The 67,732-nt window shown below is 47.0% G+C and overlaps 1 protein-coding gene across 1 annotated transcript; it reads right to left on the minus strand.

Moving 5' to 3' along the window:
* Nucleotides 1-8,120: 8,120 nt before the first annotated feature.
* Nucleotides 8,121-25,660, minus strand: NRROS (negative regulator of reactive oxygen species). Its single transcript, XM_075555640.1, has 3 exons — nt 25,531-25,660; nt 12,426-12,546; nt 8,121-10,262 (listed from the first exon to the last, which is right to left on the minus strand). The coding sequence occupies exons 2-3, from the start codon at nt 12,531-12,533 to the stop codon at nt 8,286-8,288; spliced, it is 2,085 nt and encodes a 694-aa protein (XP_075411755.1). The 5' UTR covers nt 12,534-12,546; nt 25,531-25,660; the 3' UTR covers nt 8,121-8,285.
* Between the last annotated feature and the right edge of the window lie 42,072 nt (nt 25,661-67,732).

Below are 67,732 nucleotides of genomic sequence, written 5' to 3' on the forward strand. Positions count from 1 at the left end.
AATGCAAACGACACCACCCGGCTTGCTGAAAGTGAAGAGGACTGGAGGCATTTACTGATGGAGATTTAAGATTGCAGCCTTCTCTATTGGTTCCTTGCTTAATGCCGGAATGTTGCATTCACATCTTGAAGCACCGGGTTGAAGTCTGGTCCCTCTTTCCCTGTGAGGTATAAACAACACCCTCTCCTTGGGTGGGTTAGTGCCCTGTTCCCCAGCTACCCATGTCTTTCAGCCACGCCCCCTCCTTTTAGTTGGCTACCATATGTGTCCCTGGATTTGGTCTGGCCCTTGCCATACTACCAGGACCTCACCCCAGGAATGTATGTATACAGTAGTTTTTTCCCTATGCCCCTTTTGCATTTTCAAGCTTACCTCAACAGACTCATGTTGTATTTGTCCTTTTGTGCTTGGCTTCTGTGTTAGTCTGGGTACTTTAGAGAAACAAATCCACAGAAACTCATGTATCAGAGAGAGTTTTATATAAAGGTTAAGTGCGCATCAAGAAAACATACCAACCCAGTGCTGCCCAAGCCCACAAGTCCAATATTAACCCATTAACTATTATGTCCAACACCAATCCACAAAGTCCTCCTCCATCTCACAAAACAGATGCAATGACACCGACTGCAGGAGGAAAGCCAAATCAGTGAATGTGTAAGCATCTCAGCTCTGGCAGGGGTCTCCACATGGCTGCTCCAGCACCCAGGGCTGCTTCAGGTTAGGTCCATGTGGCTTCTTCTTGGGGATGTCTTGCAGGAAGTCAGTCTTGCAAGCTGAAGCAAGGAACTGCTAAGGCAGCTGCACCCTGGTGTGACCATCACAAAGCAAGAGACCCAAGAACTAGAAAGGTGAGGCTGACTGAGCCATTTATCCTTCAATTAACCCCACATGTGTTTATCGGCCAGGTTGGCACAATAAATTAACTACCTCAGCTTCCTTCACTTAGTATAAATTTCTCCAGTTCTTCCCATGAGGCAATGTGCTTCATGCATTCATCACTGTTTTTTAGTGATGCGTAGTACTCCATTATATGTATGTACCACAGTTTTTTAAAAAATCCATTCATCTGTTGATGGAAATTTGTATTGTTTCCAACTCCTTCCAATTGTGAACTGTGCCGCGATGAATATTGGAGCAAAGATGTCTGGCCATGGTTTGTTTTTACCTCTTCTGGGTATATCCCCAGTAGGAGGATTGCTGGGTTGTATGGTAGCTCAATTTCCATCTGTTTTAGATATCGCCAAATTGATTTCCATAGTGGCTATATGTACCTATATGTCACCAGCAGTGGATGAGAGTTCCTGTCTCACCACAGCCCCTCCAACACTTGTGGCTTTCTGACTTTTTGAATTGGGCTATCTTTGAGGGTGTTAGGTGGTATCTCATTGATATAATTTGCATTTCTCTTATGGCTAAAGATCAGGAACATTTTCTGATACATTTAATGGCCATTTGGGTTTCTGCCCTTGTGAAACTTCTGTTCAGGTCCTTTGCCCACCTCCTCAGTAGACAATTAATTTTTTTCCTTTTTGGAAGTGAGCAAAGTATTGTAGATTTTAGTAATAAGGCCTTTGTCTGATGTGTCATTGCTAAAGGTACTTTCCCAGTCTGTGGACTCTCTTATTACTCGCTTGGTGAATTCTTTCGATGTACACAGGTGTTCTATCTTCAGTGTATCCCACGTCAATTTGTGACTCATCTGTATTTGTGTTCTTCCCTATTTCTGATAGCTTATGTATTCCCTGCACCAAAGTTCTCAGGTTTGTCCCATTGATGGCCCCAATAGTTTGGGGTTTTATCTCAAGCTCTGTGATCCACCTTGAGTTTATTCTTGTGCATGGAGTGAGAAAAGGGTCTTGCTTCATTTTTCTGCAGGTAGATATCCATTTTTTCCAGCACCACTTGTTGAAGAGGGCATCTGCTTCCCATTTGATATTTTTTGGGCCTTTATCAAAGATCAGTTGTCTGTATGCTGATGATTGTATTTCTGGGACTTCAGTTCTTTTCCATTGGTCTGAGTATCTGTCATACCAATATATTCGGTTTTGACCACTGTGGCTGTATAATACGTGCTAAAGTCAGGTAAAGCAAGCCCTCCCACTGTGTCCTTCTTCTTGAGAAATTTTCTGTGACTCCTAGGCTTCTTCCCTCTCCATATGAAGTTGGTAATCAGTTTCTAATTCTTTGAAGATGATGGTATTCGTAATCAGGATTGCATTAAACTTATATAGTGCCTGGGGCAGAACTAGCATCTTTATTATATTGAGTCTTCCAATCCATGAGCATGAGATCTTGTTCCATTTGTTGAGGTCACTCTTGGTTTCTTATAATAGTGTTCTGTAGTTTTCCTCATACAAATCTTTTGTTTTTTTAATCAGGCATATCCCTAGATATTTCAATTTGTGCTTGACTGTTGCTTCTGTGGTCTTGTCCAATGTGTCTAGCAGTCTGATAGACTTCTGTTTGTTGATCTTGTATCTTGTCACTCTGCCATATTCCTCTATTGCCTCCAGTACTCCTCTTGTGGAACTTTTGGGATTTTCCATATATAAAATCATATCATCTTCGAATAACGATAGTTTCACCTCTTCCTTCCCCAGATGAATACCTTTGATGACTTTTCTTTGCCTTATGCTGTTAGCTAGGATCTCCAGTATGATGTTAAATAACTGACCCATAGTGCTATGGGGGACAACACTGGAGACACAGTTTGGGAATTGTGCCCGATCCAACTCCAACACAATGAGGCGAAATACTAAGGGCATGCAATAGAACAACAAGGGGAGCAGAGCAATGAAGTCCCCTGGAATACCAAAAATAGATTTTGGAGCCAAAGTGTGGCACCCCATCAGCCTCAACAAGGAAGCACCCCTAAAGGTCAACAGACAGACCTTGAACTACTTATAGGCTTTTCTTTTTTTTGTCCTTGGTTTTTGTTGTTGTTGTTTTGTTGCTTTGTTTTGCTCTGTCTTGTTTTTGTGCATATTATTGTCTCTGCATGTCTATCTAGATAAGATAGGCAGGATAAACAATCAGGAGAAAAAAACAATAGACTATTCAGGGAGGACGGGACAGGGGGAGGCGGGGGAAAGGAAGTGGGTGTTAACAAATCCAGGGAAAAGGAAACAATAAATCATCTAAAATCAATGACGAGGAAGGTGTAGGAGGCCTGGTAGGGCTTGATTAAGGGCAATGTAACCGAGAGGAAATACTGAAACCCAAATGAAGACTGAACATGATAGTGGGACAAGAGGAAAGTGAAAGGAAATAGAGGAAAGAACTAGGATGCCAAGGGCATTTACAGAGGTCTAAATACAGGCATGTACCTATCTAAATATATATATATGGAAACAGATCTATGTTCATATATTTATAGATTTAGTATTAAGGTAGCAGATGGACATTGGGCCTCTACTCAAGTACTCCATTAACACAAGAATATTTTGTTCTATTAACCTGGTGTTCTGTGACGCTCACCTTCCCAACACAATCACTGAAGACAAAGCAGGTGCATAAGCAAATGTAGTGAAGAAAGCTGATTGTGCCTGGCTATCAAAAGATATAGCATCTGGGTCTTAAAGGTTTGAAGATAAACAAGCAGCCATCTAGCTGAGAAATAACAAAGCCCACATGGAAGAAGCATACCAGCCTCTGTGATCATGAGGTATAGATAGGATCAGGTATCAAAGACCCAGAAAAAAAATTATATCACTGTGAATTGACAGGGAGGGTGGAGTGGAGACCCAAAGCCCACCTGTAGACAACTGGACATCCCTTACAGAAGGGTCTCAGGGAGGAGACGAGCCAGTCAGGGTGCAATATAGAACTGATGAAACATGCAACTTTCCTCTAGTTCCTAAATGCTTCCTACCCCCTACTATCATGATCCCGATTCTACCTTACACATCCTGCTAGACCAGAGCATGTGCACTGGATTTGAGAGTGAGAGCTGAGTGGATGACATATCTGGGACACTAAGTGAAAAAGTGAGTTGTACCCTAATTAATCGTGACCAAAAATGACCAGGCATCTGGGCCAAGGATTACAGCTTCTCCAATTCCTTGCAATTGAGAACCTTGAAACATTGTTTGATCCCTGATGACTTACGTTGTGCCTCCGGAAAAGTCTTTCACTTTTACTTCATGACTAGATTTTCAAAATCTCAATTATGCTTACTCATGTTGAAAGCCCAACCTCTGACATCCTTTGTCTTTGATTTTGAGTAGTCCCTTGTCTGAATATTCTGGCACATGGCAACTAGGGGGTTGCCCTTCACTTCCCACCTACTGAGGAAGAACTACTTGGCACTGAATCTCAGCGTGAGGGGGCCCTTATGCTAACAACCACTCTGGTTCTACCAAGGAATTCTGGGAGCAGGCTTTGTTGGTCCTTCACTCTCTTAAAAGTCTTTGAGCAGACATTAGTGTGTGGGCCCTTTCTGATGCAAGTCAAGGTAGAAAGTGGTTGGTGAATTGAGACAAAGAACAGACTTTCTTCTAGAAACCAGAGTCCAGGACTGGAGGCAGAAATCCAGATGTCCTGCTCATCCTTCTCTGTCCTGGACCACACTACAATAAACCTAGGAAATAGTTTTTAGGTCCTAGGGATGAAGAACTGCATAAAAACATCTCAGCCCTCTGAAGTTTTTGCTGTGGATACAGGTAGGGCTCTGTCCTAATATCTTTTTCTCAATTAGCCATCCTGAAGGCTGGGTCCTAGGACTAGGTAGAATGAATAGTCAGCTACATTATAAGACTTAAGAGACTTCAAAAGGTTTGTCTGGGCTCCAACCACCTCCCTTACTGACCTGAGATTCTGTCTGAAGTTTCCACCAGTCAAGAAATTCCTTTATGCAAAAATTTGCTTCTTAAATTTGCTTCTTTGTGAATGTACATGGTGCTGCTTTTTGCTGAGTCTGGATCCTGCATTTGCTTTGTCATCTACCCCCTGGCTCTTTGGACTTTAACCAGCAGCCTGATGTATTGCCTGCCCATCCTAGGAGTTTTCTGCCATCTTACCTGCAGACTTTGAGTTCGTTTACCTCTGCAGCCATAGCCTGCCATCTGACCTGATCTTGGGTTCATCAGACCCTATGTCTACATGTGTCAGAAGTCTCCAACCTAATATCTGACCCACAGACTTGAGGCTTGGTCGCCTCTACAACTGGTGAGTCATTTCCTTGATATAAACCTCTCAGTACATACACAAAGGAGCCCCAATGGCATAGTGGTTGCATGTTGGGCTGCTACCCACAAGATCAGCAGTTTGAAACCACCAGTTGCTCCGAAGGAAAAAGATGAGGCTTTCTACTCTCATAAAGGGTTAGTCTAAAAAACACAGAGAGGCAGTTCTGAGGGTCGCTATGAAGTGGAGTCGACTGAATGATAGTGTTTTTTAAAAATATATATACAAAGGAGCTCTTTTAGCAACTGTTGGACTGCTGGCTGTAAGTTTGTCAGTTCAAATATACCAGCTTCTCTGTAGGAGATAAATATAAACTTCACTAGTTTTGCTTCTCTAGATAACCTTGCCTGACATTTAGTACCAGCTGTGGTTCTAGAGAAACACAATCCTAAGAATAAATTGCTTACATTAGTTCTCAAGTCTGATTTTAAAAACCAAAGTTTAAACAAACAAACAAACAAAAACGAAACCAATCCCACTGCAACTGAGTTGATTCCGACTTACAGTGAGCCGATTAAGACAGGGCAGGACTGACCACGCGGGGTGCTGACACTGTGATTCTTTCAGGAATAAGAATCCTGAAGGGCCCACTGGAGGGGCTGGCGGTTTTGAACTGCTGACCTTCTGGTTAACAGTTCAATGCACAGCTTCCTTTGCCACCAGGGCCCAGATAACTGCCCCCATTAGCACTGACAACTCTGCCTCCACTAGTAAAAAGGGCACTGCTAAAGATAAAATGACATGCTGCCAAAAATAGTAGGGTGCTGTCTTGTCATCCCTTCTCATCTGCACAACATCCTTGTGCTGAGAACTTCACAGATTATAAAGGTTGGTAGGAAGCAGCCTACCATCTAGCAGAGACACCTCACCCACAGGACAATATTTTCTGTCTCAGACTCTCTTGTACACAGGGTCAGCTAACCAGGTGCCCTGCTCCAGACTGTGTGCCAGGGGCTAATGACACACAATAGCAGCCTTGAGAGAACATTTCTTTCCCTGCCCAGGGCTGTCAGTGGCCGCAGTACAAGCGGTGGCACTCCGTGTTAAGAGGTCCCTGAAGACATGTTCTCACAATTGTTGGTCAAAGAAGGATTTGGTCTGCTGGCTCTATGTGGCACGCATCCCTCTGTTCATGCTCACGTCCATGTCTGTTCTTCAGCCTTCTCTGAGAGACGATGAGCTTTCCAACACTCTCTTGGTAAGCCTTCATGCTGCATAAATTGGACAGAATCATCTTTAATTGCAAGCAACTGAGAACATTGACTGACTCAATGGGTGATATGCTAACCCAAGAGAAAGCATCAGAGCACCGGGCACAGATAGATCCACTTGTCTAAGTAGCTAATTAGTTGTCACTGTGGGAAAGGGGTCCCCGTGGAAAGAGTTGTTAGAGATTTATTCTTGTGGACAGAGACATTTAGGCCACCTGAGGGACACCCAAGACACTGGGCTGGGACAAGGCAGGATGAAAAGAGATATGCTGAAGTGAAACAATGGGGCCACCATAAGGGCAATGTTGGACACGGACAGACACTCATGGTATTGAATGCGAAACCTTACTGCAAGGCCTTCTTTATACTCTTCTAGGGCACCCAAGGGAAATTTTGCTTTGCTTAAAATCATTGATTTGATCTTTTATTTGCCTAAATATTTTTGCCGACATTTAGCCAACCTGATAACCATCAGTCAAGTTATTCCTTTATACTCAGAATTTGTTTCTATTTGATTTTTAGTCTCCTTTTTCTCTCAGCCCTGGTGGTGTAGTGAGTTACACTCATGTTGGGTTGCTAACTGCAGGGTCAGCAGTTTGAAACCACTAGCTGCTCTGAGGGAGAAAGATGAGGCTTTCTGGTCCCATAAGGATTCACAGCCTCAGAAACCCATAGGAGTAATTCTACTCTGCCCTATCGGCTGGCCATGAGGCTGAGTCGACCGAGTGGTTTGAGTGTGGCTTTGAATTTTGGTTCATTCCACATCAGTACCTATAGCCCCTTTATGACCTCATAAGCAAATATACACAGCCCAAGGCCAAACCAAACTCCTGGCCCTGGAGTCGATGCTGACTCATAGGTCCCCCTTTGAGTTTCAGCCCCCGTAACTATAGAAAGCTCAGCCGTTCTCCCGAGGAGCTGCTGCTGGCTTGTACTGGTGACCATGTGGATCGCAGCCCGCCGTGTGACCGCTGCACCACCAGGGCGCTTATTCGGAGCACAAGACAGTGTCAGCTCTAAGCTACCAACAGGGCAGGGGTGGGGGCCGTGTCTTTGTTGTTCTCTTCTGGCTGGAAAGGAGCTCAGAAAGTGTTGGCTGTTCTTTGAAGGAAGGGCAGGAGAAAGGAAACCAGGCATGAGGTGTGCACAGTTTGACCATCTGCTAGGAAGCCGTTTGTGATGTTTTGGTCTTCACCAAAACATGATCCACAAGTCAGCTGAACCCATTCCTTTCTGCTTCCGTCCTAACTTTCCCTCGGAACGAGGGCTGCGTCCGGTGTTGCGTTCACTGCAGAGATACTCCGGGGGGGGGGGGGGCACCTATTGTGATTGTCTCGATTCCAGACTCGTGTCTCTAGTCCAGAGACTCCACCTGTGAATCCTGGGCCCTGAACCAGGGCTGCCACCGCCCACTATGGCAGCAGTGACATGTGAAGCCTACCGAGGCAGGAGTGCCAAGAGCTCCCATCTCATGCAGGTCCTCTTCCTGTTCTTGGGGAACCTCGGGGGCACTGACCCTTACCACCTGCCGAAAGGAATCCCTGCCCTTCTCACTAGTTCCGCTGGACTCACCAAGCGAAGGCTACTGGGAAATCATTCAAGGGAAACTACCCAAGAACTCGAGAGAGGAGGGGAAAATAAAAGGAGACGAAACACAAGCTTCATTTGATTAGAAAAATATTTGAGATGCACTTTTATTTTCATCAAATGTTACTTAATAAATAGTTTACCAGGATGGTGATGCCGATGAACGAGGATGATGAAGGAAGAACTAAGAAGGACTGAGAGAGGGAAACACTTTGAACTTCCAGGTCACCAGAGGTGGCCTCTGGGCTGGGTCCTGACATGCAGCAGAGGAGCTGGTCTTACAGCGCAGGCAGGCGGCCAGAATCAGTATATGGAGGACCAGTGGCAGCGGCTCTTGATGACCTGAAGCAGAGGCTTCTTAAAAGTGAGGAAGATGACGGTACAGGCCACCAGGAGAGTGAGGCAGCTGGGGAGAATGAGCACGAGATACAGCAGGCCCATGTCCACCTGCGTCCACTTACAGTCCTGGGGCACCTCTCGGGGCAGGTCCACCAGGCGGATTATCTTGGAGGAGAGGTTGCACGTGACCATGGCCAAGTCGGGGATGCGCAGAGTCTGCAGGTGCTGCAGGGTCTTCCAGCCCTCCACCCCGCAGCAGTCATAGGGATTCTGGCTGAGGTAGAGGGTCCGCAGGCCCCTCACAAGCTGCTCGGACGCAGCCCTCTGCGGAAGGGCTGTGAGGGAGTTCCTGCGTAGATCCAGGCTCTGCAGGGACAGGCTGCCTCCAAACCTGGGGAAGCGAGTCAAGGCATTTCCTGACAGATCCAAGTCCCTCAGCTTCCCAAATGCTGAGAAGTCCAGCTCTGTGAAGCTGGAACGGAGGCCTACATCCCTGAGAGACAGGGCCTGTAATGTGGGGGCGATGTCCTGGAGAGGGGCGAGGCTCGCATTCAGAACCCCCCAGTTCCTGGACAGATCTAAGTGAATGAGAGAGGTCCCCTGGAACGAGCAGTCTTGTAGGGCGCCCAGCCCACAGCCCTCCAAAGAGAGGCTCCTCAAGGAGGCCATATTCCTGAAATCGACACAGCTGGGGGCGCCCACAGGGCCCGGGTGACCTGGCGGGGGACAGAGTGTGATCTGGTTGTGGCTCACGTCAATTGTAGTGATGTTGCTGGCGTCCGCCAGAAGGCCAGCAGGGACCCCGAGGAGCTGGTTGGAGCTCAGGTTGAACACCTGGAGACTCCGTAGGCAGCCACCGAGCCCCGGGGCCCACTGCAGCTCCGACAGCTGGTTCTGGCTCAGGTCCAGCTTGGTGAGCACTTTTGGGGGCTCGTGTTCACGGATGTGGAGCCGCCTCAGGCAATTCTGGTTGAGGTTTAGGTGGGACAAAGAAGGCATTTTCCTCAGGAAGCCATCTGGCAGATACTGGAACTGGTTCTGGCTCATGTCCAGAACACGTAGCTGTGAGAGGTCGCTGGAAGCAAACTCTTCCCAGAGGTTGACTGTGGTGATGTTGGTCACGTTGCCATCCACCAGGAGGAACTGGGCTACCATCTCCTTCGGCGACGAGGTGTTGTACAGGTCCTTGTAGAAGCCCATGTTGTTGTCCCGCAGCAGGAGGGTGTGCAGCTTGCTGCATTGGGGCAGGAGAGGGAAAAAGAGCAGCTGATTGTGGGAGAGGTCCAGCGTCTCCAGCTCAAAGGCGGCTTCTCCCCCGGAAGCCAGAAACCATTCCAAGGCATTGTAGCTGACATTAAGGACCTGCAGCTGGGTGAGGCCAAAGTCCACAATGCAAGGCAGGTTATTATAGGCCAGGTTGAGCTGCCTGAGCACAGGCAAACCATCAAAAGCACCGCCCTCGATCTCAAAGATGTAGTTCCTCTGCAAATCCAGCTCCCGGAGGCGCCCCAGGCCCTCAAAGACAGAGTCGTCTAGCCGCATGATGGTGTTCCTTGCCAGGGACACCGACTCCAGCGAGGAAAGGTTCTGGAGCATGAGGGCCACCATGTCTTCCGTCAGGGAGTTATCCGACAAGTCCAGCCTCCGCAGACCCAGGAGGGAGTGGAAAGCAGCTGCCGTCTCCCTGTAGTTCTCGGAGAGACCGTTGTCAGCCAGAGCCAGGCTGCGCAGCTGGCTTTGCCCCTGAAAGGCGCCCCGGTGGATGTGTGTCAGGTGGCAGCTGTGCAGACTGAGGCTCTCCAGGTGAGGGTAGGGCTGCAGGGAATCGTTCCATAGAGTCTTGAGGGGGTTGGCATCCAGGATGAGCGTCTGAGCGTACGGTGAGAGATTGCTGGGCACCAAAGCAAGGCGGTGTTGGCGGCAGTCGGTGACTCTACCCACCTACGTCCAAAAAACACACGGGTCAGCAGGAGGGAGGCTGGGGAGGTAGACATTTATAGAAAGAAGCTTAGTCCATTTAGAGGATTATCCCTGCAACTGAAGGGCGTGACTGCACAGGTTATGATTTTTAAAATAGGATGGAAATTAGAATGAGTGGGGACTCTCCTTTGCTTTTACCTTCCCACTTAGATCGGCTGCTCGGAGCTGAGTTTCAAGCCTCACTGAAGGCCCACAGAGTTAGAGACGGATCTGGGCACCTGCCTGTTAGGGGTCGAGAGATCACACCTGAACTTGCAGTTGAGTTTTATCTATGAGAAGTATTAAAAACCAAAGCCACTTCCTGGCTTTGAATCCCACCTCTGCCACTTATTTCTTGTGTGATCCTGGCTGAGAAAAACAAAACAAAACAATATGTATGCATGCTTCCTACTTTGGACGATTTCTGTGAGCCGAAACGAGAGCACTCACACAGAGAGCGTGGCACTGCCCTGGGCCCACAGTCAGCACCGGACATTTGGCCACTGTGGTTCTGAGGGGTCCTGGTGGTGCAGTGTCACATTTGGCTTCCATGCAGGTTTGCAGCCTTGGAAACCCACGGGAGGAGTTGGACTCTGTCCTACAGGGTTGCCCTGCATCGGAATTGACTCCAGCTATTAGCCGGAAGCTCTCGTTTGTTTGTCACACTGCTTTCACTCTCCCCAGAACGTCTGTCCCCAGAATAACAGAGGCACTTCCCAGTATCCCACAGGACTGTCGACTCTTCCTGCTACCAGCATTTTTGTCTGGGAGGCTTCCCTACATGGATGACTACTGAAGTTTTGAGGTCAATGCCACCTCAAATGTACAGAATTGCACAGCACAATTGGGAAAGTGAGGAGAAGAGACCTGTCCATGGCAGAACTGGGACCAAAGCCCAGAGCTCACTGTGTCCAGCTCGGCCTTCTTCTGGAGTCCCACTCCGCTGTGGCTGTGCAGGGTAGAAGGCAGGTTGGAGAGAGGTGACCCTGGTCTCAGGGCAGAAACCACACTGGCCTCGGGATTTGGGAGCTCATTACAATGGCTTTCAAGATTGGCAAAACATTAGGCTGCAGGTTATCAGTCATGGGTCCAGGAACAAAAGCTTTTAAGTGATATTATCAGCTTAGCCACAGAAACAAGCAAAACCAGAGAAGTTACATATCCTTCTGAGCATGAACATGGCCAAGGCACTGAGGAACAGCCTCTGGAAAGAGACAAGGATTGTCCCCCAGAGCCATTGGAGAGAGAAAACCTTCCCTTGGACTGCTGCCAGGAATTCTGACTTCTGGCCTCTTAAATTGTAAGAAAACAAATCTCTGTTCACTAAAGCCACCCACTTATGGTATTCCTGTTAAAACAGCACTGATACAAGCTATGAGTGCTGTTGCAATGTGTGGTGACAAAATCAGATGGTGCCTGATTATCACAAAAAAAGGTATCTGGGATATTGCAGGAAAGGCTTGTCTTCAAACAAGTAGCCATCTAAGTGAGACACCACCTAAGTCCACATGGAGAAGCACACCAGTCTATGTGAGCCAAGGACTGTAAAGAGCAAAATCCAAATCCAGAGGAGGGATTGGTATCAGAACACCTGGGTTGCAGAAAGCTATGGATGACAGTGAGACCTCAAAATCCAGTGTGGGCCCCACACGGACGAAAGAATCTTCTCTAACTATGGACCAGGGATGTGGGTAGCCTTGCTACCAGACAGAGTGCATTGGAAAGTGGAATAATGCAGATGTAATTAGATTAAATTTTAACACTTTCTCATTTGTTCTCCCTTTTGACACATTTAAAACAGTGTTTTTTTAAATATTTTCTGCTTGAGCTTTTCTGTTTTGTTATTGTTGTTGGATTTTGGGGGGGAGGGAGGATTTTTTTTTGTATATGAAATCAAGGGTGGGTAATTCTCAGAGAGAGTAACTGAGTTACTAGTTATGACATGGGAAGTTGGGGGGTGGGTGGGAACTAATAATCATGAGCACAAAATGGAATGTGGCGATGATTACACAACTCTTTTTAATCCGACTCGTCCATTGAGTTGTAAAAAGAAGAAGAATGGATCTGTCACGTTCTTTTTACGTACTCCTCAGCTTTCCAGACCGAGCAAACCTTGTTCCCCCCGGGCTCCGCGGGCAAACTCACCAGTCTGCAGGGCCCTGCAGAAGCTGCTGTGGCCATTCCACTTCTGGTCCTCCAGTCCACAGTCAGGAAGTGAAAACCCAGGCAGAGCCAAAGAGGCAGCAACTCCATCTCCAGTGCAGCCCTGGTGACAGAGGGCAGAGAAGAAGTACATAAGGACCCCCCAAAGGCTGGCTTTGCACACCATGCGCACCGCCCGGTATCAAGAACCAGTTCCCAGTTTCCTGTGGTCTTAGAGGCACACGGTCAGCTGGAGATGGAGAGCCACAGATTCTCTAAATGCTCAATTTAGCCAAGAGTTTCAACCTTTCACCGAAACTGTCACCAAACACTCCTTTTGGCTTTGCCTCTGCCATCGAATGGGCAAGTGGCTGAACCTGGAAGCTCCCAGAGTCCAGCAGCAGAAAGAGAAGCGAAAGACGAGTGACCAGGTCTCGAGCCACTTGGGGTTCCCTGCGTTCGGCCATTCTGCGGAAACATTCTTCCCAGCGGCTCCCGTTTGCCTGATGCGCGGCACGAGCACAACACGTGTTGGCTGAATAAGCGATCCGCGGATCAACGAAAGGTGGGCTGGGGTTGAAGTCTGAATTGCAGCCTCTGGTCCAGCAGAGTCATTAGGGGCCTTGCTGGCATAAGATTTAGAAAAGAGTAGATCTCATGTATTAACTCATGTGAACAGAACCCTTTGAAAAAGACTGATACTTTGTCTGAAGGAGGTCGGGGAAAGTGAAGGGCAATGGCAGAAGCTCTCTGAGGATATGACGAGGACGACTGACGAGGTGGGGGTATCAGCCCTCTTGCCTGAACAGATCAGGAGTCAGGAGGATGCTTAAAGATACTTGAACACCCACAGAAGTTTAGAGCGAAGAAGACACCTAAGAGAGACGGGATAGGTCCATGGCATCACGTTGTTGCAGGTGCACAGACAAGGATAAAGGCCCTGGCATGACAAGTGGCCTTTTGAAGGCTCCAGGGCTGGCTAGCAGAAGCATTGCACGAGCCTCCCTCCCTGAGAGCTCGTAGGGAAGATCGTAAAGGGAACCCATTGCAGGTCTGGGGAACTGGCTACTGCTTCTGCAGCTGCTCTCTGGGAACCGACTACCCACCCACCCCTTGGGCGAACTGATGACTCCGCAGCACCCCTCCAAGCTCTGCGATGCTCTGGATCAGAAAGACGTGATGGTCCCAGGATTCCATCTGCCCACCTTCGCTTGGACATCTGCTCAGGAAGGGTCAGCAGAGCCTGCTCTCCAGTCTTCTCCTGGGCCAGCAGCACCAGCGCTGAGCTGAGCCTCCTCCCCCATCACCCAGACCTGCAACCCTCAGACTTTGCTGCCTGACACATTGAGGCCATCTTGGGTCCTTCCCTTGGCCCCCTCGTCATATTCATTAACAGTCAGAAGGCTAATCTAACAGCCTGGCCAGATGTGAATCCTCATCAGTGAAAACAGATTAATTGAAAAGCTAAGTAACCAGGTTGGTCACCTTTAACCTTCCTTGCAGGCCAGGCCAGCTCTCCTTGTCACCAAGAGAACCTCCAGTGCAGAAGCTCACAATACTTGCTGGACACTGGGAATCCCCTTCCGTGCCTGCACCTGTGCAGGCGTGGGCATGCACAGGGCCCAGATGGCAGAAGCAGAACCACAAGAGCTCCTGTGCTCAGAGTCCTCCCAGCCCCGCTCCCGCTCCACACACCTGGAACCGTGGGATCGGAAGATCGTCCGGCTTAGTGGATAAGAACCCCAGTTAAATGTGAATTTCAGATTAACAACAAGTAGCTTAGTATAACGTCCTATGTATTTTTCTCTCGAGGAGTCAGGGAGATGAAACCTTGGCACGTCCTCCCTGCCGCCTGTTCCACCCCTCCCCCATGCACCATCAGGTTTGGGACAGTGCTTGCTTCTGTGACACTGACCCTTCTAGGAGGACCCGCCCCATCCATCCAAATGCCCAAACTAGAAGTGTCCGCCCTTCCATGAAAGGGTCGTCTGCCACAGCGGGATGCTGGGTTGGCCTGATGGTATGTATGTCCAGGAGTCTAGGTTTACTTTTGCTAGATCACCAAGCATATTTTTACGTATATCTTCTCTTTTCTCCCACATGTGGCTAACCAGCCCCCATCGGGTCCCCAGCTTCAAGATGTTACAGATGACGAAAGCTTGAGTTTGCAAATACGGAACAGCCCCGCTTTACTCCTGTCTCAGACACCTCTTGAAATCTCTATTTATGTCCAAATCCAGTGTGGCTCATTTTATTTCACTTTTGGCTGATAAATAGAAGCCAGTGGAAACCCATTATGATGGGAGATACATGCATCGTGTGGCATCAATCGTTTCAATGAGGTCATCTGGAACCTCTCCTGCTTACAATGAAAAGGTCGGGATCGATGGTTCCCCTTTCATGAACTAAGGTCCCCTGAGGGAGTCTCAGTTAGTACAACTTATTCACTCACTGCCACTGAATCAATTTTGACCCGGAGGGACCCGATAGGGCAGGGTAAGAACTGCCCTGGTGAGTTTCTGAGACTGTAGATCTTTCTGAGCGTAGCAAGCCTCATCTTTCCACCACGGAGCAGTTGGTACTTTCAAACAGCTGACCTTGTGGTTAGCAGCCCAACGCCATAACCCACTACACTACCAGGGCTCCCACATGAGTAAGTACAAAGGCACTACAAATGAGCCGGGATTCAAAGTACTGTTTGAATAAGCGACATGTCTCCTGTGTTGGGTAATCATTGGGGAATTGCCCTAAACCTATATCAAATCGGAGATCTTGACATGGGAAGCAGCAGCCCTAATGGACTCTCCTTCTGTCTGTCCCTCTGAACCCATATCACAAAATCAAAGTGTCCATTTCTGGTGTGGAAGCTGACACGTTCCATTCTCCTTTATATAGAGCCTATGAATCCTATATATTCTTTTATCCAGTTAGCAATTTCTAGAAGATATCTTCTTTTTGTTCAGTCATCAGGATCAGGATTAACGCCAGAGATTGAACTTCTGACTGTGAAAAACTTTAGGGGGCTGCGGATGCAGGTGCTAATAAGAGACAAGAGAATGCTCTGTGTGACTTGGAAAGGGTAAGGTCATAGATCCTACCTCATGTTCAAGTGGAGTCTTCTTCGTGTTCTATCTATGCTCTCTTTCATCTGCTAACTAGCCTGACCATCTCCAGTCTTTATACATTGTCTTTGCTGGTTCTTCTCTAAGAAGTCCTGGAGGTATTAACACCTCAAATGTGTCGTGCGATGCCCTAGGTAATCAGTCATCAGGCGGCTGTGCATTCTGGTTGGTTATCATGTAAACGTGTGATGAGCCCCACATCTGTCCCATGTCGGAAGAGAGCTGACATTCCTTTGGAGGCAGAACATCAACATGACTTTTGATCTGGCTTTTCTCCATCCAGACCTGATAGTAATAAATAAGTGTTGAAAACAGATCTGTTTCATAGAAGCTACATAAATTATGACTGTATTCTGAAGTAAGTGAGCGCTAACAGTGAGGGAGAAGAATGCACATGAGCTGCAAAAGTTCATCTTCGTTTTAGAAATGATGCTTAGTTACTTCTCCAATTTGCACAAAATTTTAAAAAGGGAGGATATCTGCCCAGTCAACCCAATTTAAGATAAAAGACCGGCCTAAGGCCTGTATGAAACAATGAAAGACATGGGAGCATTCCCCCCTCTGGGAAGGGCATGCCCACGCTGTTAGCAGAGACTGGGCTTCCTCGTTCTCCTCCATGGTCACGTCACTTCTGGACTCAGGACTGCTTCGCTGATGAAAACGAACACATGCCAGCCAACGAAGACTATCAGGGTAAGAAATTAGTGGGTGATACTTGCTTTCGCGGTGAACAGGAAGAGAGGGTGAGTGAAACCTTTGGGCTGTTGTTGTCCACCTCTTAAACCAAAACAAAAATAAAAACAAACTCACTGCCATTGTGTCAACTCCAACGTATAGCAACCCGCTAGGTAGAGTAGAACTGCCTTGAGGGGTTTCTGAGACTGTAACTCCATGTGGGACTAGAGACCCTCATCTTCCTCCCAGGGAGCAGCTGGTGGTTTCAAACTGCTGTCTTGGTGGTGAGCAACCCAACCTGTAACCCACTCTACCACCAGGGCCTCTTCAGAGTCCTGAAATTTCTATTTTATCGAAAACACAATAATCAAAGTTGTTCAGGAGTACAGTAGCATCGCTATTTCTGTCCGGCTGGCCCTCTGACTATTAAGCATAGAGACTCATTCCTCACTTATGACCTGATTAGATTCCAAGGATCCAGTAGGGATGGAAAAACTGGCACTATGCAAAATGGAGAACGATCACTTCACATCATGTAACTGCATCATTACAGAACTATCAAATTATACAACTAATGTGTTTCATCATTACCTGTCAAATGTCACCATTCTATACCTGCCAAGCCCTTAGGAATCAAGACAAGTTTAACAATCACAGCTAGTACTACTCTCACCTCATACCCTGGTGTTGTGATTGCCAGACGTACGCTGCTAATGCACCGGACAGGTAGATTTTCCACAATTTCTGTTGATGCGAAATGTTGAGATAGTTGACAATTGTACTACTTTTCTCAAATGTACATTGATTTTCCTGTGTTAATGTGGCGGCTACATAATCTATCAACTTGCGATGGGTGGAGTCTAGCCTGTCAATCAGGTTGCAGCTTGATGTCCTCATTTGAGGTACTATGGAGATAAACAGCTCACTAGAGGCAAGCCGTCCTTTCTCTGCTTCATCTTCATGCTGACAAGACAGATGGAGCTACGTTGATGGAGCCAGAGCCCTGGAGCTGGCAGAGCCACAAGGAGACTCACGCCAGCACTGAGATGCTTCCACCACCACTGAACCCACAAGACTGTCCACCCACTGGCCTGTGATCTTCCTACATTCAGCATCATTGCATGTGTTGTGTGAGTCTGAAGAGGAATTTATAGACTGGTAATGGACATATGGGCTAATATTGGACTGACGGACTCGATCGGGACTGGCCTAGGATGTTTTCTCAATATGCAATTGCTCTTCTACTTAAAGCTCTTTGTTATACACAGATGGCTGCCTCTGGATTATTTCCCTAGTTCACCTGAACTAATACAGTTAATAAACCTTTTAAATGAATTTTTAAGAGTATATTAAAGCCCATGTACCACCAGGGAAGGGTCCATCTACAAAAAGTTTGTGAATATTTAGGAGTAACTCTAGTCTGAGTTGGGTTTTGCTTTGCCTGCTTTGCTTTTTAGTAAAGGATGCTAGAGGCCTAATATCAAAGGTGCATAGAATACTCAAATATCCCTCAGGGGAGAGGGTTTGCTTCTTGCTAGTGCTCCTCTAGGCAACCCCTTGCTGCTACCACCACCAACTGCAGCTCTTGCCTTAGCTGGGACTGTGACCACTTGACTAAAAGCTATTAGCAAGCATTAAAATGGGTGTAATACATAGATTAGCATGGAATTGAGACTTTTCTCTTCAAAATAATCAGATAAACAGAAAAGAGTGCAAAGAAAGAGATCTAGTGGAGAAAGCGAGTAGCTCAGTGCCATCCAATCAACTCCGACCCATGGTGATCCCATAGCACAAGGGAGGACTGCCCCTGTGAGTGTCCAACGTGGTACCTCTTCATGGGAGTAGAAAGCCCCTTCTTTCTCCCACAGAGTGACTTGTGGTTTCAAACTTCAGACCTGGTGGTTAGCAGCCCAAAGGGTGAGTAGTATCAATAACACCACCGACACTGCCATCAAGTCAATTTAGACTCATCTCAACTCAAACATACACTCGCTGCCGATGACTCCATTCTGACTCAAGCCCCTCTAGGAAGAGTAAAACTCTCCCTGTGGGTTTCCAAGACTGTAACTTTTTATGGGAGTAGAAAGACTCATCTTTCTCCCACAGTACTGCTGACGGTTTTGAACTGCTGACCGCGAGGTCAAGTAATCCACCACAAATTTCCAAGGCTGTATTCTTTATGGGAGCAGTAATCCTCATCTTTCTCCTACTGAGTACCTGGTAGGTTTGAACCACTGACCTTGAGGTTAGCAGCCCGATGCCTATTGGACAGCTCTACCACGCGCGTGAGTAAATTCTGACTCCCAGCAACCCTGACAGACAGGGGAGAACTGGTCCGAGGTTCTACTCTTTATGGAAGCAGGTTGCCACATTGTTCTCCCACAGAGTGACTGGTGGGTTCGAACCACCAACCTTTCGGTCAGTCAAGTGCTTAACAAATGTCATGTTGTATGGCCTCAGAGAGGAACTCTCCAGAAGCATGGAGAGCAGATGGTACCACACGGAGCGCTTCCCAAGAAAGGGAGGTGTCCTCTGTTGTCCATGAAAGAGCAAATCCCACCTGGGATCCCGGCAGAAAGGGAAAGGCAGCAGGTCACCTTCCACAGAGAAGAGAAGCCCAGGCTGGGACCACTTCCAACAACAAAGCATTTGAAAGCCTCCGGCAAGCAGCTTGGGTCTATCTGCTTCTTAGCCTAAAATTAGGGTGACTGGAACCTTTCCCGCATGTGCAGATGTGGGCATCTCCTGGAGGCAAACACCCTGACATTCTGTCTCTGGTGTGGCGTGCTGGGAAGGGCATTTGCCAGACTGTTCACCCTGAGTCCACTGGGGCGGTGGGAGGGGGAGACCAGCAGACTGAGCCGGGCTGTAAGCTGGCTTACACTCTTCAAAAAAGGCAAATAGAAAATGACAGTTGCTGCCTAGCTGATTTGGACTCTTGGGGCCACACGGGTCAGACGACAACCGTGCCCCCCAGGGTCTTCAGTGGCGGACCTTTCGGAAGTGGCTGGCAGGCTTTTTTCTTCGGAGGTCCGTTTGTGTGGACTTGAAGCTCTAACCCTCTTGTTAGCAGTCAACCAACCCCAAACCAAACTCACGGCCACAGAGGCAATGCTGACTCCCAGCGACCCTCTAGGAAAGGGTAGACCTACCCCTGTAGGTTACTGAGCCTGTTACTCTTTAGGGCAGTAGAAAGCCCTGTCTCTCTCCTGAGGAGCAGCTGGTGGTTTCAAACTGCTGACCTTGCAGTTAGCAGCCCATCTCCTAACCACTACGCCACCAGGGCTCCTGGTTAACAGTCGAGGTTATTAAAAGCAAAACAAACACGGAAAAGGCATGGGGCTAGGGAAGGAAACAAAAGGAACAGCTGAGTCTGTCTGCCTCAGATGGGAGGGGGCAGGGAGAGGGGAGCGTGGAAGGACACCTTCCCTCTCTCCCTTTTAGCTCTTCCTCTGGCCCCTCCTGGCCACAGTGTGTGGAGCCCCATTTAGAACCCTCCCTACTCGAACTTCATTTCCTCAGGTCCACATATGAGTCAGCCGGTTTCCCTATGTGGTCAGGGTCAGCCCTTTCGAACTGAGCGGTCAGTGCACTCTGCCCTGTTCCATGGCCACAGGATGCATCTTGGCCGCAGGTCTTCAAAATGCAACTCTGTCCCCCATGGAGAAGACAATGCCTTGCTCTGACGTAGCTAGTGTGTAGGGTGGGGTGGGGGTGGGGGTGGGGGTGTTGGAGGGATGTCTCCTTTGTACATGCATCCACATCCACCACTCACTGCCACCAAGTTGATTCTGATGCATGTATTAGGTGTTCCAAGGCTGGTAATCTTTACAGGAGCAGAGAGCCTCATCTCGCTCCCACGGAGTGGCCAATGTGGCTATCAGCTCAACTTGTAACGCAATAATTCTTTTTTTTTTTTTAAATCACACAGTAAAAAAACCAAAAACAAAATTGAAGTATGATCTGTTTAGAGCAAAACTGGCGAAAGTTAATTTTTGTGTAGAAGGCGCTCAATGGAATTTTACATTAAGTGTTGAATAAGTTCATTGATTCATTTTCTTTGTTGCAGAATATGCGGAATAGTCCTTTACAGAAAGTGTGGCCAATTGTAAAAATCTTGAATATTCTGCATCCGATAAAAGTTGCAAACATTGTTGAAATATACAATGAGAAATTCCCTGTTATCTAAATACCATTTTTTCATTGCCGAGTATATCCATATTTTACTAAATGTTTTTAATAGCAGCTTTATATATTACAAGCTTACAAAAGAAATATTATGGGATACTCTCCTCAGTGCCAGAATAAAGCCAATGTTGCAATGAAAAAAAAAAAAAAAAAGTTGCAAACAAAGAAATAGATAATAAAAACACCATAGCAAGTCAATGTTATCCCCCTTTTGCATCCGGTAAACTGAGGCACACAAAGATTCGGTAGCCTTTGGGCCTTCCGCTAAAGTGTTAAAGCTTGAATTTAAAGGCAGGTTTAAGTCCGGCATCAATCCAAATTTGATCCTGTGAATCGCCGCCACCTGAGATACTCCTTATCCTCGCTCACTCCATCACTTCTTGCGCATGTTTCCTCCGTGAGAAAGATCTTGTACCTGGTCTTCTCCATTCGCCAAGCTCCTAGTAACTTAGCATCGCCATTGACTTAACATTGACCTTTTATTATGCAGGAGAATCTGCAAAAGTCAGAACCTGGGGAAGGCAGAAGCTGTCAGAGAAGGAACTCAAATATTTTCCATGAACACAAGCAATAGAAAAGGGCTAAGGCTGCACCCTGTCAACGATGGAAAATATTTAAGACCCTGAAAAACAAGGCAGTTCTATCCAGCCCCAGATCTCACAGGCTTTGTTGTATTTTAGAATATGCCGCAAAGTTGAAAGCATTCATAGCAAGGTTGTGTAGTGGTTACCCTGTAGGCTACTAGCCACAGGTCAGCAGTTTGGACCCACTAGACAGTCTGATGGAGAAAGGTGAGGCTTTCCACTCCTGGAAAGAGTTACAGTTTCAGAAGGCCAGAGGGGCAGTTCTACTCTGTCTTAGAGGGTAGCTAAGAGTCCAATTAGACGTGATGGCAGTGTGTTGGTTTGGGACCCATCCTCAGGCCATCTACTCTTTTGATGTATTTCAAAATAAATTAGATTCATCCATGCAGTTCCTCCAAGTAGTTTAGTATGTATTTCAAGTAACTTTTTAGAAAAACGTTCCTACTTTCTCAAATTTCCTAGTCATTTAATTGAAAAGCATCCTGAGAAGGCCAAGTCAGCTATTTTATTTGGGGGGGGGGGTGGTGTAAAAGTTCCTTAATAAAAAAAATTTAATTGATATCCACTGCCATTAATGAGGAGAAACTGACTCAGATTAAAGTGTATCCTCTTGAGTGGGTATTTTTATGTGTGGCAGTGAAAAGCTAGGAGAATGTTCATGATATGATTTCTGGATGGAGTATAATTGTGACTTTTCAAAACCTCTCAATTACACGGGGGAGGTGGCTATCTAGTCTAAGGCTGGTGTCTCTGGGTGTTTGTGTTTGTTTGTTTGTTTCTCAAAATCTGATTGGAATTCATAAAAAAATGGAGTTCAGGTCCATGCAGAGGATGAGTCAACTGTTGGCCTCCAAGGAGTAGCTATGGCAAAAAGGAAAGCCTTTAGAGGTACTGAAAAAGGAGCTACAGAGTCGGGGCAATGGGATTTAGAAGGAAATGGGAAGCCAGGAGAAGCTAAAGTGGAAGCTTCCATTCGGGAACTGAAAGACAGGAGCAAGAATCCTGAGCAAGAGAAAGGCCAGTAGGAGAGCGTTAGGAGGGGATCTTGAGGTGCTGGCTGGCCAGCGGCTGGGAGAGGTGGCCCAGGGCCTGGTGGAAAAAGGAGCTCAGCCAGGGTGGTTTGTGGGTCCTCTGGACTGGGTGTGGTGGTGTGAAGCCACTAGAAAAGCAAGGACTCAGAACTGAACCATGAGGGGAGTGAGTGACAAAAGCGGGGACCAGAAGGAGCTAGTGCCCAGCCTGACCTCTAAAGTAGAGTGACATGAGATTATCAGGAGAAGAGAGTCTCCCTCTCGATGAACCCCTGCTGGACACTGTGGGTGCTCAACTGCCTCAGACACTTCCGTCCTGCGTGAGGAAGGCTAGAGAGAAAAGACAAGAGTCCCCAAGTTCTGTCTCTTGAGAAGAAATTCCCTTACATTTCTTTGCTTCTTCTTCCTTTTTTTTAAATGTCATTTTATTGGGGGCTCTTACAGCTCTTATAACAATCTATATATCAGTTGTATCAAACACGTTTGTTGCCATCATCATTCTCAAAACATATTCTTTCTACTTGAGCCCTTGGTAGCAGCTCCTCATTTTCCCCTCCTACCCTCATGACCCCTTGATAAATTAAAAATTAATTTTATTATTTTCATATATTATACTGTCTGCTGTGTCCCTTCACCCACGTTTCTATTGTTCGCCCCCCTTGGGGCGGGGGGTAGGGTTATGTGTGAATCATTGCGCCTGGTTGCCCCCACTCCCCACCCCTCCCCCACATTGCTTCACTCTCTTGGAAGGCGGCAGCAGAGGACTGGCCAAGGTGGCTTTCTGTCCCGGGGCTGCAAGGGCTAACATGGCCACATTTAGTACACGGTGAGCGCCAGCTCTGCTTCTTGTGCCCACTTCACTATTGAGAAGCAGGGGGTTTCATTCCTGCCTGTTCAGCCTGAAATCACTCACGCCTGAAAGCGAGAAAAGAACCTGTGGTCTGGTCTCAGCGCCGAATCCCCTGACTCTCTCTGGTCTGGAGTTGGGTCGGTTTTGCCTACCCACATTCATTTCTCCTTCTTCTGGTAACAGTTGTAACTTCCCTTCTGGGAAACCACTCTCTTCCTTGGTTAGCTCATCCTCTGTGGGGTCCGACCCCAGGTCCTGGCTCCAGGAGGGAACTAGGAGCCTGCTACGCCCTGCCCAGGGAGATTGCCTTCTTATGGGTACAACACAAAAACAGGACCATAAAAGTCAATCTAAGGATGGTTGCTAGATTATGGGGAAAGAGGCTTTCTCTTCCTGTTTCAGGAGCCAACCTGGTGAAACAGAAGTTTGGAGCTGCAGGCAGCCATCTTTGTTGCCAACTCCAGAGCCGCAACTAGCTACACAGAGGAAAGCCAGCTGAGGAACGGCAGCTCGTGGATAACCAACGATGTTTCAGCACCTGAATCCTGTCAAGCAGAAAACCATTGCCCATAGACTTTTTCAGTTATTTGAATCTGCAAATCCTTCCCCCACCTTATTTTTTTTTTTGCCGCAGCCAATTTATGTTGTGTTTTTGTCCATTGTAACTAAGAATCCTATCGAATTTGACCCCTGCGCTCAGTGTTATAGTTGATTGTGAGACTGTAAGTCCAACCATACAAGGCCAGTCCCCACATCTCTGCGTTTCTAGCGATCACCACCCAGCTCAGTCTAAGGCCCCGCACACATGAGCACTCTGCTTGATGACACGGCTGAGAATGGTTTGATGGGAACGGGGAGAATTATATTAAAGAAATTCTACAAGGGCAAAGATCTCCTGAATCATCCTCACTGGTGTGCAGAGGTGCTGCCCGGGCGCACAGGTACCTGAGCTGGTTATAGACAAGTCGCCGGAGCTCGTTTCTCTCGGTCATGGTGCGGGAGCTCGTTTCTCTCGGTCATGGTGCGGAGCCCAGCCTGCCCTTAAAATGTGGTTGCAATAAGTGCCAGCGCGGCGGCGCGAGGCTCCCAGGCTGTCCAGATGCGCCGTTGGCACTTGGCAGCGTGGCGGCAACACCAGTCGTCATCAGCAGCCCCCTGCTCTCCTCCAAGTCCAGACGCTGTTTTAACCCAGGCTCCCAACCAGAGATCCCGGAAATGGGCAGCCTGTGGGGGACGCCTCGCCTGCTTTTGGATAATGGCTTTAAGGACTATTGGAAATTGAGTTTCTATTGGCTTTCAGGAAGTTCCCATGAGAGCACCCATTCGCTGAAATCGCTCTTTTCATGAAATGGGTTTTGCGTATGTGTTTGTGTGTTTGAAACTACCGGCCCGAGGCAGCGTGTTTTCTCTACACTTCGATCTAGTAACTCTCAGGGGTACATGAGGGGCAAGAGAAAAACAAATGTCTCAGCGCTATAAAAAGCTAGCAAACCGCAGGGACGGCGTGTGCGACCCTGCAGAGGTGGCCGGGGCACAGGAAATCACAGAGGATCCGCTCCATAAACGCCTGAGGTTTCTGCCATCCCGACTCCCAATGGGTGGCACTCCGCAGCCAAGAAGCCTCTTTAGCGGTTCTCAACCTGTGGGTCGCGACCCCTTGAGATCCAACGACCCTTTCACAGGGGCCACCCCATTCATAACAGTAGCAAAATGAGAGTTATGAAGTAGCAACGAAAATAATGTTATGGTTGGGGGAGTCACCACAACATGAGGTCGGGCATTAGGCAGGTTGAGAGCCACTGTTCTCTGTGATACCCTCCCTCCCCCTGGACGCTCGGAGCAGGGGTCCAGCCCTGTAGGGGGGGGCGGGGGGGGCGCTTCTGAGGACCCTGCCTCAGCCGCTCAGCCCCAGCCCCATTCGGGCACGTGCTCAACTTCTCTCAGAGTGGGGGTGGGGAGTGAAGCGGCAGCAGGGCACCTAGGTGCCCTGGGATGCCTGGGTATATGTGTCCCCCCTTCCAGAGCCAGCCTTCAAGGAGAGGCCAAGAGGTGTCCAGAAGGACCCTGGGCCAGGCCCTTCTAGCTGGGGACACTCTCTCGCGAATCTCCAAAGACACATGCTCCTGGGAGAAGGGCCCTGCCTGTGGCGCGGGGCTCCTTCCCCGGGTCTCCAAGGACGCGCGTGTGCTGCTGCCGCCTCCGTGAAACCGGGACTCCCCGTCCACGCTGAGCGGCAGAGATGGAGACCCACGCGCCCAACCCTCTCGGGCTTCGGGCTGCGGTGCCCTCCTGCAGTCGCCTCTGCCAGCGAGCGAAGCAGGGCACCGTCCCGTTTCGCAGATGTGGACAACCGAGCCCCAGCGAGGTGGGCCGATGGGCCCGCCCTACCCCGGCAGAGCCTGACTCAACCCGGGCCCGAGACCCCAGTCCGAGTTGTTTCCACCACGCGCCCGGGTCCCCGGCTGCCCGTCTCCCCGGAGGGGACCCCTCCTCTCTCGGTGTCCCCCGCTGACCTTGCAGCCGGCCGCCCCGAGCCGGGCCAGGCTGGACGGAGCCCCCGCCCACGCGGCGCTCCCGTCGGGCGGCGCCCCGGGCCCCGGGCGGGCGCTGACCGGGAGCCTCCGCAGCTCGCCCGCCCCAGGACCCCCAGACACTCACGGCTCCCGCGGGCGCAGGCGGCTCGGCCGCGCGCATCCTCCCCGGGGCGCGGCTCGGCGGGCCCAGGCCTCCTCGACAGCACCCGAGCGCAGCGGGCGGCCTCCTCTCTAGGGCATCAGGTTATTTTGGCCCTTGCGGAAGGAACCGACGGAAGCTGAAGTCACATGGAGAGCGAGCTGCTCAGCGACTCAGCACCAGGGCTCACCGGCGCGGGGGAGGGGAGGGGAGGGCGCCCGGACGGACGCAGGGGTCCAGAGGAGGCGGGGGACTCTTCTGGGCGCCCCCAGCTTTTGCTGCAGAGGGTTTGAAGGCGAGCTAGCTGGGGACCCGGCCCTGGGCGCTCCGCTCACCCAGAAACTCTGCTTCAAGGTTCTGTCCAAAGACCAAGCCGAGGCGATTGTTGAGAATGGGCAGGATGCCCGTTTGCCAATTGTCAAGTCCACTGTCTGGGAGAGTCATCTACTCCGCCAATCTTTGTTAATAATCTCCTTGCATGGATTTAACATCGAGCTAAAGGAGCGGGAGGAGAGATAGAAATTGCTTTGTGATATTACTTTGTGGTGTTAGGGGTACCATGTGCTACTCGATCCCAGACGGCATGGGGGAATTTTCTATTTATTGGTGGACAACACACACATGACGGGGAGGAGGTCTCAAAAAATTCATTAAAATGGCGTGAAAAGATCATGGAACATTTCGAAGCCTTTTATTTATTTATTTAATTTTTAAAAATAATTTTATTGGGGGCTCCTAAACATTTTGAAGCCCTTATATTTATTTATATTAAAAAATAATTTTATTGGGGGCTCTTATCATAATCCATACATCCATCCATTGTGTCAAGCACATTTGTACATTTGTTGCCATCATCATTCTCAAAACATTTGTTTTCTACTGGAGCCCTTGGTATCAGCTCCTCATCTTCACCCTCCCTCCCACCCTACCTTCATGAACCCTCGGTAATTTATAAATTATTATTATTTTGTCATGTTTTAAACTTTCCCACATCTCCCTTCACCCATTTTTCTGTTGTCCGTCCCCCAGGGAGTCAGTTATATGGAGATCCTGGTAATTGGTTCCCCCTTTCCACCCTACCATCCCTTCACCTACCTGGTATAGCCACTGTCACCACTGGTCCTGAAGGGATCATGTGTCCTGGATTCCCTGTGTTTCCAGTTTCTATCTGTATCATTGTACATGCTCTGGTCTAGCCAGATTTGTAAGGTAGAATTGGGATCATGATAGGGGGCGGGGGAGAGGAAGCATTAAAACTGCAGCCCTTCTATATGTGTGTGACATGTCAACCCTTTCAACACGGACAACCAATGAAACGAATTGCATTCACCATGTTGTGCGTACAGTCATCACTCAGATATGTTGCCAATTCTTCCATCACTGTAAACAGATACTCAGTGCTTCTTAAACTAGCCCACCCCTCCTTCCTGCCCCTAGTAACCTCTAGAAAGCTTTGCTTTCTATACACTTGTCCTTTCTAGGTCTTTCATCAAGTGGCATGACACATTTGTCCTTCCGTGCTCTTTTTAAAAGTGTCAGTATTGTGGCGTGTGTCAGAGCTTCGTTTCTTCTTCTGGCTGAATGACAGTCCTCTGCATGGACACACCACACTGTGTTTATCTATGTGTCTGTTGACGGGCTCTGGGTGTTTCCACCTTTGGGCCGTGCTGAACAATGGTGTACATGGGAGGGGTGGATTTTAAAATAGCTAATGTGTCCACTGTCCTCTCACACTGCTAGCTTTTGCCAAGCTGTCAGAAAACATAACAAGGACCAATAACAGCCACCATCTAAGAATTTCCAGGCACTTTGCTAGGTGTTTTTAGGTATTATCTCATAGGTTTATATCTATTAGAACTTTTTCATTATGAATTACGTTTACATTTCAGGGCATCATTTTTGTATTCAGGAACTTAGACTACCTATCAAAGCTCCCAGAGTTTCCCAAAGTGGGCAATACCAACCCCCTGGGGTGTGGGAATGATTCAGGTGGCTGCAAAAACAGATACCTACACTTTATCCTAGATTATGTGCTATAATACAAAAACTTCTCATTGGCAACAAGGTAGTGAGTATTTCTTTCTTTCTTTCTTTTTGAAAAGGGAATCAAGGCCAAGGCCAAGTGAGTTTTGCTTCCCTCTCCCTCCCACCTCTGGTGACCATCCAAGTTTGATTCTTTTGGTATGAAAGCATGGCTCTTCTTAAGTGGCTTGCCATCTAGTAGGAAATGTACATGCCCAATGAGGAATATTGGAAAATAGTACTGTGAGTAAAGAACTCCTAGGAGGGCCAGAGGAGGCTCTGCTTCTGCTCCTTCGCTTCCTGTTGGATTTGAAGAGCTCCTGAATACGTTTGTGCATTTGAATCAGGGTGTTGATGAAGACTGGAATCCACCCCGGCTGCCAGGACAAGCCAATCCGTTTGGGAAGAAGTACCACCAGAGTGCCCCTTAGAAGCAAGGGTGTCAAGACTTCTTCGCAAGGACTTTGGACGTGTTATCAGGAGGGAGCAGGTCTTCGGGGAGGATATCTGCTTTGATAAACTAGAGAGCCAGTGGCAAAATAAAAACAAAAAGGATGGGCACCGTGACTGAAACAATGGGGAGAATAACAGAGCCGGGCCGTGCTTCGTTCTGTTGTGCGTAGAGCTGGCTCGGTAGCACCTGGCAACCACAACCCACCTTTCATATCTACCAATATGTTTGTTCATAACTCCCAACTTTTGGATCTCTTGTTCTAACATTCTCTAGAGAGACGATCAGATTTTATATTTTAACTGCCTACTCTGCCAACTCCTAGAAGTCCCACAATCCCTGCAGAGCAATAGCTCCCAAACCAAATTCTTGTCCTCACTCCAGCCAGTTTCTCCATTTATATGACTGGCACTGAACGTGGTGTGTTCATCAGGCAGCTGGGCCCTCACGCACTCCACGCCTCACACCCAGTCGGTGCCTGCTGATCCCAACTCAGAACATGGTCTCGGCCGCATCGATCTCATCGCAGACCTTTCAGTAGCCTCCTGAAACAGCATTCATTGTCCTTAGTTTTGTCCCTTTCCAAGGTAGACTGCACAGTGCCACATGCACATCGGGTCATCTCACTCCCCCTTTGAAACCTTTTCCTGGCTCACAATTGCCTCCCTAATCTGGATCAGAAGCTGAACACCAAATGCCTCAGAACCGGCAAGGGGGACCTCCAGACACCCCTTCTCTTCTTGAATCAAAGCAATTCCTTTGATATGATCTCATCGATCGGGGTTCTCAGGAGGATGGCTTTTGAGAAAAGCAGCTGCTCTTCTAGGAAGTGGAAAAAGAACAAAAGCTTGGAAAACCCTGGGCCCGGAGTGTGTGGAAACAAGCCAGGTTCCTAGCAGATGGCCCCGGCTCTCCTGCCCTCTAGTCTCACAGCAAGCTGGCTCAGCTGGGAGCATTTGCAGCCACAAACAAAATGTTTCTCATGCCAGCAAGGCCTGGCCACCCAGCTTGGGACTCTCTATAATGTGCTCAGATGGCCTGGGTCCGCTCCTAACTATGCTGTAAATATTCCAGGCAGAGAGGGGTAGGGCACTTTCTTTCAGCACAGCTGAGGTGGCACCCAACCCAAACCGCACCTCACGTAGTGTGCATAGAGAGGGTGAGCCTGGGTTATAGGTGCCTGCTTCTCGTGTTTGTACCCATCCCCTGCTCAGCAGGAATACAGTTGAGTTCGGTGGCAAGCAGCACACCAGGAGCCCTGAAGGGAAAGCAAGAAAGTGGACGATTCCCTGCAGGAGAAGAAAGTGGCCTCACCCAAGGCCGCCTCATGACCTGCCCCAGCTTCTCTTCTCAGATTTTCCCACGCTGCCCCGCCTGGTTCCACAGCCAGTTTCCTCCAGGCTTATGTGCTCCCCGTGTTCCCAAGCACAACGTAAGTGCTCCCGGGGCCATATTCCTCCATCAGCCGATTTTCGGGCTTAGACTGGCCTCGCCTCTGCCTATCCCAACCCCCGAGGTCACACCGAGGCTCCTCCTCGCCCCAACCACAGGACGAAACTTCCTACTGGCCAAAGTCAGGAGTTTTTCCCAAAGCTACACTGCCCAAAGCGTATACAATGACTCGGTTACTATTTGCTCAAGGATGAGAGGGGGCAAAACAGAAAGGAGAAGGGAGGGCAGTGAGCTTGCTGCACCCAGGCCTTTGGGGCTTCTGAAGGCTTCCTTGGCTCTCAAACTTAGCTTCAGAAGTGCGTCCCAGGTGGGACTGCTCAGTCTGCTAAAGGCCCTCTGCCGCCTGCCCTCTCCTCCTGCTGCTTCTCCAGATAATAAGCACGCACTGTACTGGACTAAGCAGGACACCAACGGAGATGCTGCGGGGAGACACATGCTCCTAGAAGCCCAGTGTGAGACACAGGGATCTGCTTTCTTCCTCGCCAGGGGTCCGCAATTCATTACAGCCTGCACGGACTGAGAGGGTCTCCTTCTGAAACTGGCTGCTCACTCCAAGCCAACGTCTTGGTCCTCTGGCTCTTGTCCTCCTTTCTGGTGTTTTATGTTCCACTTGGGCTCTCGGCTCTTGGCGATGGAGAGAGAACTCCTTCCATCCTCACCCTTCACCCTTGGTGGCTGAGCCTGACCAAGCAGAGAGCGAGTGGGTGCCTCCCCTGCTTCTCCTGGCCTCAGCACATGACCAGGGAGGGGATTTCCTTTGGGGCCTTAACTGGGAATTGTTCTTTTGCCCCACGTCAGCTGGCTGTTAAGGGCGAGTTGTCTGTAGTTTCATTTCCCTCATTTGGAATAGAGTTTTTCAGAACCAGAAATTAAAAATAAACAAAAACGGAAAGAGGAGAAGCTACCGCCCACATTGGTACCACCCAACCCCTCATGGTGCCAGGCCAGGAAAAGCTCAGGGGTCAAGGCTGAGGGCAAGGAGGGTCCTTCTTGGCATGGTTATTCCTCTTCTCTCATCTTCTGGGTGAGCACGTTCAGCACGCTCAAATCTCAAGACCAGCCCTCCTGCTCCCCAGTGCCCAGGCCGGGGGGGCGGGGGGTAGGGGGGCTGAGATGGCTCACAAAGCTCTCTGAGGATAATGAGCCCATGAGCTCCCTCAGCCACTCATTCCAGTGTCAGCCATCGGTGAGTCCACTGCCTCTCCCGGTCCTGGTACCACTGATGGAGCTATCACATATGATCAAGGACTTCATGTTGTGCTAAGTTTTAGTTGAGGAGTTAGCAAGGCAGTTCCAGATGTATCGGTGGTAGGGCTTGGCTGGTGTAGGGAAAAGGGTCACCATAAATAGTCATGGTCCAGTTCAAGGCAGAATGGGAAGAAAGAAGAACAAAGTGCTGAACCAGCTGTCACTAGCAAAACTGGTAAGGGGTATCCAGAGAACTTTCTAGGAGAGGTGGTATCTGCAATGGCCCTCACAGACAGAACTGGAGCTGGGCTGGGGACTGAAGGAGCGCTAAGGAAGATAGATGACTCAAGATAAAACCTAGTCAGGCATTGGGCCTCTACTCAAATCCTCCCTCAACTCAAGAACAATTTATTCTAAGAACCTGGCATTCTGTGATGCTTACCTTACCGACACAATTGCTGAAGATAAAATGGGTGCATAGCAAATGTGGTGAAGAAAGCTGATGGTGCCCGGCTATCAAAAAATAAAGTGCTTAGGGTCTTAAAGACTTGAAGACAAGCAAGTGGCCATCTAGCTGAGAATCAATAAAATCCAGATGGAAGAAGCACACCAGCCTGTGTGATCATGAGGTGTCAATAGGCATCAAAGACCCAAAACAAAAAATCATATCAATGTGCACGAGGGGGAGGGCAGAGTGGAGACCCAAAGCCCATCTGTGGACAATTGGACATCCCCTTACAGAAGGGTTGTGGGGAGAAGCCAGTCAGGCTACAGTATAGCACCGATGAAACATACAACTTTCTTCTAGTTCTCGAATGCTTCCCCCCCACCCCCCCAAACCCCCACATACACTATCGTGACCCCAGTTCTACCTTACAAATCCAGCTAGGCCAGAGGATCTACTTGGGTAGAGATAAGAGCTGGAAACACAGGGAATCCAGGACAGCTAAACTCTTCAGGACCAATAATGAGAGTATCGATACCAGGAGGGTAAGGGTAAGGTAAGGGGGCAGGAGAAAGGTGGAACCAATCACAATGATCTTCATATATCCCATTTCCTGAGGGACAGACAACAGAAAAGTGGGTGAAGGGAGACATTGGTCAGTATAAGACATGAAATTAAAAAAATAAAATAAATTATCAAGGGTTCGTGAGGGAGGGAGGGGGGAGGGGAGGGGAAAAACAAGGAGCAGATACCAAGGGCTCAAGCAGAAAGAAAATGTTTTAAAAATGATGATGGCAACAAATATACAAATGTGCTTGACACAGTGGATGTATGTATTGTGATAAGAGCTGTATGAACCCCAATAAAATGATTGGGAAAAAAAAAAGAACAAGCCAGGAGAAGAGACTGGGAGAGAAGATGGGGCCTCTTGGTCCCTCTTAGATGAGGTTCATGATTTCTTGCTTCTACGAAGCCCTGCAGTTCATCTGTGTACAGTTGTTTCCCGCCCCCACCCCCGTCCCCTGAGGCAAGGTGATGGTGTGCTCACATGTGAATGCTCCCACAACAAAGCAGTACCTCTCTTAGCACCTTAGCTTAGCTTAGTACGTTCTCAGCAAAGATTTCATAAAGAAATGAAAACAGAAGTATCATTTGTGATAGAGTGCTTGAAGAGATTAAAAAAACTCTGGAAATGTCATTTGCACAAGTCAACTCCAACTCATGACAGCCTCCAGGGTGTCAGAGTAGAACTGTACTTCGCAGTTGTTGTTTTTTTAATCATATTATTAGAGGCTCATACAAATCTTATCACAATCCATACATCCATCAATTATGAAAGCACATTTGTACATTTGTTGCCATCATCATTCTCAAAACATTTGCTCTCCACCTAAGTCCCTGGCAACAGCTCCTCATTTTTCCCCTCCCTCCCCGTTCACCCTCCCTCATGAACCCTTGATAATTTATAATTATTATTTTTTAATTTTAACAATTTATTAGGGGCTCATACAATTCTTATCACAGTTCATACATATACATACATCAATTGTATAAAGCACATCTGTAAAGTCCCTGCCCTAATCATTTTTTTCTCCTCTTTTCTTTTTTTACATTTTATTAGGGACCCATACAACTCTTATCACCATCCATACATATACATACATCAATTATATAAAGCACATCCATACATTCCCTGCCCCAATCATTCTCAAAGCATTTGCTCTCCACTTAAGCCCCTTGCATCAGGTCCTCTTTTTTTTTTCCCCTCCCTCCCCTTTCCCCCCTCCCTCATGTGCCCTTGGTAATTTATACCTCGTTATTTTGTCATATCTATAATTTATTATTTTGTCATATCTTACACTGCCCGATGTTTCTCTTCACCCACTTTTCTGTTGTCCATCCCCCAGGGATGAGGTTATATGTACATCCTTGTAATCAGTTCCCCCTTTCCACCTCATCCTCCCTCCACCCTCCTGGTATCGCCCGCCCTCTTACCACTGGTCCCGAAGGGATCATCCTCCCTGGATTCCCTGCATTTCCAGTTCCTATCTGTACCCGTGTACATCCTCTGGTCTAACCAGATTTGTAAAGTAGGGGTAATGAGGGAAGGGAGGAAGCATTTAGGAACCAGAGGAAAGTTGTATGTTTCATCGTTGCTACACTGCACCTTGACTGGCTTGTCTTCTCCCCGCGACCCTTCTGTGAGGGGATGTCCAATTACCTACAGATAGGCTTTGGGTCTCCTTTCCACACTCCCCCTCATTCACAATGATAGGATATTTTGTTCTTTAATGCCTGACACCTGATCCCTTCAACACCTCATGATCACACAGGCTGGTGTGCTTCTTCCATGTGGGCTTTGTTGCTTCTGAGCTAGATGGCCGCTTGTTTACCTTCAAGCCTTTAAGACCCCAGATGCTCTATCTTTTGATAGCCAGGCAGCGTCAGCTTTCTTCACCACATTTGCTTATGCACCTGCTTTGTCTTCAGCGATCACATTAGAAAAGTGAGCATCATAGAAAGCCAGTTTAATAGAAGAAAGTATTCTTGCCTTGAGGGAATACTTGAGTGGAGGCCCGACGTCCATCTGCTACCTTAATACTAAATCTATACATATATGCACATAGATCTATTTACCCATCCTCATATATAAATATATTTACATATGTACATGCCTTTATTTAGACCTCTATAGATGCCCTTTGCCTCCTAGCTCTTTCCTCTATTTCCCTTTACTTTCTTCTTGTCCGACTATCATGTTCAGCCTTAATTAGGGTTTCAGTAATTCCTCTTGGTTACATTACCCTTGGTGATGCCCTACCAGGCCTCCTACACCCTCCTTACCACAGAATTGGATCACTTGCTGTTTCCTTGTCCCTCGGTTTGTTAACAGCACTTCCTTTCCCCACACCTCCCCCTCTCCCATGTCCTCCCAGAACTGTCGGTTCCGTTGTTTTCTCCTCCAGATTGTTCATCCAGCCTATCTTATTTAGACAGACCTGCAGAAATAATAATAACATGCACAAAAACAAGACAGAGCAAAAAAATAAAACAAAATAACAACAAGACAATGACAAAAAAAAACTAAACTAAATGCAGCAAGAAAGAAAAGCTTGTAGTTAGTTTAAGGACTGTTTGTTGGCCTTTAGGAGTGTTTTCCAGTCAAGTCTGTTGGGGAACCAAGCCCTGGCCCCAAAGCCTATTTTTGGTATTCCCTGGGGACTTCATTGCTCTCTTCCCCTTGCTGTCCTGTTCCACGCCCTTAGTGTTTTGCCTTGGTGTGGTGGGATTAGATTGGGCAGATCGTAGGGTTTTTAATAACTTGTGTTAATCTGGGTTGACTATAGAAACAAATTCATAGACACTCATACTTATGCAAGAAAAAGCTTTATATACAAGAGCACTTGAATATTGAGGAAACTTCTCAGTCCAGTCCAGATCAAGTCCATAAGTCCAATATTAGCCTATATGTCTGATACCAATCTATAAAGTCCTCTTCAGACTCATGAAACACATGTGATGATGCCAAATGCAGGAAGCTCACAGGCCAGTGGGTACAAAGTCTTGTGGGTCCAGTGTCAGTAGAAACATCTCAGTGCTGGCAGGGGTCTCCGTGTGGCTTCTCCAGCTCCACGGCTCTAACTGCCATTGACTTAGCTTCGTGGGGCTTGTCAGTAGAGAGTCTCTCAGGGAATGAGCAGAGAGAATGTGTGTCTCCCGCCTCCAAGGAGGAAAATACAGGAGTTCCCAGAATTCTCAGGAGAAGGCCATGCCCACACAGAGGCCTCATTGGCAATGACCTGATTGACAGGCTAGACTCCATCCTTTCACCCTTAATCGTTCCAAGTTGAGAAATACTTATATAACTAACTACCACACAACAGTTTCTTTCGGAAGTAGATTACCAGGCTTCCTTAAGTGCTTCTGGGTAGACTCAAACTTGAACCTTTTGGTTTGCCGTCAGGTGTGCTAACCATTTGCAGCACTAATGCGACTCTCAGGGTCCTTACCCCAAATCCAAGGTCTTGCATGGGCCTTGAATTCCCTCTCTGCTCCCTCTGACGTCATACCCTTCCATTTCGTCCTCCGTCACTCCACACAAACCATGGTGTTTTCCTTACAGTTCCTCCATCACTCCAGTCATAGCACTGCCTGACATTTTAGCATGCCCTTTTTTTTTTTTTTTTTTCGTTTTTACCTCCTCAACTAGATAGCAAAGAGCTTGGGGTGCAATGGTTCAGAGCTTTGTTGCTAATCAAAAAGTTGGTATTGCAGACTCCCTGAAAATCACTTTGTAGGAGAACGGCCTAATCACCTGCTCTTGGCATGATCACACCCTAGAAAATCCTCGGAGGTCCTTCTGCTCTGTCCTATGGGTCACCCCGTGTTGGACTGCTAATGACAAGGTTGCTGTTCAAACTCACCACCTGCTCCACAGGAGAAAGATGAGGCTGCCCACTCCTGTAGAGATGTATAGTTTGGGAGCCGATCTCGATACACTCAGAATCAAATCACAGGTGTTGGTGCGTTGATGTTCAGCGCTAGGGCACCTAACAACAACCAGATTGTAAGCTCTTGAGGTGGAGAACTTTTAAAATTCACTTCTGTATCTCTGTGCCTAGAACAGGGCCTGGCACTTGCGAGTTGCTCACAAATTTACGTGGATAATACGAATGGAAGAATCATCTTTAGAAAGGGGAAGTCTCAGTAGAGTGGGGTGTGTGGGGGGGCACGTTTGTCAGGAGGCAGGTTACCATGTGTTAGTTTGTTGGTTAATTCAGACAAACTGAAATAGCGATGAGAATTGCCAACTCCTCTTTCAAGAAATCCAGTGAGAAAGGGAAAGGTCAGTCTGCGACTATCTTTTGGAAAACATGAAGTTTCATAGAGATATATCTGTTGCGGTGGTTGGTAGGCCAGGGCAGCTAGAGAACAGCGGAGATAGGGTGGTGCTAAGAGTAGAGATAAAACGGGTGTGAGCCATGCCAAAGTGGGAAGACATCTGCAGACCCCGCCCTGTCCCCACTGTTGCAACCCCTGTATCAGTCCATCTCGCTGAAGGCCTGCCTCCTGTTTGCTGTCCTTCTGCTTTGCCCAGCATGATGTCCTTTTCTAGAGACTGGTGCAAAGACGAATGAAGTCTGGTCATGCTTGCTTCGAAGGAGAATTCTGGCTGCACTTTCCGCAAGACAGATTTGTTTGCTCTTCCCTGGTACTTGCCACGTTAAGTAACTGCACCATAATTCATACGCACCGATTTTTCTTCCGTCTTCCTTACTCAGTGTGCAACTTTCACATGCACATGAGGTGATTGGAACAATTGTGGTTGGATCAGGCCCACTAAGTCCCCCAGATGACATCCTACCTCTTGGACACTGGAAAGAAGCGTTGTGCAGCAGATTGGCACAAGGCAACATGCCACTTGATGTCCTGACTGCTCCTTCCAGGAGCATTGACTGTGGATCCAAGCGAGATGAAGCCCTTGACAACTTCAACCTCTTCTCTGTTTATCGTGATGTGGCCTATCGGTCCAGTTCTGAGAATTTTGGTTTTCTTTATATTGAGTTGCAATCCACACTAAACGCGGAGTCCCTCATCTTCATCAAGTGCTTCTCCTCCTCGGTTTCAGCAAGCAGGGTTGTGCCATCTGCCTATCGAAGGCTGTTACTAGTCCTTCCTCCAACTCTGATGCTTCATTCTTCTTCAAAGGTAATGTGGCAGGGAGATGAAAAGATGGACCCGAGAGGATTGGTGTTGACCTTCAGAAAGAACCCATTTGAAAACAGCCGATACCACCTCATCTGCACTAGAATGATAGTGGTCAGCCGACCTTGATATGAGGCCCCGAACCATAGCAAGCCTCTCTGCCTGTGCACATCCATTATCCCTCATCTCCACCGCTCTGACAAGTCATAGCCCCAATTTACAGGAGGGGAAAGTGATTTGCCCAAGGCCACACAAGTAGAAAGAATCAGGGCTAACTTGTTGATTCAGACTCTTGGGCCCCCACACAGAGTTCCCAGGACTGTCCATCTTCATGGGAGTAGACAGCCTCATTTTCCTCCCTCGGACTGGCTGTGGGTTTGAGCTGCCGACCTTGTGGGTAGCAGTCCATTGCCTAGCCCCTAGCACCACCAGAGCTAGTAACATTTATTTCTTGCTTCTTATTTAAAATTTTATAATTCCAAAAATGCATATTCGTTATAAAAAAATGAGGCAGGGCTGAGGGTGGGGTGGATAAAGGTTCAGAAGAAGAAAATGAAAAGTAACCAACCACAGCTTCACTGGCCAGAGACAACCCGTCAACATGATCTGAGCGTTGCCTTCCAGGTTTTTTTTGCCCCCATAATCATAAATATATTTACATATGTACATGTCTGTATTTAGGGTTCTCTGTATGCACTTTGCCTCCTACTCCTTTCCTCTATTTCCTTTCGCTTTCCTCCCGACCCATTACCATGTTTGGCCTTCATTCTGGATTCAATAGTTCCTCTCAGTTACCTTGCTCTTGGTCACTCCCTTCCAGTCCTCCCCTCCCCTCCCTCCTCTGGTTTAGAACCATTCGCTGTTCCCTTGTCCCTGTGTTGGGCGACACCTCCTCCCTTCCCCTACCTCCCACGCTCTCATGTCCCTCCAGGACCGTTGGTCCTGTTGTTTTCTTCTCTCATTATTTGTCCAGCCTATCTTGTCTAGGTGGACCTGCTGACATAGTAATATGTGCATACAAATGGATATGACTTTGACTGCGCCCAAGTGGCCCATAAGAACATGGCTTTGACAGAAGCAACATCGATACGCTGATAAGCAGAAAAGCCACTAACATACAAAATTTACAAGGTAAAAAACAAAACAAATTTAAAAAGACTAAGCAAAAAGATAGCAAATATTAAAAGAAAAATTGCTAGTAGTTCAAGGTCCTTTCGTTGGCCTGTAGACCATCCTTTCTACTCCCTCGGGCTCCCTTTGCTCTGCTTCCTCCGCTGCTCCATTGCACGCCCCCAGTGTTTGCCTCAGTGTGGCGGGGTCAGCTCAGTCGCCCATCCCCCATTGTGTCTCAGGTGCTGTCCCATGTAGGGCCATGTGTTGGTGCAGGATGTCATATCTCGTAGTGTGGTCAGCTGAATGGTCCTCTCTGTATGACGGGCCCTTCTAGCTGGTCTATTGACTTTGGGCTTGGTGGACCCAGGCCTTCCAGTTTTTAAATAACTTTTTTACAACATTGAGATCAGATTCTACATGCTTTATCACATACATCCGTAAGCTATGTAATGAACTGAATTGTGTCCTTTCCCCCAACATATGTGGAAGTCCCAACCCCTGTGCATGTGAACTTGTTTCATGAGATAGGGCTGTCTTTACAATGTTATCTGTTAACTCGAAGAGGTTGACCTAAAGTACATTGGACCCTAATTGCTTCTGAGTGGTCTGTCTTATAAAATTGTGTGTGTGTGTGTGGGGGGAATGACACATATGATACAGGGTCACACGTGGAGGACAGCAGCATATTCTCATATGCTGTCCTTCTACAACCCAAAGAACACAACCACAGCAAATGTCCTGGGCGACCAGAAGCTGGAAGACACAAGTCAGGTTATTCCCCAGAGAGCTGACAGAAAGAATAAAGGCCTAATTTTGACCCGCTAGTCTCCAGAACCGCGAGCACACATATTTTTATTCTTCCAAGCTCCTCCTTTTGCCTTTGTTTGTTTGTTTTGTTAGGGAGGCCATAGGAAGCTAAGACAACACATTAGGACCATTTTCCGATGCCTTTAGATGGTCATAAACGTGGCTTTGACAGTCACGTGGATATCTTCAATTTGCTATCCAACTTCTTGGGTGGAGCATTAAAGGTCCAAAATGTCTTCTCTTTTGAAATTTGGAGCCCAGGAGCATTTCACACATCACAATCTTTCTTGATTTACAAAAACAACCATGTGCTATGTGTTGCAACATTCCCCGGCAGGGTCTCGAACCACATCCTGAAGCCAGCACACTGCAATGTGGGCAACAAGGCATGAAGAGTCACAGAAACACCAAAGCTTCTTTCCATGAACACAGGTTAAGTTTTGCAACCAAACGAGTTTGATCTGAAGTCACCAAACAACGTCTGGCTTTCCAAATGTTGGGGATTTCAGGGTCATGGACTCCCATCCGCCTGGGAAGCCTGCCCGCGCGGCCCAACAGCTACCGCCTTCTAGAATGTCAACCGAGTGCAGCGGGCACTGGGGGGCAAGCTGAGCAAAAAGAATTGGGAGTGATGGAAATTCTAGATTATAGATCAGGGAAAGATCTATAGATCAGGAGCCCTGAAGACATTCAAGGAAAGGGAGGAAGGTTGGTGACTGGGACCAGACAGGCCGTGCCTGTCCTGTAACCTTAGAAGCAGGGTAAGGTGCCATAAAGGACATGTCAGAAGTCCCTACATGCACTGGCCAGCTGCCTGCCTCCTGAGCCTCTACATGTCAAGGATGAGGGGACCAGAGGAAGCCCTGCTAAGCCCTCTGTGACCCAAACACAGAGGAAGGAAGGCGGGAGACTCGAGAGCAGCTAGCTGTGGCAGAAGAAGGCACACGCCCTTGCTGTTTTGTGGGAGGCCTGGGGCAATGGGCCCTGATCTCCTTCCTGTGTCAAGTGCGGTTTGCTGTCAAGTGGTAGCAGGTTGAGCCACAGTCAAGGAGCGAGTGGGGAGGGGCCTCCGGAGAGCGAGAGGCCCTAGCGAGGGTGCCCTGAATCTGGAAGGTGATTTGCTACGGCTCCTGTTAAGGAGGCTGCAGAATGAATGGTGGGGATGTGGACTATGGGCTGTGCAAAGCATGCTGGGAAGTGTGGGTTTTAATTGGCAGTTGGGCAGTTTGGCCACAAATTGGGGGCAGGGTAGGGATGGTGGAAAGGGGGAGGCTGGCTAACCAATAGGCGTAACATTCACTCACTCACTCACTGCAGCAAGGGGCAGATTAGCCTATCCAACCAACACAGGAAGGTTAGCCTCTCAGCCCAGCCCTGAACTGAAAGGCCACACTACTCTAAAGGTGATCCCTCCCCTTCGTTGTGTTTCACCGGAGTCATCAAGATCAGCCACACCAGCCACGTGCTTCCCATACACACCTTGCAGATTCTCTCCTGCAGGACCTATTGCCCAGTGTGCTGCCCCCACCCCCACCCCACCCCACCCCAGTCCTGGAGCCTCTCCCTCTCTGCCAGGCCCTCTCCATCCCCTTCTCAGACACTTCCATGGAGCCTCATCTCCCCTAAACCTTCTCCTGGCCAATCCCCTTCCATTCATCCTGTTCTTCTAACTTAGGTAAAACGCCACCTCACTATTCTAGAAACCAAACACCTAGCAGCTTAACTTCCTGAACTGCAGGAGGAAGCTAGCTCCACATCCAGGTACCTCATTCATGGGAGAAGAGGTTCACCCTCAGCCTCTAGCGTAATGGGAAATATTTAGAATGAGGAAAATGAGGAATGCTAGCAAAGAGAATAAGAAAAATGCATATACATAAATACACAGGGACTATTTTTATAATTGCTTTTTCGTTCCTCCTGATGGCATCATATTGCCTTTGAAGGTGGTGCAAGCCCCACAGGCCTATGATCCATGAAAGCACGTCTAACACATGAACTTCAGCCATTGATGCTCATAAAAAGGCTCTAAGTCATCAGCAACAGATTCATTTTAATGAATGCAATCTAAAAAAAAAAGACAAGCAATGCAATCCTGACTCGAGTTCTAACAACCTCTATTAATTAATGAGATAGAAAAACGAATCCCTAACTTTATATGTAAAGAAACGGGGCCCCAAGGTAATTAAAATGCTATTGAAGAAGAAGAACAAAGAAGAAGTTCTCACACTCTCTGACCTTAGAACGTTTTACACAGCCACGGTATCAGTCTGGTGCTGACACAATAATACATAGACCCGTGGAACAGAATTGAGAGTCCAGAAACCAATGCATCTACCTGTGGACAGCTGACATTCAGCAAAGGCTCCAAGTCCATTCAGTGGGAGAGAGATAGTCTCTTCAGTGAATCATGCTGGCAAAAGTGGATCTCCATATGCAGAAAAATGAAGATAGATCCATACCTCCTATCTATACAAAATCCACATCAAAATGAACCAAAGAACTAAATGTTAAACCTAAACTATGAACTTCATGGCCAAAAACTTCAGGGAAAACCACAGGCTCTAATTTATGGCATAAAATATTATCAAACATAACTAAGAATGCACAAACACCAGAATATAAATCAAAATAATTCAGACTTCCTAAAAATTGAATACCTATGCTCATCCAAAGACTTCACCAAAAGAGTAAAAAAAGAACCAAAACAAGAAAAAAGAACCTGCAACCTGGGCTGGGGAGGGGTTAGCAAGCACATATCTGACAAAGATCTGACTGTTAAGACCTACAGAAGGCTTCAATACCTCAACAACAAAAAGACATCCAATTAAAGAATGGGTAAAGGATCATTAGACCCTCACCAAAGACAGGTAGTGTAAAAAAAACATGAAATGGGTTCATAATCGTGAGCCAGGAGAAGAATGCAAATAAAAACTGCCATGAGCTAGGATGGCAGCAAGAATAGAGGGGGTGGGGTGGCGGTGGCTGGGACTCACTTCTGGTAGAACTGCAGAGTAGTACAGCCACTCTGGAAAGCCAATGGCACTTCCTTAACACACTAGAAATAGAAACACCACATGGTCCTGCAATTCCACTCCTAGGTTTATGTCCTAGAGAAATAAGAGCTGTCACATGAGTAGACAGATGCACCCCATGTTCATTGTAGTGTTAAACAGCCAAAAAGATGGGAAGCACCTGAATGTCCACCAACAGGTGAGTGGATGAACACACTGTGGTACGTACATGTGACAGTAAGGTCAACTTGGCTAGTCCGTGAGTTGGCAGTGATGTCATATTTCACATGATGTAGTTAGCTGCCATTTTGTAAACAATGTGATCACTTTTGCAATGGCTGTCTGATATGATCAGTCAATTAGTTGTCAAAGGCGTTTCCTTTGAGGTGTGGCCTGCATCCAATATATATGAATGCTCTGGCCAATCTCACAGGACTCTGGATCCAGTAATCCCCACCAACAGACTTTTTTTCCTGAAGGTCTGGATACGAGAAGATGGGAGAGGATGCTGATAGATTGTGGTGTGCTGTTGTGATTGGCAGGGTTAATTGTAATTGTAAAAATCCTGCTGTGTATAAAAGAAGCCATCTCAGAAGCAAGAAGGGGGGGAGAGGGATTTCACTATCAGGTAAGAAAAGTCAGGAATGGATCAAATCCTTGGGACCCTGAGAATCCTCTGCACTGAACTTCCTAGATCCAGGAGACAGAAAGATAATTGGAGTTATTGACAAGAAAGTTATACTTTTTTCTAAGTTTATAGTAGCCTATAGGTTAAAAATGGTACTTCTAAATTTAAGATCATCTTAGTGGAGTCATATTTTTTAGTCTAGACTCCCCTCTGTCACATTTATTTCCTGAAAATACTAAGGCTTTGAATGTGTTAATTCTGGATGAACCCATTGCTGAGAATTTGCATTTCTACACAGAGATACTGAGCCGTAATCTACATTTCCTGAGATCCCTGGTGATTTTTATGGATAAATAAGAATATAAGAACCACCCCGGGATATTGTTAAAATATTAGATTCTGAATCAGTACACCTGGGATAGAAACGTAATTTCTCAGCAAGGGGTCGAACCAGAATGAACTGGTTCAAAGGTCTAGAAAATAATTCATCAAAAGTTGTAAGAGAGATTCACAGAAGCGGTTTTCTGTTTGTTTTTCCATCTTAGGCTCCAGCTCCTTAAGCAGTTGTGTGGTTTTTCTGCACCTATTCCCTTGTGTGTAAAAGGTTGATAGTAATAATACCCATTTCATAGAATAAGAATGGCTGTAAAAAACTAAATGAGTTAATACTAGTAAATCCTTGTTTGTTGTGTCTGTTGCAGTTAGTGGGCTTCCTTAGTACTTGGGATGTCAAGACTCCAAAGATTACGGAAACAAAAGCAGGGTGGGATTTAGCCCAATTTTTGGTGGCATTTAACAGCAATTTAACCCAAACAAAATTTCTTAAGAAACCCAGAAGGGGCTTGATATTCCTAAAACTTACCTAAGAAGAAAACATGGACAGACTCTTGGAAGGAGACCCACAGGAATAAGCATTCCAGTTGGGAACGCAACACTCAGCTCGTGTCGCTCCCAGAGGAGTCTCTTTCTCTGCTTGTTGCGTGTTCCTGAGTGCAAGTTGTCCCTCGGCAGGGACACGCCACGTTGGGGAAAAGCATCTCTGCCTGGATTTCCTGGTGTGAGGAAGAAGCCCTCCTGGGAAGGGACAAGGAGACCCTAATAGGAGTGCAGATCACAGGGATGGAAAGGTGAGGGCGGAGGAGAAAAACTAGAAAGGATGTTGCTAGTGGGAATGACCACAGCCCTCATCACGAGGGCAGGGTCTGGACCACATACCACACACACACGACTTGCCTCGGTGAGTTGACGTTGATTCACGGCAACCCCATGTGGGTCTGAGTAGGATTGTGCCCCAGGATCGATTCCGCAAGTCGATCCCCAGGTCCCCCTTCTGAGATGCCTCTGTGATTGCACTGGCATCTTCCACCTTTCTGTTAGCAGCCAAGCATGCTAACCATTCACTCCGCCCAGGGGCTCCAAAGGAGCTCAGCCCTTCAGATGGCATTACCGACCCACCAGCTGAGAGATGCTGACGGAGATCATAACGCCTCTGGCCTGCTAGAATTCTCGCTGAAACCTAGGCTTTGGGATAAGCCCTTCCAGCAAGACACGGAGCTTGGATTCTGGAATCAGAGCCCCTGGCTTCCTGTCCATGCTCATCCACCTAACAATTGGATGAATTTGAGCAGCACCAGCAGCTTGCCCGTGCCTCAGCCTCCTCCTCTGAAAGGTGCCTTTCACACAGTAAGCAAACAATAGATGTTAACTTTATTATTGCTTGCTGACAATTTCATCTTCCAGAGAGCAGAGGAAGTAACAAGAGGAACTGCCACCTCTGAACCTCAGCTTGACCACAGGGAGGAATCGGCTGGCAGAGTGGAAGCGCCAGGAACCTTGGGAGCAAGCAGCTGTATCTCCTTTCAGTTTGCGATGATGAGAGAAAATGGCAATGTTTGACGTGTTCCCTAGAGTTGATGAGAGCAAATATATGAGCAATCAAAAGAAAAATAACCATGACTGGGACTTTAGAAAGATGGGCAAGAAGTGAGTGACTTCTAGGACATCCATGAGGTCACAGGGAAGCAAAAAGGGGGAAAGGAACCTTAAAAAAGGCCACATAGTTGGGCATGTGTTTTATTAGTTGCCAGAGAAAGTAAGTCTAAGATGGATAGAGGTGCCTAACTACAGGCAAACGCATGACGGTGGACCAGGAGGTCACATAGTTTTGAGAAAGTGAAAGCTTCACAGGAATTGACATCCGCAAAGGGCTTCAGAAAGTCATATTCGAAGCCAAAAAAGGAATCTGCTGTTTGTAGTCAATGTTGTCATGTTAGCTAGCACATGACGAAGAAAAAGCAGAACTCTTTCATTTGTATTTTGCTTCTGGTTTTTTTTTTTTTTGGTTTGTTTCTTATCAAAGGGCATATTCTTAGAACTTGGAGGCCCAGAGGAAAAAATTATCCCCAACTGGGAGAAGAGACCCCTCCATATCACTGAAGGAATTCCAGGAATCTGGTCAGAGCAATCCCAGGGTGAGTGGGGCTTGGAGGCAGGCACTTACTGCAATTTTCATAACAGTGAAGAAATTCCATTTCCCTAGGTATTGTGTTTATCCTGAGCCTTGAACAGATTACTCATATGATGGCTTATGCATACCTAGGAGCAATGTCCACAGGCTCACACGTTTGCTGGTGGGACAGCACAATGGTGCAACCACAGGAGAAAACAGTATGGCCGAAATACCATGTGATCCAGCAATCCCTCTGCTGGCATATCTCCTATGGAAATAAGAGCCAAGACACAAGGAGACACTGCACGCCCATGGTCCTCACCGCACTGGGTACAAAGCCAAAGGATGGATACACTTAAACGCTCCTCAGCGAATGGACAAAGAAACATTGAAACATACAGACAATGGAACACTATACAACGTCAAAGGAGAATGATGACTCTGTGAAGCACCTCACGCATGGCTGAACTTGGAGAGCATTATGCTGAATGAAATTAGCCAACCACAAAGGATATACGTTGTATATCCCTTTGTATATGCACGAGACACACAATAGATATCCTTTGTATGAGATCATCATTGTAAAAAGCCAAGAAAAAGTTTACACACACACACACACACACAATTCTTTGATGGTTACCAGTGGTGGGAGGAGAAAGGAAGGGAATCATTGGCTACAAGAGGGATGCATATTAATATATTAATTTGGGTGAAGGGGAAGGCAATATATAAGTGTGAAGTTGACCAAAAGGATGGTGGCAGGGAAAGAAACTGGTAGGCTTGCAAGAATTAAAAGTCACAGAGGTAAATACTATGACGTACACTATCCTGCCAATTGGGACGATCTGTGAGTCAATGCGTAGATGTGCTCGCAGGCTGACCGGATGTGGGGGGACAAGCGGAAGCAGACCCACAAACAAGTTTAGGTTTGACAGAGGATCTGTATGTATGGGTGTTTACCATTGCTGCAAATACCTCCATGAATGGGGTGGAACATACAGGGGGAAATTGAAGAATACTTCTCAGATATAACCAAACACCTAGAAGGAATGGGTTGCTGGGCCTGGGGCTTGGCACCATAGCCTCAGGGGACACCAAAACCCATTGGCATAACACAGCCCTCAGAGGCAGTGTTGGATGTTCTGCTACAGAGAGCAGAGCCTGGAGCCTTAAAAGCTCGTGAGCAGCCATGTAAGGTACCACGCGTGTCTCTCCTGACTGAAGGAAAGAAGATCGAAGAAAACAGAAGACGCACGAAAACAATTAGTCCTATGGACTAATGGGCCCTGTGAACATCAGGTTCTGTGACCTTGAGACTTGAACAAGATGGTGCGTGGCTACCATTACCAACTGTTCTGAGCGGGAGCCCATTAAAAGGCCCTAAAGATAGTGGGGGTGGGGGTGGAGGGTGGGGAAGGTAGTAAAAAAACCTTCAACATCATAAAAGAGACCAGGATTCCTGGTCGGATGGAGAGTGGCAGGACCACTGAGACTATGACTCTTCGTCACGCTTCAGGCCTGGAAGTAAACTCATTCTGCAGGTCTCAGTTTTCACCCAAACAACAAGTTTATATGGGGAGCCGTTCCAATAGTGGTGCATTGCACACATGGTTAATAATCAACTTTTTAAGATCAAGGAAAGAGCTCCAAAGGGTTCGGAGAGATGGAGGAATGGAGGCAGGAGACCCAGGGAGGGGGTGGGATGCGTGGTGTCGCGCTGAGAGGATTGCAGTGGGTGAGATGCAACAGCATGTGTCTGAACTGTGGAGTATAAGACTGATGAGCTAGCTGCTCTTCCCATCACCACCCAACTCACAAAAAAAAAAGTGAAAGAAAGTAAAAAGCAGTAATGGCCACTAGGAGTCATTTCAGAAGCTCTAGAACACTTGAGACCTGCCATGTGTCCCCACAGGAAAGTCCATTGTACCAGTAGTGATTCGTTTTCACCATAAATATATTTTCTGGAGCAAATTCAACTAAGCCAATTTAATCCCGTGGTCATCTTTCTATGATGTCATTTTTCATTTTTATCTGTTTTGGCTTTTATTCAGCTGGAATATTTTTCAGTAGAGCCAATTCTTGTTCATCTAAAATTTGAAATTGTTTTATCTCAACACGTTGTTTCTTTATCTGTGTCGGATTTTGCTGAAGTTTAATTACCACATTTGTCTTGGACGCATTACACTCAGAATGCTGCTTCTGAAGCAAGGCTGGTCAGACACTGTGGGAAAATAACGGAGGGAAATATGATGATTCCCTATTTTATAACAGAGGGAATCTGGAAAGCTGGTATTCCACCGTAGGAAAGCCTCCACTTTGGTCAGTTAGAGGTAAAGTCCAACTACATTTTCCTGCTTTAAATATCATTCCCACAGGTTCTCCCCTAACAACTAGGCTGCCTTAAGGTGAGCAGACATCCTTTTGCTATCTCCTCCTGCCATGGCACCCACCCCGCCCCTCCTACCTTCCCCCATTGCAGGCACTAGGCTTCCTCACCTATGAGCTCACGGACCTTAATGTAAACACCACCCACCTTGTGACACATGTAACCACTGAATATGCATGTCTGATGGCTACCTATAAATGTCCCAAGATAGTAAAGTTTCGCTCTCTCCCAGTTCCACGTGGTCCATCAAGTGGGGCTGAGGTGAGCATGCTACCATGAAATGTGTCTGTATTGCATTTTCTCTCCAGTCTTTCCTATCCTCTATGACTTTACTATCATCTTTATATGTTATCGCTGTACAATTGCGCCTACGGGCCTGCGGTTGTTGGAGGCTGGTTTCCTCTGACCGACAGAACTTCCTCATCATCTGGACTGTGAAGGTCCAGTTTCCAGAAGATGGCTCCATGCGGAGTGAGAGAAAGCCCTCTAGGAGGGATTGACACGGTGGCGGCAGTTCCCACAGAATCCCCACAGGTTCAACTATAGCAAAGATGGTGAAGACGGTGCACAGCTGGGTTAGTGTTTTGTTCAGTTGTACAGAGAGTTGGTAGGAGTTGTAGCCAATTCTATGGCATCTAACAGACACCACAAAGATGACCTTGTGGTTGTTTCCCCTTAAGTATTTTCCTATTACTAGTAACAGCCCCAGTTTTTATTCAGAACCATATCTCCACCATGCAGGTTCACGGCTTTGGATGGAGGTCAACTGCAACCGCTGGCTGAAGCAGGGACCATGGTCAGCTCTCAGTTTATCAGTAAACCCCCAGTGTCAGTGGACTATTGCTACCGGAGCAGGTCGTACATGATTCCATTCAGGTCAAGGAGACTGGAAAGGGACTTGGTAAAGCAGCCCTCTCTTGTCCCTGGAATACTTCTGTGGGGCCACGTGGAAACGGATGTCCTGCTGCCATGAGGGGAGCCTGGCTGAGGATGCAGCTACCACAGGGGCATGTAAGACCTAGAGGTCTGCATGCAGGCTGACCAGCGGCCTTCTCAATCCCCAGCCGACAAGACGATTGATGGATGCGACGGTTGCATGAACTGCTTCGATGTTCCTCTTTTGTAACTAGTGGAATTGAGTTTTCTGTTCCTTGAAGTTGAACGTACCGCCACTGAAACACCACGATGCGTTTCCTTTTATGGTCATTGTTTGTATCAAGTCCAAAGTTTCCAACTCAAATTTGCAGGCCTAAATGCCACCAAGATTGTACTTTTCACAATGCCTAGCCAAAAAGAAAATGAGCAGTGTTTTAGATTTAGCGGCTGTCACTTTTGTTTTCTGTTGATAATGCTTACCAGTGATGATCAGTCTGAATTGGATAAAGGACTAAAGATAAGTTATATCCAGTTCTTAACTAACCTATGGAAGGCGCGGATCAGAAAGAAGAGGAGAGAGCTTGCTAGAGAACCTAAGCATAGGAAGTGTTGCTGGGGGGAGTGGGAGGTTGAGGGAGGCTCAACACGTCATACTTTAGTCAAAGGGGTTTGGCCATGGAAATTCCTGGGGACATTGGCAGTCAGTGGTAGAAACGTCACCTTCTACGCAGGAGTCCTGGGTTCTATTTCTAGCCCCAACTCACCTGTCGGTGTTGGTGGCTGCAGTTGTTATGAAGCTGAACTGTTTCCAGGCTAGGACAGCCTAGAGAGAAAGGCCCGCAGACCCTGTGGGTCACAGCAGAACCTTATCGCACTCACTTGCTTTGGGAATGACATAAGGTGGGATCAATCGTCAGGGGAGGACATTGTGCTTGGTGAAGTAGAGGGCAGGGGAGAGCATCCGTGAGATGAATTAGCGTAGTAGCTGTGACAGTGAACTCAAGCATGCCCACAGTGATGATAATAATGCAGGACCAGTCCATCTTTGGTTTGAATCACAGTTGACTCATCAGCAGCTATCTGTTGATCTGTCTACGAATTTCTAGCATCCTTGGGTGGTGCAAATAGTTAACCCACTTGGGACTACTAACAGGAAATTTGGAGGTGCCTTGGTAGAAAGGCTTGCTGTTTGTGGGAGCTACATAATCTGGTGTCAATTTGGGAATTTGAGAGGATTAAGAGTAAAGGGGTGGAGTCTAGTCTGGCAATTGGGTCATAGCCAGTGAGGCCTCTGTGTGGGCATGGCCTTCCACCGAGGACTCTAGGAATTCCTGGATCTCCTCCTTGGAGATGAAAAACACCCTTTCTCTCTCTCTGCTCGCTCCCTGAGAGACGCTCTATTGACAAGACACATGGCACTACACTGAGAGACCCTGTGCCCTGGGAACTGGAGCACCCACATGGAGACCCCTGCCAGCTCCGAGATGCTTCTACCGCTGCTGGATCCACAAGACTTTGCACCCACTGGCCTGTGATCTTCCTGCATTAGGCGTCATTACGTGTTGCGTGAGTCTGAAGAGGACTTTGTAGATTGGTATCGGACATATGGGTTAATATAGGACTTATGGACTTGATCTGGACTGAGCTGGGATATTTTCTCAATATTCAATTGCTCTTGTATATAAGGCTTTTTCTTATACACATGAGTGTCTATGAATTTTTTCTCTAGTCTTCCCAGACGAACACAATGTTCTACTTCTGAAAGTTCTTATGGAACTCAGCACTGCTCTGACACTCTGACACTCACGGAGCTGTCATGGGTCAGAATGTAATGTCAGTGGAAGGCACCCGTTTTTTCCCCCCTTCATTTTTCTGTGTCTTCTACATTCAGGCCAAAGTGGGAGAACCCCGGCCTCTTCAAGAGCTGCAAAGTAGCCTGGTTGCCAGGACCCTTGCAGGAGCTTTTAGCAAGGAAATGTTATCCATTGGGCAAAATCCAGGTGGGTGGTTTGGTCTGAAAGGGAATCATAACCTTCCTCGTATCACACACCCCTCTGGCAGGCTGAGGATGCCTGTGGACTCACCTGCTTTGGGATCGTAATCGAAATGAGTACAAAATAAGGACTTAGGGATCCTAAGGAAAATAAAGAATCCCTCAGTGGCTCAAAATATTCAGCACCCAAATACTAGGTGTGTTAGTCTGGGTACTTTAGAGAAACAAATCCACAGAAACTCATGTATAAGAGAGGGTTTTATATAAAGGTTAAATGTACATCAAGAAAACATCCCATCCCAGTGCTGCCCAAGCCCACAAGTCCAACATTAACCCATATGTCCAGCACCAATCCACAAAGTCCTCCTCCATCTCACAAAACAGATGCAATGATGCCGACTGCAGGAGGAAAGCTGAGTCAGTGAATGTGTAAGCATCTTAGCACTGGCAGGGGTCTCCACACGGCTGCTCCAGCACCCAAGGCTGCATCGCAGTAGGGCCATGTGGCTTCTCCCCAGGGATGTCTTGCAGGAAGTGAGCCTTGCCAGCTGAAGCAGGGAACTGCTAAAGCAGCTGCACCCTGGTCCGACCTTCACGAAGCAAGAGACCCGAGAACTAGAAAGACGAGACTCGCTGAGCCATTTATCCCTTCGCCCTTCAATTACCCCCAACTGTATTTATCAGCCAGGTTGGCACAATAAACTAACTACCTCAATAAGCAAATAGTTGGCCATTCCAAGGCACCTAAGACAATCCTGGTGATCTGCTTCTGAAAGGTCACAGGAACAGCTCTGTCTGCACCCCAAGGCTCCCCATGAGTCAGACAGGACTCAAGGCAACTAACAGTGACAACATAAAGGAAGCAAACAATATTGAAATAAAATCCAACTCATGACCCTCTTGGGTTTGTGGGCACCAGCTTAAAAGGTGCTGAGAGGGCAGTAGATACAATAGTATGACTGAAGGTATTTGTTTTCAGAAGGGTCACGTAGCATAGAAAATAAAAGCCTTGAAAAGTTAACACGGGCTTTATATTCAAAGGTTGTCTTCTTATTAAACAAAAGAATTGCCTGTTTCGCTCTATCCTTCAGCCCATCTGGTTCCTCCTCTCACACATTAATATTAACCTCAAAATTTAATTTCTCTTTGTGACCGAAAACTCTTAAATTCCTATATTTAAAACCATCTTTAGAACGGACTTTTATTTTTAAATTGTATCACCTCTTTTTGATTTTTTGGGAACATTTTACTGTGGTTTGGGTGAAAATTTACAGAGCAAATTAGTTTCTCATTCAACAATTTATGCACATTTGGTTTGGTGACATTAATCAAAATCCCCCCAGTTAACAACACTCCTCTTGGTTCCTCCCCGAGGTCCCCATTTCCACTAAGGTTCTTTCCTGCCCCTTCCTGCTTTCAGAACTTTTTTGGTACCACCTCTTCGAGTGATCACTTATTAATGATACTTCACTTGATTTGTTTAATGCCTATCAACAGGATCAAGATAGGCTCCCCGTCCTAATAGTCCGGTGGTTCTCAACCTTCCTAATGCTGCAGCCCTTTCACACAGTTCCTCATGTTGTGGTGATCCCCCCACAACCATACAATTATTTTCATTGCCACTTCATAGCTGTACTTTTGCTGTTTCTATGAATCGTAATGTAAATATCTGATATGCAGGATGTATGTCCATTGTTACAAATTGAACATAATTAAATCATAGGTGATCAGTCACAAAAAGAATGTCACTATATATTGTGAAATTTTTATTTCTAATGACAAATACATGAAATTTTGTCTTGCAGCATGGTGGAGCATAGGGAACAGTCTTCACACCCGGTACGTATAAGTGGGCGTATCTGCATGTGGGCAGACTCGCTTGGAGATGGACAGAGGAGCGGTGTCTCGGTTCCTAAGGCCATCGGAAAGATGTGTTTTCCGATGGTCTTAGACGCCCCTGTGAAAGGGTCATTTGACACCCCCCCAAGGGGTCGCGACCCACAGGTTGAGAACCGCTGTATCCGTCCTAGCATGTAATCTATAGGTTATCATGCGAAGATGTTATGCTCCCGCATTAACTTTTATTTGTCCCCACAGGACTGTTCTATGTCTCGGTTCTCATAGTGGCCCCTCAGTCACGTCAGCTCCCCTTCCTTAATGCTCCTTCTTTGGCTTACATTTTCCCGAGGCTCACCAACATGTCATGTTCCAGAGGTGGACATATTATGGGAATCAGACATGTTATGTGTGTCTCTGTCAGAGGGGAAGAGTTGGCACTCTCAAATGAGGACAATTGGAAGAGGATTTCCTGGAGGGACTAATGGCAGAGATTGGTCAGGGTTGGGCCCGAACTAAGGCTGACAAGTCTGAGGGAAGGCAAGGACTCCAGAACTCACGAGGAGGGGGTCCAAAAGTGAGGGGGAGAGGGCTCCTTGGGTTCTGTGACCTTTGACCCAGAGACACAGTCATCCTGGGAATGTGGCTTTATGTGGGAACTGGCCAGCGCAACAGAAGCCAGTTTATGCACACCAGGTGAAGAGGCTAACGGTGCCAGTCATGCCTTCACAACCGGGCAATGGGCAGTTTTAGCCCTCCCTAAACGTCCGCTTCTAATGTAGCTGGGTAAATACAGGACTTATACATGTTTTATAAACACTATCAGTCACATGCGTCTACACATTCCATTTTCTTTTTAAAAATCATTGTATTGGGGGCTCGTACAGCTCTCATCACAATCTATCCATCCATCGTGTCAAGCACATTTGTACATTTGTTGCCATCATCGTTCTCAAAACATTTGCTTTCTACTTGAGCTCCTCATTTTCCCCCTCCCTCCCCGATCCCCCCATCATGAACCCTTGATTATTTATAAATTATTATTATTTTTTCATGTCTTACACTGTCCAACATCTCCCTTCACCCATTTTTCTGTTGTCCATCCCCCAGGGAGGGGGTTATATGAGGTCATTGTGATCGGTTCTCCCTTTCTCCCCCACCTTCCCTTTCCCTCCTGGCATCGCTACTCTCATTACTGGTCCTGAGGAGTTCATCTGTCCTGTATATCCTGTGTTTCCAGTTCCTATCTGTACCAGCCGTATTTGTAAGGTAGAATTGGGATCATGATAGCGGGGAAGAGAAAGCATTAATGAACTAGAGGAAAGTTATATGTTATATGTTTCATTGTTATATGTTTCATCATTGCTATACTGCACCCTGACTAGCTCGTCTCCTCCCCGTGACCTTTCTGTAAGGGGATGTCCATCTCTAGGCAACTGAACATTACAGGTTCAAGGATCTGATGAAGGAAACTTGTGCAGCCCTTGCTATAAAGTTGATCTAACAAGAATGTCTTCAGCAGCTCTAAACTTGACTTTGAGGAAAAAAAGGAGGTGCCAGCAGTAGGCAAAGCCTATTTCCCCCTCAAAGCTGACTTTGTTGGAAAGTCACATTTTGGGGTCTAGAATTCTCAGTTTCTGGGCCTGGGGATTTTATGTTAATGAAAGAACCAGGAGAATAAATATCCTGATGGCTCTCCCCTCCTGCCTCTTGCCAGAGTTTCCTGTCAAGGTTAGCAGTTCAAACCCATCAGTTGCTCCTCAGAAGGAAAATGAGATTTTCTACCCCTACCCCTGTAAAAAGTTACAGCCTCAGAAACCCACAGGGGCAGTTCTACTGTCGATCCTGCTCCAGGGGCTCTATGAAATAGAGTGGACTTAATGGCAGTGAGCTTGGTGTGTTTACTTGTTTCTTTATATATGAGGCTTTCTTGGCTGTAATCCTTGAGAAATAGCAGATGTAGGCCTTTCTTCTGCTGAACTGCAGGGTGGGTTCAGATGGCCACCCTTCAGATTAGCAGCCAATCACCACCTACTTGAGTCACCCAGGCTCCTTGATGCTGTTAAATACCATCTCAAAAATTAGTACAATTAATTGGAAGGGGGACATTTTTTTTCTAGCGGGCCAGAGGTATAGGAGGAGGAAAAAGCAGTATGTGGAAGTCCCACTAAACACCACGGTTAAGTCCCCACCCCCACTCTGTCTCCTTGGCTGTGAAAAGACCCGCTGAAGGCTTTGTTCTTACAGCTCATCTTCTGCTACCCTGGGGTTCTGTGATTTCCTTAGAAACCCAGGTCTTCACCAAGGACAAGAGGGAGCGTCCATGGAGGAGGAGGTGCAGGTGGGCCAGCGAGGGTGACTGGAGGAGGCAGGATACAGGGGAGGAACTGGTCGCTTTGGGAAGCATGGCAGACCCATGGGGTCCCATAGAGGGAGGGGAGGCTGGCCTTAATTCTGGCCTTTCCAGCTAGGAAAAGGTTGTGGGTTACAGGTGGTCCAGGGAAGACAGAGCAGTAGGGATGGGCCTTGGGGCCTGCTGCAGGGAAGATGGACTGACTGAGCTGGACGTGGAGCTAAAGGTTCTCCGTGAGGACCCCAGAGGGGGCCCCACCCCAGCCCCACCCCCACTCCCTCCTCTGCTTCCTGTCGCTTACAATCTGGAGAAGTCAATTTCCTCCTGCGGCTGATTTCATTTGATAAGGAAAGGGAGGGGCGCCCCAGCCAGGCAGTCAGGGGGCCGGAGCTCCAACTTGACACGTCCCCGCCCGCCTCGCCCACCCTCAGCCTGCCCGCTCCCTGCCCAGATTCTGCCCTGGAGTAGGGAGGGCTGGGAGTCACGCTGAAAGACAAACCAGGGAGAGGTTTGACTTGAACTTTGCCGGATGCCCTGTTTACAGCAGGCAAAGAGGAGTACACAGCGGAGTTCCTGGCTCCAGGGAGGACGGACCAGTGAAGTGCAGGTCGACAAATGCACCCCACCCCCCACCCCCCGGGCCATTCTGTGCTGGATCTGATGTGAGATAAAGAGAAATGGAGGTTTCCCTGCCTGCAAAGCATCTGCAACCTTCAACTGCATCTGAAAGACTGAACTTTCAATCTAGGTGAAGAACTCACTGCCAACCATGCTTCCCAGGAAAGGCGAGGGAACAATCGCTTCAGGATCAGGTCGCCTACCAGCCTTTCTCCTATGGGGTCCAGAGGCACCCCTGGGAAACAGCTAAGGACTCCCGAGTCTAGACATCACCCTTGGCACTGATGGAAAGCACCCTCGCTCTCAGATGGCTGGGGGTCATGTCCCTGGAAACCATCCTGCTGGGTCTGTCCTCATGTATTTGGTCTTTCCTGCCAATAGCTCCCCACGGTTGTCCTTGTGGTACTGTGGTGACTTGTGTGTTTGGTGATGTCACTGGCATTTCAAATGCCAGCAGGTTTCTGGGTGGTTTAGCTCCGTTCTCGCTTGGCAACGCTGAAAGAATTCGCGCGGCAGAAGCACTTTGACTTTTGAGAGAAAGGGATTAGTTTCAGAGATTAGTCTCCTAAAAGTACAAGCTGTTTCTGGCAAGCGTGCCAGGCCCCATGGGGACTTCCCAGGAGCTCAGGACTGAAGATGGCTGTTTCAGGGGAACATGGAAAACCGTGAAGGAAAGCCAGACGAGGCTCGAGGAACCAGCGTGCAGATCACAGAGCAGGAAATCCCAGAGAATCGCCCCCCTCGCCCCTCTCGGCCCCTCGCCCCCCAGGCCCTGCCTTTATCCCCGCCTGCTGGGGGGCGGGGTTGAGGGCGTTGGCTGATCTTATTGGCTCTGTTCCGGCACACCTGTGTGATGTTATTCACCTGTGCCTAAGGGAAGTGTGCCCAGGTTGGTTTCACCTGGGCTTAGGGGGCTTCGTCTGCGCATGCTCAGTGTGGATTTTCACCTAGGCGTCTCCTGGGTACCTGACTTCCCTTGCAGCCCCTTTATTGTGGCCCCACGCAGGCATTTGGGGAAACAAGCCCCCTTTGTCCCTATTCTAGCTACCTTTGAATTTTGGCAGCACGTCCAGCCTAAGAAGAGGCATCAAAGAAGGACTCGGCTCCCCACTTGGAGGCGGACGCCGGTGAACAATTGTGCATGGCTTCGAAGCATTCCAAATACTGAGAACTAGAACCACAGACGCAGCACACCATCAGAGACTGGCGGCAGATGGGACCCCCAGGTCCGAGGGCGCTGGAAATGCGACTGAAGAGGAGATGATTTCTTGGAGGGCCGTCCACCATGGTGGCAAGAATCCGGTAAAGCCTGTGGAGTCGGCCCTTCAGGATCTTCATTTGCTGATGGGGCACGACTCAAGGCAGAGAAACAGCTGCAAAAATCTTCCAATGATTGGAACTTGGAATGGGTGAAGTATAAATTTTGGAAAATTGGAAGTGGTCAGAAATGAAATGAAACACATGAAGATCAATATCCTAGGCACTAGTGAGCTGAAATGGCTGGCCATGATGACTCAGAAAGTCGTATGATTGACTATGCTGGGAATAACATAATCAAGAGGAATGGTGTGGCATTACTGGTCAGAACATGCAGTCAAGGTGCATTGATAGTTATTGGTGTAGGGAATGCAAAAGTTGGAAACCAAGAGGAAGGAATGTGGAAAACAAAACCCGGAAAAGAGAGTATGCAGGCAAACTGTCAAGATACATAGTTAAGGAGTCTGGCAGGCCAGGGCTCCGTGGAGGGAACTGTAAGGTAGTAGCTTTGGCAATGGAAAGAAAGAAGGCAAAGGTAGAAAACTGTTTCAAAGGTTTATTTCGGAGTTCCCAGGAGAGGTTCATGGAGAGGTAGAGAGTTTTATAGCTCAGGTCTAGGGGAAGGGAGTAGCTGGGGAATTTTTCACTGCAACCTTGTCTGCAGATCCAGAGCTGAGCAAGACCATTCTTTGTTATCTGCAACAGCTACCCTGTTTCCCCGAAAATAAGACCTACTTACAGTTTGTGCCTCTCGCTGAAATATAAGGCATCCCTCCAAAATAAGACCTCCCCTAAAATAAGGCCCCCGAAGCTACCATAATTCTGGACTCTGGACCATAGTGGCGGGCGCCACTACTGCGCAGCTCACTGTTGGCTGCAGCACAGCCGGAGCAGACAGGAAATGGGAGGTCTCTTTCAATAAAACAATAAATATGTACCGTATTCTTCTTCATGGAAAAATAAGACATCCCCTGAAAATAAGACCTAGCGCATCTTTGGGAGCTAAACTTAATATAAGACACTGTCTTATTTTCAGGGAAACAGGGTAGCTCCTTGTGTCTGAGCTGGGAAGGCCACTGAAGGGGAGGAAGGAGGCCTGGTCTCTTGCAGCGACCTAGACGTGTCACCACCAGCTCCTGCTCCCACCTGACAGGAGCCTTCCTGCTTATAAGTTGGAGATGTGTCCCACTCACATTCTCCTAAGTAAAAGTCATTTTCCTCAATGCCCCCCACAGTAATGCCAAATTTAAGGTGCTCTTTGCAAACACGTGGTCACTTACTATACACTTAAAGGTCAACTGCTTCAAGGTTATCTGCCTGAATGCTGTCTGCCATCTAAAGCAATCACACCCTGTTGTCTGTCCCTAAGTAGGGCTCACACCCTTTGGATAAGAATCATAGATTGTTGCCCTGGAGAAGAGTTCAAAGATACCTAAGGTCAAGCCAGCTCAGAGACATTAGGCTGCCATCTTGACTCTAGAGCCCACCCATCTTGTTATGTATGTACCTTCCTATCACACGTGTGCCCCTAGTTCAACCCCTTCCTATTGTGTGTCTATCCCTAGCTCATCCCCCTCATGTTATGGGTTTTGAATACAATCCCTTCCTGTTACATATGAGTTTACCATGGCTTGTTGCCCAAGATTATCTAAGTCTGTGAGAGAATGAAGTACGGTCTCATTCTGGCTCCAGTCATCATGGAACAGGTGAGCCCTTGCATGCTTTCTTTTGTCTGATGTCTCTTTAATTTGCCTCTCAGTTACACAAATGCCCCCTTGAACCCATTGTTGTGGGTTGTGGGGAGGCTGGTCCCCCACAAAGGAATAGTGGTTTTGGAAAATGTGGATTTGGTGATAGGAATAAACTGGAGATTGCATAATAGAATTTTACAAAACCAACGACTCGTTCATAACAAATACCTATTTTTCTACAACACTAAAAGTGACTATTCACATGGACTTCCCTAGATGAAATACACAGAAATCAAGTTGACTACATCATGGGAAAACACGATGAAGTTCAATATCAGCAGATAAAATCAGGCCAGGGGCTGACCATAAAACAGACCTTCAATTGCTCATCTGTAAGTTCAGGATAAACTGAAGAAAAGTAAAACATTGCCATAGGAGCCAAAATACAACTGTGAGACTATCCCACCTGAATTTTGAGAACATCTCAAGAACATATTTGACATTTTTAACACAAACAACAGAAGTTCTGATGAGCTGTGGGAGGATATCAAGGCCATCATTCATGAAGAAAGTAAAAGGTCATTAAAAGGAACAGGAAAGAAAGAGAAGATCAAAATGGACATCAGAAGAGACTCTCAAACTTGCTCTTAATCCTAGAGTAGCCAAAGTAAATGGAAGAAAGGATGAACTCAAGGAACTGATTCAAAATTTGCAAAGGGCAGTTTAAGAAGACAAAGCCAAATATTATAATGAAATGTGCGAGGAGCTAGAATTAGAAAAACAAGTGAAGAACACACTGTGCATATCTGAAACCGAAAGAACTCATGAAAAAATTCAAGCCTCAAATTGCAATTTTTCTATGATTCTATAGGCAAAATATTGAATGATGAAACATTGAACGATGCAGGAAGCATCAAGTGAAGATGGAAAGAATACAGAATCACTGCACCAAAAAAAGAACTAGTCGTCAGTTCACCGTTTCAGGAGGCAGCATATGAACAAGAACCAATGGTGCTGAAGGAAGAAGTTCAAGCTACACGGAAAGCATTACCCAAAAACAAGGCTCCAGGAATTGACGGAACACCCACTGAAATGTTTCCGAAACCTGAAGAAGCACTGGTAGCACTCGTTGATCTATGCCAGGAAGTCTGGAAGAGAGCTACCGGGCCAACTGACTAGAAGAGATCTGCACTTGACTGTGGATGACCTTGAGAAGAATGGGGTTCCAGCAAACTTCATTGTGCTCATTCGGAACGTGTGCAGATGTGTGAACAGAGCAAGGCCATACTACATGGTTTCAAATCAGGAAAGGTGTGTGTCAAGGCTGTATCCTCTCACCATACTTGTTCAATCTACCGTATACACTCGAATATAAGTCGACCTGAATATCAGCCAGGGCACCTAATTTTACCACAAAAACTACATTAAAAATGTGCTGAAAAACTCAGTTTATACTCGAGTACATATGGTATATACTGAGAAAATCATCAGAGAAGCTGGGCTATATGAGGAAGAGTGTGGCATCAGGATTGGAGGAAGGCTTATCAACAACCTATGGCACGCAGATGACACAACTTCGTTTGCTGAAAGTGTGGAGGATTTGAAGCACTTGCTGATGAAGACCAAAGGATTGTAGCCCAATGTAAGGAAGACCGGAATCCTCACAACTAGGCCAGTGTTAACATAAATGGAGGAAAGGTTGAAGTTGTCGAAGATTTTGTCCTTCTTGGATCCACAATCAGTGCTCATGGAAGGAGCAGTGAAGAGATCAAAAGACGTACAGCATTCGGTCAATGCGCTGTACAAGACCTCTTTAGCTTTTTGAAGAGGAAGGATGGTACTTTAAGGGCTAAAGTCCCCCTGACTCAAGTCAAGGTATTCTCAATTGCTTCTATATGCAGTGAAATTTGGTTCCATATGCAGTGAAAGTTGGACATTGACTAAGGAAGGCCATAGAAGAATTGATGCATTTGTACTGTGGTGCTGGAAAAAATATTGAAAGTGTCATGGACTGCTGAAAGGACATACTGGTTGGTATTGGAAGAAGTAAGGCCAGAGTGCTCCTTAGAGGCAAGGATGTCAAGACTTCGTCATTTAGCTAAGCACCAGAATCCTCAAGTGTCCAGTGAGTCCCAACATCTATTTTCATGGCTGAGACAAGTCAGTGAGCTTAGGAGTCAGCGTGCTTTTGAAAAAGAAAATGTTATGATAAATGGTGTTTAAAAACCAGTGTCTCATTTATAAAACTTTTTAATATTGATATTAGTGTCTCAATTCTGTGAGGTGATTAAAACAGGCATTATAAAGACCCATTTACAAATGAGAAAACAAGCTCGCAGAAGATAAGGGACCAGCCCCAAATCCCAAGGAGGTAACAACCACCCTGTGGCCCATTGCCTAGTCCCGTCAGGCTCGAGATGGTGGTCGCATGTGTTTTTTACTTCGCCACAGTGATTTTTGTTGAGGTCTTAAAAGCATATGAACCTAGTACCTTTCTCACTGTGTTGCCCTAAGGTGACTGTAAGAGTGAATTTTAGGGGAGCCATGAGAAGAGTTGCTATTGCTAGTTATTGTAGTATCACCTCTGACTCAGGGCGATGAAACACCGCCTGGTCCAGCACCATCTCACAATTGTTATGTTTGAGCCCATTGTTGTGGTCACCGTGTCAACCTGACGCATCAGAGGTCTTCCTCTTTTCCGCTGACCCTCCACTTTACCAAACATGGTGTCCTTTTCCAGAGCCCAGTCTCTCCTGAACACATGTTCAAAGTATGTGAGGCGGAGCCTTGGCATGCTCACTTCTAAGGCACATTCGGTTTGTACTTCTTTCAGGACGGATTTGCTGGTTCTTCTAGCAGTTCGTGGAACTTTCAATATTCTTCACCAATGCCAAAATTGAGATTCATAAATTCTTCTTCAGCCTTACTGATTGTTGTCCAGCTTTCACATACACATGAAGTGATGAACATACCCTGGCATGGGTCAGGTGTACCTTAGACTTCCAGTCTTCAGTGCTTTCAAGAGATCTTGTGCCTCAGATTTTCCCAATGCCATACATCACTTGATTTCTTTCTTCTGCTTCCATGAGCATTGATATGGATCTAAGTAGAATGAAATTCTTGACAACGTTAATCTTTTCATTGAGCATGGTGTTTTTGATGGGTCCAGTTGTGAGGATTTTGGCTTTCGTTACATGGCGTTGGAATTCATCCCGAAGGCTGCAAGCCTTGATCTTCAGCAGCAAGTGCCAAGCAAGGTGGTGTGAGTACATCACAGCCTGTTAATAAATCTGTCTCCAATGCTCATCACAGGGCCCAGCTTCTTTAATAATGTGTTCAGCATTTAGATCGAATAGGTGTGGTGAAAGGATACAACTCGGATACACACCTTTTCTGATTTTAAGCCATGCACGATTTCCTTGCTCTGTTCTAAACACTACCTCCTGATCCATGTACAGGTTCTGCATGAGCATAATTAAGCGTTGTAAAATTCCCCTTCTTTGCAATGTTATTCATGGTTATTTGAATGCCTTCGCATAACCAACGAAACACAAACAAACAGCTTTCTGCTCTTCTCTGCTTTCAGCCAAGACCCCTCTGATGGCAGGGGTGGTAGGTAGTCCTCATTTCACGCCCTCTTCTGAATCTGGCTTAAATCTCTGGCAGCTCCCTGTCAAGGCAGAGATGCCACTGTTTTTGAGTTACCTTCAGCAAATTTTCATTTGCATGTGATACAAATGATATTACTGTTCAATAATTTCCCTATTCTGTTATATCACCTTTTGTTGAAATGGGTACAAATTTGGATTTCTTCCAGTTGGTTGGCCAGGTAAGAAGCTTCCAGATTTCTTGGTACAGCCCAGTGAGTGTTTCCTGCGCTTCATCAACTTGTTGAAACGTTTCAGTCAGTGGGTTCCTGGAGCCTTGGGTTTCTGCCAGTGCCTGGAGGGAAGTTTGTGCTTCTTTCTCCAACACCGTCAGTTCTCGATCATATGCTACCTCTTGAAATGGTTAAAAGGAAACCCATTGTTTGGGGTACAGCGACTCTGTGGATTCCTTTCATCTTGCTTTGTTGTTCCCTGCATCATTCAATATTTTGTCCATAGAATCCTTCAATGTTTAAACTTGAGAGTTAATTCCCCCCTCCCATTTCTCAGCTTGCGATATCTTGAGCATATTCTTCCTCTGTTGGCTTTCTAACCCCAGGTCTTTGCACGTTTCATGATAATACCTTGGTTTCTAATTCAGACCATCAACAAAAATTAATTCAAAGGAACTATCGACCTAACTCTAAGAAATCTAAGCGTGAAAACTATAAAACTCTTAGAAGAAAACATAGCAGTCAATCTTTGTGATTTTGGATCAGGTGATGGTCTCTTAGTTTGGACACTAGAAGTCGAAGTGACATTAGAAACAGATAAATTACATTTCATCAAAATTGAGGGGAAATTGTACTCTTGGCATCAGTGACATAGCTTCCTGAGTCACAACACAATCCACCACAGTATGACAAACTGACAGGCGAATGGAATGAGGAAGGTACTAAAATCATATTCTTTTGGGATCTTTATAAAATGGTTCCTGACCACTATACTTTGATTCCCTACCACACATGTTCTGTCTTCATGGCTTCCTTCCCCAAATAGCATGTGTAGGCAAAGCCGCGGGCCAGATCACAGGTTGGGGCCCAGTTTCGCATCTCCAGGGACAGAGGATTCAGCAGGTGAATGGCGAGTGCAAGAACAAAGTGGCTTTGGAAAGTCCTTGGACACATCTCATGATCTTTCCATCCTATTTTCCCATGGACTTTTTGAAGCTCCTCATTTGTGGAAGAGCTTGTGAGAGGCACTTGCTTTTCAGGTGCACACCACGTGGAGGAGAACTGGTCCCTCAGAGGTAGGGGCGGTGCTAGAGGGGCCAGCCAGCTTGGACCCTGTTTCACCTTCTGCCTTTATTTCTAGAGTGGCTGAGTGTCAATGGAGATGATGAGCCGGAATGGTCATGGCAGTGGGTGAGTCCGGAAATTATCAAAGAAGAGAGGGAGAGGGACTAGAATGTTCATGGTCAAGGAAATTGGAAAAGCAAAGACCAGAAACTTAAGTCCTTAAATGTCCGTTAGGTGCACCGTCCTCCCTCCAGGGGCCAGTACTTCTTCAGCCGACCAGAAAGCATGATCTTTGTGGCTCAGCCCACCTCAAGGTGTGGGTTTAGCTCTGCAGTGGGACTGAGGAACTAGTCAACTTTTTCTGCTCTCTGAGTCTCCTCCTGCAAGCTCCTCCCCACCCTGGGCCCCCCACCTTGTCCTTGCCCTGAGTAACTGCGGTGTTCCGCTGCTGCCCCCTGCTGGGAGCACACTGTGGACCCCAGGCAGAGGGATTCCTCTGGAGGGCGGTGTCTTTCCATAGCAGAGGCTGGAAAGGAGGGGTAGCCAAAAAACAGGTTAAAAAAAATCAACATTTTACAATATAGGCAAACGCACAAACAAGTCTTTTCAGGAAATTCCTGAAACATCTGGCTTATATTTAAAAGCCCGGGGCCATTGAGTCAATTCTGACTCATAGTAACTCTCTAGGACAGAGTAGAGCTACTCCGTAGGGTTTCTGAGGCTATACATATGTATAGAAGCAGATAGCCTATTTCTCCAGCAAAGCATTTGGTGGGTTTGAACCACTGAGTTTAGTAAGCAGGTGTCTAACCCATCACGCCACAATGTACCTTGGTTTCTAATTCAGACCATAAACAAAAATTAATTCAAAGGAACTATAGACCTAACTCTAAGAAATCTAAGAGTGAAAACTATAAAACTCTTAGAAGAAAACACAGCAGTCAATTTTTGTGATTTTGGATCAGGTGATGGTCTCTTAGTTTGGACACTAGAAGTTGAAGTGTCATTAGAAATAGATAAATTACATTTAATCAAAATTGGGGGGAAATTGTGCTTCAAAAGGATCTCTCAACAAAAATTAAATAATCCAATTCTTAAATAGGCAATGGATTAATATAGACATTTCTCCAAAGCAGATAGGCAAATAACCAACAAATACATGGCAAAATGTTCAAAATCACAGGAAATCCCATCTTTCGCCCAATATGATCATTATTATCACAATAATTTTCATAACAAACACAACTGCCAAGTGAACCCCAGCTCATAGCAACCCTAAATAGCATTTCCGAGATAATGTCGAGATCAGTCATGAAATTAGCCATTTTAAATGGTGCAGTCAATGGTTTCTAGTATGTTCACTAAACCATGCAACTGATGAATGGATAAACAAAATGTGATATACTCATATGATGAGCTATTAGTCAGTGGTATAAAGAAATGAAGTACTAATACCAGCTACAAATGAATGAACCTTGAAAACATTGTGCTCAGTAAAAGAAGTTCATAAAGGCAAACACAAAAGTTCACAATATTATATAATTCCATTCATATAAAATGCCCCAAATAGGCAAATCTTTGGAGAAAGAAAGTAGGTTGCTACAGCCTCTGGGCAAGGGAAGATGGGAAGTAACTGTTAATGGGCCTGGGTTTTCTTTTCACTATGATCCTAAAGGTCAGCAGTTCGAAACCACCAGCCACTCCAAGGGAGAAAGAGTGGGCTTTCTACTCCTGTAAACACTCTTGGAAAGTCATGGGGGCAGTCCTACGGGGTCGCTTTGAGTTGGTGATAGCAGTGAGTTTGGAGTTTGTTTTTTGTTAATAAGGTTATTATGAGTCAGAATGGGCTCAATGGCAATAGGTTTGTGGAGCAAAAGTGAAAATAAGCAGAAACTATGAATTAGGATGGGCACTTCTAATAATATATTATAGTGAGACAATGACATGTATAAGGAGCCCTGGTGGCACAGTGAGCTGCTAACTGCTAGACTGGCTGTTCAAACCCACCAGTCACTCCATGGGAGGAAAATGAGGCAGTCTGTTCCCACCCAGATATAGCCTCTGAGCAGCTCTACTCTGTCCTATAGGGCTGCTATAACTGCCATGTACTCAACGGTGGTGGGTGTTTTATATATATAGTGGATATATAGTACTATCCCTGAATCGTGTCTCGGCCTTTTGGCTAAGATCAAGTGTAGGACTATACCTGGTTATATAGTATCTAGGCACAAAATTCATTCATATATTGTTTTTAATAACAAAAACTGGAAAGCAGCCTAAATGTCCACCCACAGAAGACTAGTCATAAACTTCGATCTAGACCATGAAAAATGAAGTAACATTTCAAACAGAAAACTGTGCACCAATATTCACTGCAGCACTATCACAACAGCCAAAAGGTGCAAATCACTGAAATGCCCATCACCAGATGAGCTAAATGGGTAAACAAAATGTGGACACACAATGGAATACTGTTGTTGTTGTTGCTGTTGTTGTTCGGGGCTGTTGAGTTGGGTCCAACTCATATGACTCTCTGTACAGCAGAACAGCATCTGCACAATCATATTCTGATGGCGTGGTATTGCTGTGATACTGGAAGTTATGCCACTGGTATTTCAAATACTAGCAGGCTCACCCACAGTGAACAGGTTTCAGCAAAGTTTCCAGACTAAGAACAGACTATGAAGAAAGATTAGGCTTTCAACTTCAGAGGACTCGATCACTGAAAATATTCTGAATGGTATACTACGCAGCTATCAAGACAAATGAACTCTGATACATGTCACAACATGGATGAACCTGGAGGACATCACGCTGGGTGCAGTAAGCCAGTCATAAAGGGACAGATATTGTAGGATCTCGCTTAGATTAAGTAAGTAGTGGTTACCAGGCTGGCAGGTAAGGAGAACAGGGGAGCCCCTGCTGAGTGGGCAGTGAGTCACGTTAGGGGTCACAGACTCATTCAGAGAAAGATGGCGGTACTGGCCACTCCACAGAGACTCCAGAGTCCACGTCACTGAATCATTCGTGGACAGATTGTTGAATTGGCAACTCTTTTGTCCTGTATGGTTTCACCACCATGTAAATGAACCAACAAAAACATAGACTTGAGCCTGCTAGACCTCAGGGGTGGTGGTGGAGTGGGGGTGGTGGAAATGAATTACCACGTCTTTGCAGAGCTGTGGGTCAATCCCAAGAACAGAGTCTTGCAGAAAGACAGCCGTATGCAAGTGAGGGAATATGACGAACAAGGCCAACTCTTTTTGGAGTCCTACATACACAGAAAAGCATAAAACAAAGCAGTATCAACTTCTGGAGAGGAAGGGCAAGGAATCCAATCAGAAGCCAGGGGTAGCAGGCCTGCGGCTGTATCTGATGTTTTGTTTCTGGGTGGAAATGATCTGAGGCAAACAGGGCCAGTACAAAGAGACGCTCAAGGTGGACAGCAGTCACACAGGGGTTGTTGTCATCTCCTTGACTGGTTCTATGGATTTAAGAGAGATCAGAATCCCTAAACTCAAACAAAACCAGTTATGACTGACATGGCAGAGAAAGCTTCCAGCAAAAGGGTGGGCCTGGAGGGATGGAGCCAGGGCAGGCACAGAATTCCTGGGAGGCAGCAATGTGGATTGAAACTTGGTGGAAGAAATCAAGGTGATAACATTTGGGACATTCCTGAATATCGCCTGAAACAAAAGAACAAATAAAAGCACTATTTGGACGCCTTGGTGATGAGCGACTTGCCGCAACCTCTGTGAACAGCTCTGAAGAACAAAGGTTTGGATGAGTTGCTGAATGAGTAAATTGCCCTGAGTGGATTTTTGTTCAACAAATTTGCTCTTTGGCAACTTGGTATATGTCCAAATGCTTCCTACCTCGGACGTGGTGTCCGGAAATTTCAAGAGCTAGAAAACGAACATAAACCAGCCTCACTGCCATCGGCCGATGCCCCTCCTAACGGCAGAGGGCAGGGTAGAACTGCCCCTGTGCCTTTGCCACCCTGCAACTGCTGGCAGGAGTAGAAAGCCCCGTCCTGCTCCTGAGGAGCGGCTAGTGGCTGTGAACTGCTGACCTCGGTGAGGGGGGTGGGTACACTGGCTGAGAAACAATAGACTCAAACATTGTAATGATTGCGAAGATGGTCAGAACCAGCCCATGGCTCGCCCTGTTAGACAGACGGCCACCAGGAGTGGGAGCCAATTCGACAACGACCAACAGTAAAAGTGACCCTATGAAGTTCTTCTCCAGTGACACCCTTCCAGGAAATTATTTGGATTAAGCCCCTCCCTCCCTCACAAGCATGCCTTTTCTTCTGAAGCCCCGCCGTATACTCTCTGCACTTCTGTAGCTGTCAGCTATTCTACTCAATACTGAGACTGGTCAGGAACCCTGGGGGTGTAGTAGTTATGCATTGGGCATAACTGATAATCACAAGGTTAGCAGTTCAAAACCACCAGCCACCCCTTGAGAGAAAGACAAGTCTGTCTACTCCTGTAGAGAGTGACAGTCTCAGAAACGTAAAGGGACACTTCTACTCTGTCCTACCAGGTTGCTATGAGTTGGAATCAACTCGAAGGCAGTGAGTAAGCACAAGCAGTTAAGAAAAATGGGGCTTTCGGCTCCCAGAATGACTTACAGTCTCGGAAACCCACAGGAGCAGCTCTACCCTGTCTTAGAGGGTCTCTCTCTTAGAGAGTGGCTCTGAGTCAGAATCGACTGGGTAGCATTGAGTGGTGAGACTACTTAAATGGCTTTCACGTCCTTGCTGGGCCATGAGACCCTTGAAGGCCAGGTGTCTTTGTCTGGTGGTGCTCATGGGAGGGGAGAAGAGAAAGAGGGACCTGAAGTTCTAGCAGAGGAAAGGATCAGTAGTATAAGGTCTGCTTCTCCCAGCCTGCAATGCACAGGGTGCCTTTTCACGCTCTGTGCTTGTGCTGAGACAAACGGCTTTTGCTGTTTCCACATTTTCCCTTCTTAGGCTATTTCCTTTGAGATGCAGTTTTGCCAATTTCTACCGTCA

This window comes from Tenrec ecaudatus, chromosome 8 (genome assembly GCF_050624435.1).
Source record: "Tenrec ecaudatus isolate mTenEca1 chromosome 8, mTenEca1.hap1, whole genome shotgun sequence".
NCBI lineage: Eukaryota > Metazoa > Chordata > Mammalia > Afrosoricida > Tenrecidae > Tenrec > Tenrec ecaudatus.

Excerpts from the sequence above, each read along its gene's own strand:
- NRROS (XM_075555640.1), bottom strand. The coding sequence starts at position 12,533 with ATGGAGTTGCTGCCTCTTTGGCTCTGCCTGGGTTTTCACTTCCTGACT. Across the intron at positions 10,263-12,425 it reads CTGCAGGGCCCTGCAGACTG|GTGGGTAGAGTCACCGACTG; the intron begins GTGAGTTTGCCC and ends TTTTGGACGTAG.